The sequence below is a fragment of the Halichoerus grypus genome, chromosome 4 (genome assembly GCF_964656455.1).
Source record: "Halichoerus grypus chromosome 4, mHalGry1.hap1.1, whole genome shotgun sequence".
NCBI classification, from domain to species: domain Eukaryota; kingdom Metazoa; phylum Chordata; class Mammalia; order Carnivora; family Phocidae; genus Halichoerus; species Halichoerus grypus.
Window position 1 is genome coordinate 23,994,756 of NC_135715.1, and position 72,089 is coordinate 24,066,844.

Here is a 72,089-nt window from a genome sequence, read left to right on the forward strand (position 1 = left end):
ATATTACTTTAATTTAGAATATCTTGACACAGTTTATTGAAACATTAGCAAATATATATGTTCCTGACATATGACATATTCATAAGGTGAAATTTAATTCTATAAATAGTTGCAAAATTTTGCTATAGTTGATTGCGACAGCCTGAGTAATACCATACAAAATTTATGTGGGCAATATAAGATTTCATGAAGTGCACTGAGTTTATAAACACATTAAAATCTTTATTCTTGGTGCATGAATATTTTTTCTTCTCAAACTAAATATGTCAGCCCATTTTATAAAGACCTCTGCAATCTCAGGATTGTTACACATGATATAAGGTGATGAAAAACTAAGATAATTCAAAATCATCAAATATGATCAAAACATATATTGTGTCATCTAGTCTACTGCCCAGTGCTAAGGACTGTACACAACCAGTGAAGCCGAAACAGTCTACATTCTAGTTCACCCTTCTAGCCAACATATAGGAAACATATAGGTATAGGAAAATGTTAGAAAGCAGACACACAATCAATAATAAATGAATGCTATTCTCTTTTGAGTTTTCAGATACACCATTTGTAGGGCACTGATATCCTTAGTCATTTTAATTCAGGGTATTGATAGTATTGAGAAATGTGCACATCTTAGCTAGCTATGTTTACACATTTATTTCAAGAGAGGTTATTTTCAAAGTGAGTGACCGCTGGCATTGGTAGAATCTGTACCCACAAAACAGACTTTCAGGCGCCTGGGTGGCTCAGTTGGTTAAGCAACTGCCTTTGGCTCAGGTCATGATTCTGGAGTCCCGGGATCGAGTCCCACATCGGGCTCCCTGCTCAGCGGGGGGGTCTGCTTCTCCCTCTGACCCTTCCCCTCTCATGCTCTCTGTCTCCCATTCTCTCTCTCAGATAAATAAATAAAATCTTTAAAAAAAAAAAAACAGACTTTCAATAACTAACACACACTAAAGTGGAATTAGACATTTGCCTGATGAGCAGGGATCAGATAATATATTGAACAATCAACAAGTTATCTATGCTCATAAATATATATATATATGCTCTTAGGAAGTAAGTTTCTATGTCAAAATCTGACAATATTCTCAGAACTGGTAGAAAAGAACAACAATGCCAATTGTTTCACAGTTCACTTCTTTCTTGACTGCTCTAACTGCATTGAACCTTGTCAGCATTTCCACAAGAGTTAACTTGTTCTGAAAATATTGTCTGGTCCTTCTTCTCTAGCTAGAAAAGTAAAACATTGTAGTTAGGGAAAAGTAGAGGATTCAAACTGAAACAGGCCTTACACAATACCTATGTAACTGCAGCAATGTATAAATGAGAATTTGAAATAGAAAACCTTAAAAGAACTTCTTTGAAGTCATGTTGCTAGTTAGAAGGGGAGTAAAATCAAATTGTTTTTCACTTTAACTCACTATCAGCAAATGATACAGTGTGCTCTTTCTTTATTCTTGGTTCACTAGTGGTAAGGATTACAAAATAAATTCTGAAATGGTTACACATTGACTTTGCAGGTTTTAACACTGATTTCTTGTTTTAAAGTCTATCCCAACCAAAGTTTTTATGAATTCCCATGGAGTGGATGGTTTTGTTTCATCAATTTTTTAAGGCATAAAATTTGTGTATGATATTTTATGTGTTTGTATATTTTCCTGTGGCATATTGATAGATTTGATAAAATTGTCAAAAGAAAAAAATGACCTACGGGCGCCTGGGTGGCTCAGTCGTTAAGCATCTGCCTTCAGCTCAGGTCATGATCCCAGGGTCCTGGGATCGAGCCCCATTTCAGGATCCCTGCTTGGCAGGAAGCCTGCTTCTCCCTCTCCCTCTCCCTCTCCCACTCCCCCTGCTTGTGTTCCCTCTCTTGCTGTGTCTCTCTCTGTCAAATAAATAAAATCTTAAAAAAAAAAATGACCTAAAAGGTTAAATTTCATAACCTCTTCAGTAAAACAAAGCACAAAGACACATAAAAAAGTTAATATGTATACATATAGGTAGACAGAATGATTAATATAAAAAATTACCTGGTTTTTAATAAACATACATGGTAAGGTTATATATTTGGATTATAATTGAAGATGTATTTTTTGTTACTTACTTTATTTTTATTATTATAAGACCTTGATTATTTTTTTTAAATAACCAGGGGTTATAGTACAATTACTTAGCTTATCATGCACATTTCCACCAGAGTTGGCCCTTACCAACTGTTTATTCCCTGGGGCTGCTGTAACAAATCAGCACAAATTTGATGGCTTAAAATAACAAAAATTTATTCTCTTATAGTTCCGGAAGCCAGAAGTCCAAAACTAGTTCCACTTGGCTGAAATGAAGGTGACAGCAGAGCTGTGCCCTACCCCGCCCCCACAGACACTCTAGAGAATCCATTCCTTGCCTCTTTCAGCTTCTGGTAGCTATAACCATTCCTTGGCTTGTGGCTCCATCACCACAAATTCTGCCTTGGTGTCCACATTATCTTCTTCTCTGTGTGTCTCAATTTTTTTTCTCTGCCTCCCTCTTTTGTTGATACATGTGACTGCATTTAGAGAACACCAAGACAATCTGGTAAAATCTCATCTCAAGATCTTTAACTTAATCACATCTGCAAAGACCTTTATGCCCATATAAGGTAAAATTTACAGATTTCAAGGACTAGGGCATGCATCTATTTTGGGGTGTCATCATTAAGCCTACTAAACTGACTCTCCTTTGTTAGTATTTACTTTCCCACCAAGAGTACCTTACAGCTCAACTATAGACCAATTACAATTACACCAATTACAATTTTTCAACACATCAACCTCTCTCTCTCTTCAGTTCCTTTCACTTATTATTCCACTTGTCTTCAAGGCTCTTCCTCATGGCTCTTGACTTACTTCATTGTTTCATATCCTTCAATCTAATTCAGGTTAAAACAAACAATCAAACAAACAAAAAAAACAAAACAACAGCAAAATATTCCTTGTGTAAATAGAGTTGACTTCATTAGTAGAAATGGTAATTTACTTTAATACAGTGTTCTGTCACTAGGGAAATAAGCTGCATTGCAATGAGAAAACTGGAATCACTAAGTTATCTATAAATCAGAATTGGATTTTCTGTTATTACAATGGGTATTGATAGCAAACTTTTCCAAAATTAAAATGAATAGTATAAAGAGAGTTTAAATATATTCTATTTTTAGATCATAACATTTTCTAGCTTATAAAAAGGCATTAATTCCTTATTAGAAAACTGACTATTTAAATGAAAAGTGTGGGGCGCCTGGGTGGCTCAGTCATTAAGCGTCTGCCTTCGGCTCAGGTCATGATCCCAGGGTACTGGGATCGAGCTCCGCATTGGGCTCCCTGCTCCACGGGAAGCCTACTTCTCCCTTTCCCACTCCCCCTGCTTGTGTTCCCTCTCTCTCTGTATCTCTCTCTGTCAAATAAATAAATAAAATCTTAAAAAAAAAATAAAATGAAATGTATAATATGTTCTAAAGAGCAATATGCCTTTCCTACATTTTTAGAAAAAAAAAGTTTCTACACATTCTTTAACATATGAAAAAGCAAAACCTCATAATGTCATTTTATAGCACTTCATTCTAAAACCACATAGTACTGATCATATGTTTACTTAATTCAACTCATAATCAAGAAAATGTACTCTGGACTAAGTAGTAACCTGGAAAAGGAAGAAAGAGAGCACAGTGAGACGTAGCTCTTGTTCTTAATGAAATTTTAACATAAGAAGGGAGATAAATGAGTCAATGGTAAGTAAGAGAATTGGGTAAGTGATATAGATGTTAAAATACACAATAGGAACACAGACTAGAAATGAAAGACGTGTGTGCATGAGCGCGCGCACCTGCATGCGTATGGACACACCCGTGGGATGCATGGTAAAGATTGGTGGGGAGCTGGAGAATGACTGCAGCTTTTGGACCCACCTAAAAGGAGCAGTAGGGATCCACTAGGCAGTCTGAGTCAGAAAGGGATGACTTAGCAAAAAACACTAAGAAGTCAGACTAGCACAGAGATATGCAAGTAGTCTAGATTATTCAGAGCAAAGATTATCAAATTTGATTAATGTAAAAAAAAAAAAACACTCAACAAACTAAGAATAAAATGGAATAAAATGATTAATGTAAGAAACTGGCATAAACAGAAATCTTGGGCGCCTGAGTGACTCAGTCAGTTGGGCATCCAACTCTTGATTTCAGCTTGGGTCATGATCTCAGGTTCCTGGGATCAGGCACTACATCAGACTCTGAGCTGCTGAGCATGGAACCTGCTTGAGATTCTCTCTCTCTCCCCCTATGCCTCCTCCCCCCATGTTCTCTCTCTTTAAGGAAAAAAAAAAAAGAAATCTTACATAATTCCCATTGACATACTCTAAAGTGTATTGTAACTTAATATCTATAAATATGGAGCATCATTTTAAAACATCTTATGCATAAATTATTAAGAAAGTATAAAACTAATGCAAATTTATAAATTGTGTTTAATGAAAACTATAAAATTAATAGGAGTAAAATTAACATTTAATGTAGTGTCCTGCTAGCATTCAGTTCTATGTTAAATTTAAAGTATTTTAACTTTAATTTTACTAATACAGAAAATGTCTGTTCTCAGAAAGTAGAAATGCATGGAATAACTGCAAATTTATTTTTGGGTAGATCAGGATAAGCAATCCTTCAATTTAATACAATTTCTGCTCAGTGATTATTACTTAAATGCCAATTTTAAATAGATGCTATTTGAGGATAATATTTAAATTGTGGCAATATTTAACTTGACCTAAATGGTAAGTCAATGCAATTATTACTGAAACTGGAAAAAAATGAGGTTATACCTTAGATTCATAGTTAGTAGCCACTGGAAATACCTGATTCACAGCATTTTGAAAATAACCAATTAATCACACCTTTCTCTCCTCAAATTTTAAGCCATAGGAGAAACTGATATACTAGTCAACAAGAGCTAAGAATACCCTCTTTATTACCAATAACAAAAAGACATAGGAAAACATGGTTTGGCCCTGAGTCCAAATTTGCTGCCTTACTAATATTATATCCCCATAAGCTTAGACACTGAACAGCATATGAAGATTGTACAGCTAACAGTTAGAATCAGCCGGTACTAAAGCATATTTTGGTCTATAGCACAGACCAACCAGCACACAGAGTAAGAATGAAAAGCCACTCAAGAATAGTAATTTATGAATCAATAGAACACATCCTGTTAACAGAATAGAAAGCAAAACCCATGTGGCCACCTCAATAGGCACAGAAAAACTATTTGGTAAAGTCCAATAACTTTTCCTGATAAAATGATTAAAAAAAAAAAAAAACACTCAACAAACTAAGAATAAAATGGAATTTGCTCATACTGAGAAAGAACATCTCACTACTTTTATTCAACATGTCTGCTAGAAGTTCTATCCTGGATAATTAGGCAAAAGGAAGAAATCAAAGGCATCCAGATTAGAAACAAAGAAGAAATTATCTTTTTTTGCAGATGGGCATGATCTGGTACATAGAAAACCCTCAGGAATCTACAAAATAATTGTTAGAACTTATAAAATGAGTTCAGTGACATTGCAAGATAAAAGATTGATATATAAATAAAGTATATTTCTAATAATAGTGAATAACCTAAAAGTGAATTAAGGCAATGATCCCATTAAACATCAAAAACATCAAAAGAATAAAATACTTAATAAATTTCACCAAAAAAGTGCAAGACTTACACAATGAATACTACAAAATATATTTGAACAAAATCACAAAAGAACTAAATAAATAGAAGGACATCTCAAGGTCATGGGGTAAAAGACTTAATATTGTTACAATCGCATACTGCTCAAATTGATCTCTGGATTCAATGCATCCCCTATCTTAATCCCAGGTGCTTTCTTGCAGAAATTGGTAAACTAATGCTGAAGTTCCTATGGAAATGCAAAGGTCCCAGAATAGCCAAACAATACTGAAAAGAAGAACAGAGTTGGAGGACTCATATTCCCTGATTCCAAAACTTACTATAAAACAACAGTAATCAAGACAGCTGCTTATGGTACCAGCATAAGGATTGGCATATAGATCAATAAGCTGGAATTAATAGTTTAGAAATAAACTCTTATGTTTATAGTCAATTGATTTTTGGCAACTGTGCCAAGACAATTAAAAGGGGAAATGATTTTTTTTTTTAACAATATGGTGCTGAGACAATGGGATATCCACACAAAAGAATGAAGTTGGTCCCTTACCTCTTACAACATACAAAAAAGAAAGAAAGAAAGAAAGAAAGAAAGAAAGAAAGAAAGAAAGAAAGAAAGAAAGAAAGAAGAAAAGAAACTAAGTGAGTCACAAACCTAAATATAATAATTAAAACTGGCAAACTTTTCTATGGAAACATAGAAGTATATTGTATCAGGCAATGGTTTCTTGTATAAGACATCAAAACACAAGTGACCCAATAAAAATAAAGAGAGTTAAGACACCTCACCAAAGAAGATATACAGGTATCAAATGAGTATATGAAAAGATGTTCCACACCATATGTTATTAGGAAAATGCAAATTAAAACAACAATAAAATACCACTGCACAACTATTAGAATTATCAAAATCCAGAACACTGACCACACTAAATCCTGAATATGTGGAGTAACAGGAACTCTTACTTATTATTGGTGGGAATGAAAAATGATACAGCCACTTTGGTAGTTTATTACAAAACTAAATATACTCTAATCATATGACCCAGCATTGTCCTCCCTGGTATTTGTGCAAGAGTTGAAAACTGATAACTGCACAAAAACCAGCAGCACATGGATGTTTACCAGCTTTAGTGTCAAAATTTCGAAACCAACTAAGATGTTCTTCAGTAGGTAAATGGATAAATTGTGGTACATCCAGACAATGGAATATTATTTTTTGCTAAAAAGAAATGAGCTATCAAGCCATGAAATGACATGAAGGAAACTTTAACACGTGCTGCTCATGAAAGAAGCCAATCTGAAAAGGCTATGAAAATAGTAAAAAGATGAGGGTTGTCAGGGAGGTGGGAAGGATGAATAGGTGGAAGAAGATTTTTTAGGGCAATGAAAATACTCTGTATGATACTATAATGATGAATATGTGTCACTAACTTTGCCCAAATTGATAGAATGTACAACACCAAGAGTGAACCTTATGTGAACGATGGACTTTGGATAATTATGATATGAAGTTAGGTCCATCAATTGTAACGAAAGTCCCACTCTGGTGGGAGATGTCGGTAATAGGGGGGCTACGGATGTGTGGGGGCAGGGAGTATATGGGAAATCTCTGCACCTTCCTCTCCATTTTGCTGTAAACTTAAAACTTCTAAAATGAAATCTTAAAAAAATCTTAACCCTGTATCTCATTTAATACTTTAAATAAAATGTAGGTAAATTAAATTCTCAAACAAAAAGAAAAAAAAATTTAAAAGAAAATAAATATTTTAAAGTCATACTTGGGGGAAGAGGCTGGCTAAAGTAGGCTCTCCTTAGCAAGGAGGAAACAAGTAGGAAATTGACAAAACAGTGACAGATTGGGAAGATATGTCTACATACATTTAAAAAGTCTCATACGCAAAAGTTTATTACTTTAATATGTCCACTGAAAACAAGCAGATTCTGAGGTATGATACTAGATTTAAAGATTTCCTTTAATATTGATAAAGGCTATCCCAGTAAAATGTACAATAGTTAAATTCATATTTTTGAAGAGCATCATGTTTTAGAGAAGAAATATATTCACACGTACATAAAATGTGACCAGTATGAATAAATTTGAAGAGAAGAAACCAGTTTTAAAATAACAGGCCCTGAGGTACCCGGGTGGTTCTGTCAGTTAAGTGACAGACTCACTTTGGCTCAGGTCATGATCTCAGGGTCATGAGATCAGGTTCCGCTTCTGGCTCTGGTGCTGAGTGTGGAGCCTGCTTAAAAAGATTCTCTCTCCCTCTCCCTCAGCCCCTCCTACCTCCCCCCCCACCCCCCTTCATGCTCTCTCAAATAAATAAATAAATAACAGATTGCATGAAGCAATGCTTTTTGTTTTTTGTTTTTTGTTTTTTTTTAAAGATTTTATTTATTTATTTGACAGAGAGAGAGATAGCAAGAGCAGGAACACAAGCAGGGGGAGTGGGAGAGGGAGAAGCAGGCTCCCCGCGGAGCAGGGAGCCCAATGCGGGGCTCGATCCCAGGACCCTGGGATCATGACCTGAGCCGAAGGCAGACGCTTAACGACTGAGCCACCCAGGCGCCCCAAGCAATGCTTTTTGAAAAATAAATGCAGTTTAATCTCATCCTGGCCTTTTTGGCAAATAAGATGGAATTAAGTAGAAGTCTTACTAGAAATTAATAGAGACAAAGGAATATTGTACTTAAATATTATTTGTTCATATGCAATGAAGACGTCAAAAATACTGTTTTATTTTAAATTAGATCCCATATGAAATGTTGTTTAAACCATTAATGTGCTCAGGAAGCATTTATGTAATGAAACATAAGTTTCATTACATTATCATGAATTATGCATTTGCGGCTCTAATTATATATGTTTTTACTATACTAAGTAGAAGATTGAGGCAGACACAGTAATGACATTTTAAAATCATGTTTTTTTAAGGAAACATTAATACTGAAGGTTCAGAAATATTTTCAGGATGATACATTTTGCTGTAAAAATGTGGAAAAGAAAAGTTAATAAATTGTAATAGAACTAATTCTTATTCTTATTAGCATAGAGTATTTCTTAATTTAAATTTTACCGATTTTATTAGCCTGTTCATTAAATGCAAATTTTCACTTGTAACAACTGAAATGAATTAGTGAGTTGTTCATTTTGTTAGTCTGTGAATTCACATAAAATCTCTGCAAAAAGTCACCTGCCTGCTCGGTGCCCTCAGCATTGATATGTCTCTTCACAAAAACTCAGAATATGTTTTGAGTTTCCATTGGGAAAATAAACATCTAATATTTCAACATTTTCTATAAAATGCTTGGAGTCCTTTTGTTAACAACATATTTAAACCTGGTAAGCATTTGACTAACGTATTTCAGTGTGAGATGTATAAAATTTTTAATATGCTTCTACTGTATTATAACGAAGTTGATATGTTTTCTCCAAACCCTAAAAAGATACAAATCTGTTTTTCCTTTGGAGTTGAAGTACAACAGAGTTGAATTTGCTATTATAAAAGCCAAGCCACAAGCTTACGTGTGGCTATCGGACAGCACAAGGTTTTCTTATTTTCTTGTTTATCAGGCTGTGTTCATTTCACTTTAAAATTCTCCAAGCTATGGATCATCTCTCTGCTCTTTGGGGAGACTACTCCACCATCTAATACAGTTCAGTAGCTATGTCAAAGTCCAGCTTTACTGGCTGGAAATCAGAGTAGAGTAGAATTTCCTTCTAACAGAAGGGCCATTTGACTCATTTTATTATTTTTATTACTGAACACCATCGTGAACTAGCCAGTTGACTGTGCATTGAAAGACATGTGCCTGCCCTAAGGACTCACATCTCAGCAAACAATCCCTTCCCTCTGCCTGACTTGCACAGCAAAGGACAGAGAATGCAATCATCTTGATCAATGAACCTGAGTAAAAGCAGAGCAGTCAGGACACTAATCAAATAAGTAGATCTGCTGAGGCTAATCCTTCAACCCCAAATTTTGTTTCTTGAGGGCCCATAGGAGATAAGCAGAGAAAAGAAAGCTAGACAATATGCTGTACTTACATGCCTCAGATAGACCCTCTGCAGTGACATTTCCATTTAGTCACCTTGAGAATACAATGTAGTGTCACAGACCTAGAAATGCATATTCGGCTTCAGATGCACTTCCACATATAATTTTGCTATTGTCTGAAGCCTTTAGGTTATAAAATATCATACCTGTAATTATAAGCATCATCACAGAGAGAGAAGTAGAAAACCAATTTGAAAATAATCCATCTTTATAAGGTTCCTCCTATATTATTCTTCATAGATTGTTACAGTTAAATCCAAAGAATTACTCTGGGCAAAGAATTGGAATTAAGATTTAAAATGTGACACTAAAAGCTATGTCACCTTGAGAAAAAACATTTCACCTCCCAGCACTTCAAATGTAACTGTAAAACAATAATAACTATTTCGATGGATTGTTGTGAAGTATATTTGGAATAATGTAATTAAAAATGCCATAGAGTACAGTTAACATACACTGTATTAAAATTTGCTCTTCACTTTTAAAACAATTATTAAAATTCCAATCCTAATTGAAAAGTGTTATCGACTTCTATATAGGTTTTGGGGCACAAAAAATGACTTATTCTGTAAAAATGAAGTAAACTTGCACTGCACTGATGAGGTCATTTTCATGAATGACCACAGTGGGCAAATTATTTAATGGAAAGAGGGGGATATTCTGCCAGATAGTATAAATATTTTTATGTATTAAATATTAAAACATTTCTTTGTAATTCCTTTCCAACTCTAGTCTAAACCTGTTTGTTTCATTCTTGTTTTCACTGGTACCAAGTTCTCAGCTTTAAATTAGAAATTTTCTTTTAAAAATGTTTAGTGAAATCACTAGCATATCGAATACTTAAAATATTAGTGTGTGCATGTAAATGTAGAGAATGGTTCTCATGGGTCAGGATTATACTTGGAAAGGGAGCTAATGAATGAACCTCAATGATAACACCCAATGGGGAATATCTGAGAGGCAAGACCATGCCAAAGAGGAAGGGGAGTTTGAGAAGCTGAGCCACAACGAGATCTCTCATAACAAGAATATGTGCTGAGGTGCCATGTAATTATGTCTAAGAAACACACACACACACACACACACACACACACACACACACTCATACCCCTTCCATGAGATTAAGCAAGGAGTGTGTGATGCAGAGAAGTTAATATTGAGTGGAGAGCTCTGACAGCCAAGGTCAAGAGGAGATACAAAAGGTTAGTGATAAAGGAAATATTTGTCTCCACTCTCTCTCCTTGCCACCCTAAGGCATTGAAAGAGTCACTCCTTGAAGGAGAAAGAGTCAAGCTCTATTTTAGAGTCAAGTTCTCCACCCTTCAAGTCCATATACTGTGCATGTGTGAGATCACTGAGGCCCTCATCTCAGGTACAAAATTTAAGATGGGGGTTAAAAACCTCAATAATCAACATAAATGATATGTTAATCTACTTTTAAATCCTCCATTATTTCCAAAAAATCATGATGAATAAAATTTTAAATGAAGACCCATTCAGTTAGAGTCCCAGATTCAAGGCCATGATGTTGAGATGGGGATTGAAAGCATCCAGACTATCCAAAGGTATTCGAGCACATGTAACTGTCATTAATGTGGTTTTAAAAGCATTTAATACTAATAAATACACATTAAAAACATTCTGTCAGAGGAAAATACTTTATGGTAAACAAGGTTTACTTTAATTTCATACAATTCAATAGTCCATTGGGCATTTCAGCAAGGAGAGAGGTAAGCAGGGTGGATGGATCTGCTGTCTCAATTTTCGCAGCTTCATTTCTGGAGTTGATCTACAAGCCTTCCTTCAATCTCACAAATGAGATTTGCTTTTTGCTCCCTTCTATATTGTCATCTGTCATTTTTATTACCAGTGATGCTGTTTGAGAGGTTAACATAAACATTTTTAAAAGAAATGGTTCTCCTTTTTGCTCATCTAATACTCAGGCATAATTATATTTTATTTATTTAATAACAGTGCTGGTAGACAGCTGTTTCAATGTCTTTTTCCTACATACTTTAGCCTAGCGGATATTTGTTAAGATTTATTGGCTTAATTAATTATAGCTTGGACATCATGAAATTCTTTGGAGTCACAAGAAAGCTTGATTTTCTTTGTAACTCTGATAAGCATGGAAAACTAAGTATGAGAGTAATATGTGGATGTATGTGGGTGTATGTATAAATATAACTAAATATATACCATGTAACTCTATAATTATATATATGGTCAAAAATTATAAAATATGGTTTATGCCAAAGGCTAAGTTTTTCTTTTTCATTTTAATCAGTTTCCCTCAGAATGTTTGCAATGTGCTAGCAGGTTGTACAAAAGACAGGTAAAGCTAAGCTATTTCATGAACTCCCAACACATGACTCTGTGAAGTCTTTTGTCAGTAAGCCCACCTTCAATTAATCACAATGTCTGAGAGTCCTCTAACACCTAACATATTATTTCCAGGCCTGACAACTGTAAAAACAACCCTTGAGGGCAATTCCTGTCCTCTATTTCAATACTTCTGAAGCCCTGACAAAAAAGTAGGTGACAGATACAAAGACCTTTCAAGATAATGTGCTTGCTGTTCTGGTTCCTGTAATGGAAAACTATTTTTATATGACTACCAATTAACTTAGATGAGTAGATACTTAATTATACAGGAATGAAAGGAATGAAAACATCTTCCTTTCCTTAAGGAAAAGAGGGCTTCTCTTCCTCAATGCAACAAGTTGTGTATGTTTCATTTTTCTGATTTCTGCTAAAAAGATGAGCTATAAATCTTGGGTATACTCCCAATTAAATAAGCAAAACCACAATTTTAAGTCATGCCTTTTTCTGAAAGGAAGTTTCCAGTTAATATTCTTATTTAACTATAAAGATCCAGAATAGAAGTAGGATGTTGAAGTGTCACTTAGTCATCCCATTGGATTCAGGATTTGATCTGACCCATATCTATGAGAAAGCATAAGAATAGGAACATAAGAATTAGCACTCTTCCTCTTTTTGGGGGGTTTTTTGAGGAAAAAAATAGCAGTTGTATTAATGTTTTTTTAAGATTTTATTTATTTATTTGACAGAGAGAGAGAGAGTGAGACAGCACAAGCAGGGGGAGCAGCAGAGGGAGAGGGAGAAGCAGACTCCCCACTGAGCAGGGAGCCTGATGTGGGGCTGGATCCCACGACCCCGAGATCATGACCTGAGCTGAAGACAGACGTCCAACCGACTGAGCCACCCAGGCGCCCCTACAGTTGTATTATTTTTTAATGGTGACCTTCTACAACTGTATTTCTTTGAAGACAACATGTAATGATAGTGAATTATATTAAAAATCCCACCAACCAAGCATTATATATACAACTATAGTTTATAGTTATTTTATTTAGAAAATAAATTTTGTGATCTTCACTCTTTCTAATGTGGTTATGAATCAATTGTGAATAAATGAAAAAAATACAGGAATATACAATCTAGTCATTTCTATCATTTTTACAAAAATATAATTATAAATTAATTTGTAAACCACTTTCAGTTACTAATTAAAATAAATGTACAAATGAAAGCAAAATTTTATTTATTTATTTATTTTTAGAGAAAGAGCATGGCGGGGTGGCGCGGGTATCCTGTGAAGAGGGGAGGGGCAGAGGGGGAGGGGGAGAGAGAGAGAATTCCAAGTAGTTTCCACACTCAGCATGGAAGCCTGATACAAGGCTCAATCTCACAACCCTGAGATCATGACCTGAACCAAAATCAAGAGTTGGGCACAACTGACTGAGCCATCCAGGAGCTCTGAAAGCAAAATTTAAAAAAATATATTGGCATCAACATAAAATTACACAACATTCTCGGGACACCTGGGTGGCTCAGTCAGTTAAGCATCTGCCTTTGGCTCAGGTCACAATCCCAGAGTCCTGGGATCAAGTCCCAAATCAGGCTCCTTGCTCAGCAGGGAGCCTGCTTCTCCCTCTGCCTGCTGCTTCCCCTGCTTATGTTCTCTCTCTCTCTCTCTGACAAATAAATAAATAAAATCTTTTAAAATAATTATACAACATTCTTATACAAAGACTAATTAAAATCAACCACTGTATAACCTAAATTTGACTTATTTTATTATCTCAAAAGTTTTCTAGGAGTAGCTAATAAAGCCAGAAAGTTGTTAGATTTATTAAATATATGCAATGTGTTGATAAAATGTATGAGCACTATTAAGCGAAAAGAAACCTATCCTTAAAATTGACATACATTTTATGTGTCAGAGAAGATGGAGTAGATGTATTTTTCCCCATTTCTTAGACTAAGTGCAACTAAAAACCCTGAGTAAGTGACATTTTTTCCCTCGATGCAACAAGTTGTTTATGCTGCATCTCTCTTGTTTTCTGATTTCTTTTTGCTTCATGCATTCCAGAGTTGGAGCTGAAGAAACTGACAACCTAGAAATGCCAGTGGATATGCACAATAAAACCCCTACAAAAGCCTGTTCTGTTAGACAAAAGACCAGGAAAAATAGCATCTTAGCATGACAGAAAACTAAGAAAATAACTGCTTTGTGGCAGCCAAAGCCACAGCAAAAACCAAAACCGAAATCACAACAAGCCTGTGGCTTCTCACTCATCTATACCTGCAAAGGTTAAGTGGGGTCCCTAGACTTGCTGGGCTGGAATAAGACCCCCAACATCCCATCAGGGCAATGTCACAGAAGACAAGGGAGGACCTGAGGTTTTCATTCTGGACACCCTTTGTCTCAGAAGAGACAACATGGGGAGCGTGGACTGTTGTACCTCAGTAGCAGTAACAATACACCCCCTCCTTCCACAGTGCGATGGTGTTAAAAGTGGCCACACGGGGAATTCAAACTTCTACCATCTCCAGCGCTAGAATGCTGGCCCCACTGCAGTGTCATGGAAACGGCATGGAAAACTAGAATGCCCTCCTGCACCAGCATTAAGTAGGAACAATGCCCGCCTCAGGTACCAACAAAAGATAAGTGGAGAATCTGTATTTCTACCTCCACCTGTCAGTAATGGGACAGTATTCCATCCCTTTTCTCACCTGAGTAGTCAGAGAAAGCCCGTTTAAAGAGAACCTATGAGTCTAGCACCCATGAGTCCAGAGACTCCTAACACAGTACAAAAATATCCAGGTTTTAATCAGTTATTATTTTTCATGCAAGAAAAAAGAAGACATTATAATAAGTAAATTTTTAAAAATATAATCAATAGATGTCATTACTGAGACAGCAGAGGTGTTAGAATTATGTGACGCAGATTTTAACGTAGCCATGTTAAAAATGGTCAGCTTCAATGATCAATTATGAACACAATTGAAACAAATGCAAAAGTAAAAATACCCGACAAAGAAATAGAAGATATAAGGATGAAACAAATGGAAATTTTAAAACTAAAAAAATATAATAGCCAAAACAAGCAAACAAACAAAAACACCTCTGTGAATGGGCTTAACAGCTAAAAAGCAGAATGAAGGAGACAGAGGAAATAATGAACTTAAAAATGGAATGATAGAAATGACCCAATCGGAATGACAAAGAAAAAATAGACTGGAAAAAAAATTGAACAGAGCTTCAAGGACCTGTGGGGCTATGACAAAAGAGCTACATTTGAGTCACGAAGCTCCATATCTTGGCATTATATTCAATTTATTCAATTTTGGGTATCTTTATATTCAAACATTAAGAGCATATTCAATTAGATTCGTCAAAACCTCAAAACTCCTATGAACTACTTTGAAACACCCTGTGTCTAAACATAAAGCTTGGCAGAGAAAAAATGTTATTTTAGGTTTACACTTTGCCAAAACACATGTATTGCTTCCTGGCCCAAAAATCTCCCCTGAGCCCAACAAATCTATCGTGGTAAGAATCATTTACTCAACTCAGTGCACCTGATCTTTATTAAGTAACTGCAAGGGGCCAGACCCTCTGGATTTCACATCTGTTCTCCCTTCTGGCATGGATTCCGTTTATCTGGAACACGTGGCAAATTCCCATTCTTGCATCAAATTTAGTCCAAATACAATCTTTACAGACTCCCCAAAAGATCTGTGAATTCCTTCGGCTTTACTTCTAATTCAATACATCATGCACTGATTTCTGCCCTCCTAACTAAATGGTATGCTCTCAGAGGCTAGGACTCTCTCTTCTCATCTTTTCTATTCCAGTTGCATTGAAATATCTTCTGTCACAAAATTTATTCATAATTATCTGTTGCATAAATAAGTGGATCAATGTATTCATCTATGCATCAGATATTTTTTATTATCTACTGTGACTAGGCATAGTAATAGACCCATGGTGAGTGAATGATGTTAATCACTATTCGAAAGAATTCAAATTTTAGTGGAGAAAACATACCATTAGAGTACAGAAGTAACTATAATAGAAGACAACGAGCTATATACAAATCCCGTGTTGTTGGAAGATTTTAAGAGTAAGCAGAATTTTGTGTCTTTGTATCCCAGGAAGCCACACATCTCACAGTAATCTAGTTGTATGATACTTTACGAGTTTAGAAAAGGAAAGACTGAAACATTTTTGCAAACATTTTGCAATGTAACTGCGCTATCCCCTTTTGAGCAATAACACAAGTCATATTTTAACTACTTGACCAAATTACCTGGCTAGTATGCATCACAGGGCCCAGTATACAATTAATACTCCAGAGATACTCTACTGTAAAAAAAAAATGCTTAAAGAAATGGTCAACTTAGTGGTCTCCAAGCTCTTATACTGTGATAATCCTTCCTGAATATATGTATATTTTAAATATACAATGCACATTTCCTACTACAACAATATATCAACTACCTTTAAAAAATACAAAAAAGAAAATAATTTTGTAAAGATGAAGTAAACAATGTTTATACAATAACTTGTAAATATTTATTAGGAATGATAATTAAATAATTTAAAAGTCTGGGATTTAGTTTAATTTATATCAAGACTTACAGTATCTTTTAGAAATATCTTGGTTTTTAAATAGTAAAAAACAGTACCTTGAACAAATAAGAATTTTATTTTTTTCTTGTTTTAAAGAGCACAAAGATGAGAAGTCCACAGCTATTGTATCTTTTCAAGTATGTCTTCAAGGACCACTATCCTGTCTTCCTATTCTTTGTTTTCAACGTGTGACTTTCATCTTTATGTTCACACAGTGGCTGCTACATCTTTCATATTCATCTCTTATCTAGGCAAGAGGTAAAATCAGGGTGAGGGGCACAAAGGCAAAGATTGAAGAGGCATGTCCTTAAATTATTTTCCAGCACAGCTGCTACTTGTATTTCTATGGTTAAAACTGTGTCACAAGTCAAGTCTAAGAAACAGGTTAGCCTGGGAAAATATTTTGGCTTAATCTGTACTAGAGTAAGGAAATGGGTTTTGTCTAAATATGCCACTGTTTCTGGTTTGACTAGCGTAGCTCAAAGTGGTAGTCACTAACAACTGAGAAAAAAAATCAACAGATTGAAATCAGAGAAATAGACAATTTGCATGAATTTATTAACTATGGAAAGGAAGTCGTCATCTTTCCTTAATATTGTCCTTCTGAAAACTAATTGGAAATATCAATTAAAAATTTTTTTTGATATGGGTCTAAAACCAACTGAAACTTTTATTTCAAAAATTTAAAACAGGAAAAAAATTGTTATAAAATTTCCTATGCAAGTAATAGGAGAGTATGTATAGGCAGACATTCCATATAATTATGCCAACATTTCCAAGCCTTTGGTTTATGAATGTTCTTTCCTTAGTAGAGTACAATGAAAATGAACAAAGACTGATGGCCCTATCTTCAAACCTTCTACATAGCAAAACTCCCACTATTCCCTCAGGATATTAATTTACTCAAGTTGGCAGTGAGGCAGAGTATACCTATAGGTTAAATGTTGGAAAAGAGAATGCTCCTGTTTTTTGTAAAGTTGCATATAAATAGAAGTTGAATTGTTCCGTGTTGCATCCTTTTAGATGTTCATGTGCACCTCCTTGCTACGAGCAGGTATTCAACTTTAGAGAAATTTGGTGTAAAATTATGCAAAATTCTTGAATTTAAAATTTCATAGACATATTTTAGAGAGACCATTACAGTTGACGTTAATTCTAGTCCATGATCATTAATACACTTCTATGATAGGATGTCCTAGGAGATAACCTTCATTGACACTTCACTGAAGGGTGAAATTACTACCACTAGGTTTCAGATTCATAATCGGGTTCCAGGGCCCTACTCTTTTCTAACTCCACTTTCCTTTCCCACTGTTCTGTTTTGGATGTCTATTTTACCAGCGTATTGTAATTCAAAGAAAATACTCAAATTTTCTCACTTACAGAAAGACTATTTTGAACAGTTCAGTGTCATAGTAGTTTTATGTTACAGCTTGTTTCAACTGGTTATACTTTGAGTGCAAATTCAATACGAAATGCATTCAATACCAACTACATGTTTACCTTTTCAAAAAAATAAGTTTCACATCCTTAGGATTTTAGATTTACCATGAGATGAGTTTTCTTTCTAAATAACTTTCTATTTTTCTGGCTACATTTCCTCACGTAGTACCTCAAGTTACCTTTCTAGACACTCACTAGGCAAATCTACATTTTTTTTTTTTTTTTAATTTAAGGGCTAACGAATTACACACATGTTTCTACATATACCTCTGTATTTGTTTCTATCTCCCAAATATAATTTTCTGTTCAGAGATGAATTTAACTTGATAACATTCCTCACTTTCTTATAATCAATAATTAATACAACTTGATATCACGTTCATTTTATTTTAAAGATTTTATTTATTTATTTGACAGAGATAGAGTGCAGGTAAGCAGAGCAGCAGGCAGAGGGAGAGGGAGATGCAGGCTCCCTGCTGAGCAGAGAGCCCGATGCGGGGTTCCATCCCTGGACCCTGGGATCATGACCTGAGCCAAAGGCAGACGTTTAACTGACTGAGCCACCCAGGCGCCCCTCACGTTCATTTTAATTACTCCTTTAATTACTAAAGATGTATTTCTTGCATTTCAGTTTTGTTGAAATGATAGAACAGCAGATAGAACAGAATGATAACCAAATAACCATAGAAATATATGTATTTTTTCAGAAGAATATAACACCTGTCTTGAGAACATGACAACTTCTATTCTTTGAGAAGAATACATATGTCCTTATTTTCCTACAACAATGTGTACCGAAGTAGAGTAGTCCGCACTTATCTGCGGTTTCGCTTTCTGCAGTTTCCCTACGGGCAATCAAGTTTATCCTCCTTCTGACGAATCATCGGAAGGTCAATAGTAGCCTGAATCTACCTACGTCACAATGCGTGCGTCATTCCCCCACACGATACTTCATCACAGACACTGATCATTTTATATCGTCACAAGAAAGGTGAGTAAAGTATAATAAGATATTTTGAGAGAAAGATACAATATTCATGTAACTTTTAGTACTGTATGCTGTTACAGTTGTTTTATTTATTATTAATTATTGTTGTTAATCTCTTACTGTGCCTAATTTATAAATTGACTTTTATCATGGGTATGTATGTGTAGGAAAAAACGTAGTATATATAAGGTTCTTTACTATGTGTGGTTTCAGGCATTCACTGAGGGTCTTGCAACATATCGCCTGCAAATAAGGCGGCACTATTAGGCAGGTAGTAAAAACCTATAGTTACTCAGCTGAACTAAATTTACATTCAATCTTCTAAAAATAATTTTGTATTTTGTTCAACAATATTATATATGAACAATAATCATATGTATCATACATAATAATTAGAAATCAGGGGCGCCTGAGTGGCTCAATCTGTTAAGCGTCCAACTCTTGATTTCAGCTCAGGTCATGATCGCAGGGTCGTGAGACTGAGCTTTGCATCCGGCTCTGCGCTAGTCATGGAACCTGCTTAAGATTCTCCCTCTTTTCCTCTCCCTCTGTCCCTCCCCCTCACTTGTGCCCTCTCTCTCTCTAAACAAAAAGAAAAAAAAGAAAAGAAAAAAGAAAAGAAAAATCAAATTAAGTTCCATGCCTTTTCAGGTAATATTACCAATAGAGTTTTTAAAACATATTGCATACATAAATAAAAACGATATCAGAATGATATTAATATACCTTTCCTTTAAAATGGAAAAAATATATTTAAAAAATATATGTTTTAAAAACAAGTTTAGATATCTTCAAACATAAATTTGATACAATATCTTTGATTTTAGAACTATAATCTTGCAAAGACTTTTTAAATGACCCTCTGTGAGCTTGTTCATTATTCATAAATCTTGGGTTGAACTTGATCTATATAGTCAGTAAGACTGACCCTTACGCAATTAAAGCAAATAGTTCCTTCATTCATATTGGAATTTAGTCAGCAATAAATCATTCTTGCAAGTTATTTATACATACTCAAGGTTAGTGCCACAATCACCCTTGCTTTTACTCTGTGTCAAACACTTTTCCTCAAAGAAGAAAGGAGAGACAATTATGAATTTGACTCTATGGTAGCACCCAATATATTAATTATAGGGGTTTTGTTGTTGTTGTTATTGTTGTTGTTTTGTTTTTTTATATAATTCAGGTCCCTCTATCACATCCTTAAGCATATGTGTGCAACCATGGAAGCATGTATCCCAAGAAAAGCTACTTATTGTTTTCTTTTTCCTTTTTCCTTTTCCCTTTTCCTTTTTCTTTCCTTCTCTTTCCTTTTTTTCTTTCCTTTCCTTTCCTTTTCTTTTCTGTTCTTTCTTTTCTTTTTTCTTTACCTTGTGCTTTAGTTTTTTCACCTCGAACATAATTCAGTGTAGGAGAAGATTAGTTTGGGTGGCATGCAAACAAGACTTTAACACAATAGAAATGTCTTCTCTGTCAAGCGTTGATCCTGAGGTCAACCCAGTTTGTTCCTATTCCCCAAAAAATGAATTAACTAAAAAAACAAACAAACAAAACATAGCCTACTATGTGCCTTACTAAGTTACCCGGTATTAAAAATAAAAAGGAGAATATGAGCAAACTCAGTTCTCAGAAAACTTCTATTTGTGCCTCAGTGGCCTCTCACCAACATTCTGCATCCTTGACTATGTAGTATCACATATTAAACTTCTCTCGTTTCACAAGTAATCCTCTTTTAATGAACAAATATCCCAAAATTACTTCCCTGTCCACTTTCTTGTTAGCTAACATTGCTATGTATCAGACACTAGTATCTGTTATCATAACAGATACTAGTTATGTGCTTTACATACATTATTATTTAATTCAAAGAAAAACTCTATAAAGTAGGTCCTCTTGATACCCACTTTTTATAAATGATGATACTGTGACTTCAGTGGATGAAGAAACTTAAGGCAGGGTCCCACAACTTGTATCCTACTCTGCAATCACATGGACAAAATTTTCTTACCTCAATGCCAAATTCTGTCACTGAGGCAAAAATTTAATCACAATTTGTATCCTCTTTAAGTAAATTTGTTTAAATCAAATCTCTTCCCAAACTGTTAGCACTAAGCATGGGATATAGAAATTGCTCCTTTTCCACTGTCTACATTTATGTATAACCTAATTTCGAACTACATAATCAGATTGAGTTCTTAAGAGCAATCTTGCATGGCAGATATTACTATACACCATTTTCAAATGGAGACAATCTGGCTCAGAATCTTCAGGGAGTTTTGTCCAGTATCACACAGCTAAGTGCCAAAGCTAAAATTCCAGCCTCCGTTTTCTAGCTAATTTCCTCTGCTCCTTCCATGATCTCTGTACAGTTTTTAACACATTTTGGTGAAACATGGTTAAATGTGACCTTTCTTTAGTCATATAACTTGGTTTATTCTAATAATGTGTATAAATAAACTTGGCAAAAAATAGAAAATGAAATGGGAGTAGTTGTGGTACCTCTGTTTAACAGCAGAGGGGAGTGGAATAGGAGAGTGGCAAAACAGCAAGTGAATGAGTAAATTCCTTCTCAAGACACCTGACTCCACAGCCCAGAGCAAAACAGATATTTGGGTTTTTTGTTTGTTTTTAAATCGTGTTGGAATTTTTTTTAAGATTTTATTTATTTGACAGAGAGAGAGAGCACAAACGGGGGAGCAGCAGAGGGAGAGGGAGAAGCAGACTCCCCGCTGAGCAGGGAGCCTGAGGTGGGGCTGGATTCCAGGACCCTGGGATCATGACCTGAGCGGAAGGCAGACACTTCACTGACTGAGCCACCCAGGTGCCCCCAAAACAGATATTTGAATATTCCTACCTCCATAGAAAAAGCTCTCTTAAAGTCATTTATAATCATGTCTGCAAGAGACATATCTAATTATGATGCAGCACCAGAAAATTATATATATTTAATGTGGCAATAGAATTTATTGAAATATTTTATTACAGTGATAAACACTCTTCCTTAGATTTTATATAGCATAATCATTGTCTCAGAACTCAAAATAACTAGTGAAAATTGAGTGTTCCCTAAGAAAGTGTCATTTGGAAAATGAATGCTATACACATGTAGTGTTAGATATCTGAAAAATCATGATACACGCTCAAGTTTGATTCAAGTATTCTCTGATTCTGTAGACAAATAAAAATGGAGTTTGATTTTCAAACTCTAATGTGCATATGAATCACCTAGGGATCTGGTTAAACTGCAGGTTTGGATTCAGTTAAATTTGGGGTGGGGCCTGATTATCTGCCTTTCTAACAAGCTCACCAAGTTTCTTGGAATACCCATTAGAGTTTAAGACACAGATTGAAGGGATATTTGGATGTGTCTCTAGCAATTAAAAATAATTAAAACTGAAATGTTAAGTAGAATCCCTCCTTCATACTTACCTCAGTGCCTATTTTGATCAAGGTACTTAGCATTTTAAGAGCTAAGGAGCCTCTTTGAAATTAACTGGAACAATAGTGCTCAGATAGAAAAAGGATTTCAGGCAGATACATGTAGAGGGCACACTTTATTTTTTCAAAGGTTCATTTATTTATGTATTTGAAAGAGAGAGAGAAAGGGAGCGCACAGAGAGAGAGAAAGGGAGCACACAGAGGGAGAGGGAGAAGCAGACTCCCCACTAAGCAGAGAGCCCAAGGCAGGGCTCCATCCCAGGACCCTAGGATCATGACCTGAGCTGAAGGCAGACGCTTAACTGACTGAGCCACCCAAGGACCAAGGGCACACTTTTGAAGTTAAATTACAAGGGGAAGATTCTGGACTCTGGGAAACAAACCACCTGAGAGCAAGAAAGTGTTGAACTATTTAACTAGAAAGATATACCATAAGAGACCACGGGTTCTACCTGGAACCAATAGTTAGAGCTTGTGGTAACTTGAATATGCCCCTTCTAGATATCCTGGTGAAGTGTGTATTCTGAGGCAATGGAGAGCCAAAGGTCCCAAAAATAAACAAATAATTACAAAATAAAACTCCTAAACATCTCGGCTGTCACCTTCAATCAGTTAAGTAGCAGTTGCTAGAACTTCAAATAGTCAACAAACCAGGTTAGTAGTAAGGCTGCAGTGAGAACAGTTAATAATCTTCAAGGGAGAGCTGACCACCTACTAGTGAGGAGGAAGTGACATTTGAGTAACAGATAAAAAAAATATGCTTGCTTCTGTAATTTTGGTCCAAGCAACTATTTTAACAACTAAATAATATAGTATATACTATAAAATATAAAGTAGCATTATCATTCTGAGATTTGCAACATATTCTGAATATTAAAAAAAGTTAGGTATTTTGGGGATTTGTTTTTAGTATCTTAACCCTAATGTCAGCTTTTTGTGGATGATAGTTGTAACAATCAGATTTAAGTATGCTAAATGTTTCCATTTGAAATTTTAATGGGGTAAGTAATTATTATAAAATATGTTGATTTCTCATTGTCAGTGAAAATTACAATGCAATGCACAGCAAGCTTTTAACTGAGTGAAAATAGTTTTTATAGTGTCAGTTTATGGCATACCATCAGTAATTGTCTAAGCAACCATTATATTTTTATTGGAGACACATGTGGTAAAACAACTGAAATAGTCATGTAAAGTCTTTACATTGCTTGTTTGTTTGTTTTTTTTCATAGTTTGTGTTATATTTAAATACCAGTACTGCCAGGTTCAAATTTACTGCTATAGTGAATTCCAAATGGGAATATTGTAATACTTCAGGTATGAATATGAAGTAATTATATTGACTCTACAATCCAAAATGTGAGTCAGTAATTTTTTCAACAAACATGTTTCATTATACTGTCAAATATTTTTTGCAGACTATAATGACACATTGAAATCTTAGAAATCACTTGAAACATGAAAATGTCCACAAGTTAAAGCCACAAATTATAAAATATACCTGATAAATCACATGAGACTTGAAAGAGGATTAGGGAGGCGTCTGATGGCCAATTCATGACACTTTAGACCATAAACTAAAGAAAAAAAAGTCTTGAAAGTCCAACACCCAAAAGGTGACAAGGTTCTCAGAGCCACAGTGAGACTTGGGATGCTGACTAGCCTCAGGCAAAGTGGCTGGTCTCACTTATAATGTGTTCTTGCTCTCCTCAGACATTCTGGTGCTCACTTGGTCTGCCAAGGACTCAAGCAGGTGCTAGAGAGCCCTGTGAGTAGTGCCTATGTCCTATATCCAATCCCTTGCTATTGTGCAGTACAGGTCATATTAGCTTTGTGACCAATACAGGTCACTGGTTATGTCTGAAATTTAGGATACCTTAGTGTTTAGAGTGGTGTGTGTGTGTGTGTGTGTGTGTGTGTGTGTGTGTGTATGTGAGAGAGAGAATTAATATTAATATGCACCCTTGGGATGGTTAGATAATATTTGTAGGACCCTAATTAGGAATATACAATTCAGAGGTGGTTAATTGGCACTTAAAACCCCTTAATCAGGAATTCATACTTTAGAGCTCCTATATAAGCTCATTACACATTACTAATATGAAGCAGAAGGCTCATAATTAAAATGATAAACATTAAAAATGTTTTATTTGGGGGAAATAAGTGACAGTTATGATATATAGCTATCTAGGAAGATGGTATAGTACATTTAACCACAGTACACATACATTCATTTTCTCTCTCTCCCAATTTCTCCATATCTCCATCTTGTTCTTAACCAAAAACTCTAATTCCTGATCCAAGTAGAAGGCTGGCTGATCCTGCCATCGGTTTATCATTTTATCTGCCTTAGAGTGAACTGGAAGTTTGAACATATTTATGAGTGCCTAAAATAGAACAAGTATCAATGTTATGGAATAAGTTACATAATTATTTTTGTACATGCTTGGTAACAAATATTTGTATGTTTATCAGGATCCAGAGGCTTACTTTCATTGTAGCATGTTCCATGTTGGCAATATTGGGAAGTTGTATATATCTCCCATCTTCTCTACCTAGTAGTCAGAAACCACCAACATCTACTAAAAGGGTCTGACAGTGGTTGACTGCAACATTTTTCTCAGATCAGTTAACAGCAGTCACTTTGATATCCATTACTAGGCATAGCTCTGAAATATTTCACTGACAAAAGGAACATTCATTTTGTACAGTTTATCATCAAAAGTACTTGCATCACAGACTAAAAGTTCTATTTAAAGGCAAACAATATAAGGCAACAGTATTTGCAGTAATTCTGAGCCTTAAATTAGAAGTTTCAAATATGATAGGCATACAAATCTGAATTTTATTTTAGAAAAAAATAATTTGCTCAAAACATACTATTAAACAGTACATTAATATGCATATACCTAACTACTATTTGATATTAAGAATCACTGGACAGGGGCGCCTGGGTAGTGCAGTTGGTTGAGTGTCTGACTCTTGGTTTTGGCTCAGGTCATGGTCTCAGAGTCGTGAGATCGAGCCCTGGGTTGGGCTCCGCGCTGAGCATGAGTCTGTTTGGGATTCTCTCTCCTTCTCCCTCTGCTCCTCCCACCTGTGCACTCTCTCTCTAAAATAAATAAATAAATCTTTAAAAAAGAAAAAGAATCACTGGATAATCATAAAACTTTTAAGTGGATTTGTAACTCTCAATGATTATGTAGAATATTTCATGTGTCGTTCTTTTCTTTTTCTTATTTATTTATTTATTTATTTATTATTTATTTTTTGGTGTCATCATAGAATGCCTGCACATTTGTTGTGGCTGACCCTAGTGGTCTGTTGGTTGCCTCCTCAATAACTATTCTGTGTCCATATTTTATAAAAGGTAACATAGTGCCCCGTTTGAAAAACTACATTCCTCAGACTCCTTTGCAATTTAGTCCTGTCATGAAATACAGTTATTTCCAATGAATTTTCTGCTGGGGACATCTGGGAAAATTTGCTTTCTTGATACAAGCATCACTTATTTCCCTTTGTTGCTTATTTATTCCTGTATTTAGTCTGGCATTGCAAACATTAAGCCATAGGTAGAACACCATCTTGCAACCCCAAGATGACTGTGAAAATAAAAGTCATTTACTAAAGATGGTAAAATGGAAAGAAGGAGCTCAGAGACATTGCTGATACCATGGAAACTTTGCTACAGCTCTGGGCTGCTTGCCTTTACATGTTTCCTTATGTGAGGGGTCACTGGGTGGGGGTGGGAGGTTACAATTCTATTACATACAGCTAAACACAATCCCAAACTGTTTTAAATTCTGATAATTAACACTTTTCACTTTTCTTATTGAAAACAAGACCAATAGCAATCATTATTTGCTAGGAAGAACAAAATTTTACATATATTTGGTATAGCTTTTTTATAAGAAACCAAGCATGCATTAATATGCAGACAGATTTTAAAAGAAGCAATTCAAGTTCTGTCCCATGATAATCTGTTAACAATTTTCAGTAAATTCCTAGGTCCTGGGTGGAGAAAAGATCAATCAAAGTTGATTAGACTCAGTCTTAATTTTGAACATCTGTGTTTATTTTGTATGGATAATCCAACTTTGAATATGCTGCTGCTGATGAAGATAAATAAAATCATACCTAATATTTGGAAATATTGATATAGGATACATAGTGTTTTGACATGTGGTATAACTTTACTTTTAAAATAACTGAATTTGGTAAAACATTACAACAATTTTTTAAAATTAAAGAAATTGAGAATAAAAGAAATAACTGACTTGCTAAGTATGAATAATATATTGAGGAATCAGGTTTTATATACTCATTATTCTAAATTGATTCCAATTTTGAAGTTAGATTATTTTACTTACCTTTGTTATGGTTCTGGGAAGATTTTAAAAGAGTAGGTCATGGGGTGCCTGGGTGGCTCAGTTGGTTAAGCGTCTGCCTTCGGCTCAGGTCATGATCCCAGGGGCTTGGGATCAAGCCCCAAGTCGGGCTCCCAGCTCAGCCGGGAGCTGGCTTCTCCCTCTCTCTCTGCCCCTCCTCCCTGCTTGTGCTTTCTCTCTCTCTGTCAAATAAATAAATACAATCTTAAAAAAAAAAAAAAAAAAAAAAGAGTAGGTCATGTGAGCTGGTATCAAAAGAGGTAAAACTAGGTTAAACGTGAAGACTGCAAGTAGAGTTAATTTACCATTTTCTGTCTTTACCTTTACACCATTATAGCAATGAATTCTATAGATATTTTGATGGGTCTGGTCAAACTGATCCCTTTCAGAAAATGTCAGCTCAAATATTTTACCTTCTCAACTCATAGTTAATTTTCTTTATGATGACAAGCTGATCCTTGTTCTCACTGAGATCTTTAATTTTGTAACCAAATTATTTTTATGCCAACCTATCAGTGCCATCAGTGATGGCATTTTTTATGCCATCACTTTCTTTCCAAGGCCAAGACCTCATGTATTGTTGAAAAGATCCTCAACTTCTTATCCTTTTCTGACACCTAATCCCAAAAAATTTTAATTGTTGATCAGTACAATGCACTTTCAGTTTCCTCTTCCTGCACACTACCCCATCCAATGAAACCCTGACCAGAAAAAAAATTAGCAATGAACATACAAACTCTCTGAAACCAGTTCCATTTTATGGTTTTGAGGAATCTCTAGAATTTTAAATGCTGACTGGTTACATTTTTTTTTCTGATTAATGTATTGGGTTAACTCAAATTAAAATATTTCCAAACATTCTCCCATTTTAAAGTTCTGAACCCTTCCCTGTACCACTGTTCTGCTTCTGTAACTTCCTGATAATTACTTTTTCTTCATTTTTAAAGAAAAAAATAAAGACCTAGAGAATTAATTGCCTCCCTTGACCCACACTCACCTCTATGTGTAGGTATAGTCCTTCCATTCTTGTTCCTTTTTTACTTTCTTCAGTGGAAGAGGCAGTACCTTCTTCAGTGTTTTGAACCCATTTCTCTTTATGGCCTCAGGGGGGACCCACTCTATTATGATCCCCTATTCTGTCCTGACATTTACTTTATATATAGGTTTGCTCTTTCATTTTAATATTCATGTGCCTCAAGTCTCTCTGGATGGAAAATAGTACTCCTTTTTATTTTATTTTATTTATTTTATTTTATTTTATTTATTTATTTGACAGAGAGAGACACAGTGAGAGAGGGAATACAAGCAGGGGGAGTGGGAGAGGGGGAGCAGGCTTCCTGCTGAGCAGGGAGCCTGATGCAGGGCTCGATCCCAGGACCCTGGGATCATGACCTGAGCTGAAGGCAGACACTTAACAACTGAGCCACCCAGGCGCCCTGGAAAATACTACTTCTTGCTCTAAGTTGCTGCTGTGTGTTTTTTCATTTTTTAATGTTATCTACAGTCACATTGTCAGTTCATCACTTCTCATTCATACTTAAATGAAATGAAATATGATTTAAGTTATGATCATCCCACTGGAATGCTCTAATAAAGGTTATGAACGCCATCACACCTTCAAAATCTATAGACCGATTTTAATTTGCTCTTTCTTCATTGACACTCAGTAGAATATAGCATAGCTCATGACTCCCTCCTCTGGACACTCTCTGCTTTCCATGGTTTCCATGATGCGACTCTTTTCAGGTCCCTCTCACTTCTTTGGTTTCTCTGAAGTGGTTAAAAAAAAAAAAAAAAAAAAATCTGCTCTTCTGCTTTTCCTTGATATAAGTCGTTTTTTGCCCTACCTACTTCTGCCACTGATCCTATTTCTGAAATCTCTCTCATATATCTTCCTTTCCTTCCAATAACTTTTTTCACATTAGTATAAGTCTTACCAAGTCTTATAATAACATCCTAAATTATTATCTTAGTATTTTTATCCTTGTTACCTACTTTCTACAATACCATAGATTATTTTTCTACAAAAGTGATGTGCCATTGCATATTTAGAGGTGAAATAATAAAGGCTGTGGTTAAAAATCTTAACCTGAAATAGTTCTTTCTGAACTGGCCCTGAGAAATATTTTCTAACACCATTTACAGAAACTTTCCTTCTGAAACTGGTTCCAGCTACGCACAATAACTTGGAATTTTCAAAATGTGTTATGCTCTTGCATATCTATTCAGTAGCATATACTGTTCACTTTCTGGACTGCCGTTCTTCTGCTCTACCAATCAAGTTAATTCTCATTCCTTTTTCAATAGTCAGCTCAAAAATTACTTTTCCTAGAAAGCCTCATTTGAAAAAAGAGTTAATCTCTCCTTCATAGTCCCATAGAGGTTGATATCTACTGGTATTAAATCAATTAATCACAATGCATTGTAATTTTCTAACAATATTAATAAAAGCTAGCATTTGGGTGCTATTCCATGTGAATATTCATTTATTCACTTTTCCTAATAACACCCCTGAGAGATAGATTTGTTAACATCCCTGTATTACAAAATAAGGAAACTGAGGCACAGGAAGTGTTAAGCAATTGAATAAGGTCTCACTTCTACTACACAGCAGAGGCAGAGCACAGCATATATTAATTTTATTCCATTTTAATATCTTCAATAAAAAACACAGCATCCAGCTGAATGAATTACTCAAAGCAGGGACCTAACATGTGTTTGGTGAATGTTGAATGAGATAGAGGCAATACATGAACAGGCATGAGAGCATGCAAATAATTCACTTAAGTACTTGAAGTTGCTTCATCATGTCTGCTTAATTACTGTTCACAGGAGAGGCATCAAGATTTAACTTTAAAAGCTTATGTACAAACTAGCATATGGTAAATTCAACAATTTTTTTCCCTCATGTGGGAATGAATTTAGTTTATAGACAGATGTTTAATTTAGGTGTGTAGACAAAACTATCAGAAATGCTAAAGAGGAATTGAGCAGAAACCGAGAGGGTCAGTGTAGTCACAAAATGAAATTCCATTATTTCCCTCCTTCTTTTATCATTCCTTTAAGCTTCCAGTGGCATTATTTTGTGATTTCAGGAAACTTAATCATTCAGATGCTTTGGGTAGACAGTTTAAGTACATGATCATAAATCATAGTGAGGAGAGTAGAGCCAGAACACTTTGGTTTTAAGTTTACTGTTGTCAGTGTCATTTTTAATGGGAAGATCCTTTTGTGTGTTCGATTAAGAACAAATATTCTAAGGGAAACATGAGCAACCTTAGTTTCAGTTATCTTACATCAAAAATCATATTCATTAGATAAAGAGTATTTCAATATACTTTTTAGAAATATTTTAAATATAATTTTTCATTTATAATTTAAAAATTTATATCAACTATTGTAAACTATACTTATTTTATAAAAAGGGATATTGCTTTCCCTAAAAATCCTCATCAAGCTTCCCTCACACATACCATGTTCATTGATGGCTTTACTCATCTTTTCAATTCTTTGGAAATGCCACCCTCTTACCATATCAAATCCCACCTTTCCAGGTTTCCCTGAAATAACAATATTAATTGATTATTTCAGTTTGTCACTATTATCTGAGTTTCTATAATGCTTATAACTCTGTTCTACATTATAAATCACTTCATGCTCTTATTTGCCCGCACCCCCACCCCCCACCCCACCAATCATTTTGGTGAAATGTTTACTTACTTAATTTGCATATATTGCACAATGACTACAAAACAAACACCATACTGGGGCCTAAATTTACATGATGGTAAACAAAACAAAACAAAACACATGTAATAAAAACAGTGGTGGAGCCAAGGGCCATGGAGAACAATGAATTGGAAAACTGCCTATAGTCACAAATTGGGACCTAATCAAGAAACATTCCCAACCTTCAGTGGAGGCTTCCTTTGCAACTTCTGCTAGGTAGGATTTCAGGATGCTAAGGAAGAGTAACTGTTATGTGCCTTTCTGAATGGTAATCTTTATTATGGCTGTCTTATCCCCATTCTACTATTTTATGCTTGATACACATACACACACACACAGGGAGTAGAGAAGGGAATGAGAAATGGTTAACTTGACATTTTACTCTGTGTGTGTGTGTGTGTGTGTGTGTGTGTGTGTGTGTGTGTGTATTCTGGATCAAGAAAAAACACATTCATTGGCTCTCAGTGAATATCATAGTAAAAGAAGAAGAGGAAGAAGACAAAGAGGAGGAGGAGGAGGATTACACATCCAGATCCTATGTAGAGACCATTACAACATCCTGAACTTTGAGTCTGATATCATGCCTGAATGGTACCTTGAATAAGGGGAAAGATTCTCTTGGATGGTATCATCAAATATTTGCTTCTGCTCTGCACCAGGCCTGTCTTTGTGTGAGGATTATACTTCCCACTGAACTCCAGTGAAATGTGAATGTGGATGACATGTGCCACTTCTGAGCAAGAGCCTTAAGAATCATCATGAAATTCTGTTATTTCTATGTTTCCATTTGTCATGAATTTAGATAATCAGACAAAGGTTGCATATTTAGGTTGGGTTCAGCAATGAAGAAGACTTGGGACAAAGCCAAAATTGTCCTGCAAGGGACATTAACATGATTAAGAAATGAATTTGTATTCTTGTAAGCTAAAGAGACTTTAGATTATTTGTTTCTGCAAAATAGCATAGTCTAAGCTAGACGATAAAGACAAAACAAAACACACATTGTGCCATCATAAAACTTACACTCTGTTAGCACAGAAAGCCCTTAATTTAATAATTACAGCAAAAAATATATAATTGCAACTGAGAAAAGTATTACAAAGAAAAATCATAAGGGACTTTGTTAAAGGAGTGTGCACTGGTAATAGATGTCAGAGGAGGTCCTCCTGAGCAGAATTGACCTTAGGGCCTGGGAAGAGGTCTTCCTGCCCAGGTCCCAGCCTAAGAGACCCAGGCTTTGGAGTGCTTTCTTCAAAAATTTCCAAGGCCTATGTTGATGCCTGGGACAACTGAGGCTGCCAGTGCCATCTGGATGGGGCATTCCAAGTCTGGACCTTGATGACATGGGCCCCAGTCCCCATTTTTCTCTTTTGAAGAAAAATAACTTAATGAGAAGAAAAATTTTATAATAGCACCAGAATCATCATGTCAACATTATGTATCTCTCAAGCCTTCTCATTGAATAAAGTTGTAACTTATATTTCACAATTTTAAGTATTAGAAAATTATTGGAGAGGGGCGCCTGGGTGGCTCAGTCGTTAAGCGTCTAGACGCCTTCGGTTCAGGTCGTGATCCCAGGGTCCCGGGATCGAGCCCCGCATCGGGCTCCCTGCTCTGCCGGAAGCCTGCTTCTCCCTCTCCCACTCCCCCTGCTTGTGTTCCCTCTCTTGCTGTGTCTCTCTCTGTCAAATAAATAAATAAAATCTTTAAAAAAAAAAAAAAAAAAAGAAAATTATTGGAGACAACTTCCATCCCATCAAAATGTTCATCATAGGTAAAGGATACTATCTGTATATAATGTATTATCCTGTAGAGGTCAAAAAAATAAATACATGTATGCAAAAACTGATAAATTAAAAAAAAAATCAATGTTGAGTGAAAGGTAATAAGCATAATGTAATTTTTTCATGGATATTTTTCAGCACATCTGTTAAATTGACTTCAAGGGATAGCATTCTTACTGTGCTAATGCACACGTAGGAATCCCATTCTATAGCGATGTTGGGGGATACTCTGTAATGAATGAACCAATGAGATCAAAGAATAATACAGGACTTGATGTTTTTGGTACATGTTGCTGGAATATTACAAAGTGTATGCACAATTTTATAGAATAGTCCAATATTTAACCTTACTCAAAACTCAAGTCATATGGTTAAAATTAAATTATAAATACATATCTGAAAAATTATTTGGCTAAAATATTAAGCTTTAAGGGCAAATACTCTGAGTTACACTTGCTGAAATTCTCTTTTCATTATTTTTCCTGGCCCCCAAAGCAGTTCATACTAATATATACATTATTTTATAAGGGTATTTTGTAAAAACCCATGTATCCAAAAAGTTTTTAAATTGTTGCAATAACAAGAGCTGGTGCCAATAATGTAAATGGGAAGGGATTAAGAGACTAAGGGAAAATGATAAATAACAGGAGTATGAATGAATTAGAAAGTTTGATCATCTTAATTCCAAGCTCTTAATATCAACTTTTAAAAAATTTTTCATGTGATCAGGAATATCAGGTATTCCCAATGTCTGTTTATCTCTGTTTTTCATTTTTTTATTCCTAAAACACCTAAAGCATTTAAAAACAAATTACTAAAATTAACAAGTCAGGAAATGATGGGTGTTGGCGAGGTTTCAAAGAAATGGAAACCCTGTTGGTGGGAATGCAAGCTGGTGCAGTCACTCTGGAAAACAGTATGGAGGTTCCTCAAAAAGTTAAAAATAGAGCTACCCTATGGCCCAGCAATTGCACTACTAGGTATTTACCCCAAAGATACAAATGTAGTTATACGAAGGGGCACCTGCATCCCAATGTTTATAGCAGAAATGTCCACAATAGCCAAACTCTGGAAAGAGCCCAGATGTCCATCGATAGATGAATGGATAGGGAAGACGTGGTATATATATTCAGTGGAATACTACTCAGCCACCAAAAAGAAAATGGAATCTTGCCATTTTCAATGATGTGGATGGAACTAGAGGGTATTATGCCAAGTAAAATAAGTCAATCAGAGAAAGACAATTATATGATTTCACTCATATGTGGAATTTAAGAAACAAAACAGAAGATCATAGGGGAAGAGAGGGAAAAATAAAACAAGATGAAATCAGATAGGGAGACAAACCATAAGAGACTCTTAATCCTAAGAAACAAACTGAGAGTTTCTGGGGGGGGGGGATGGAGTAATTGGGTGACGGACATTAGGAGGGCATGTGATGTAATGAGTACTGGGTATCATATAAGACTACCTCTGAAACTAATAATACACTACATGTTAATTAATTGAACTTAAATTAAAAAATGAATTGAAAAAATAAAATAGAATAAAATAACTAAAAACTAAAAAGAAAAAAAAAAAGCAAATTACTTCCAGGGACTAATACTTCCTCATGTAGCTTATAAATACTGCCACCAGGTACCCCTTGTATCACTGCATTTGTATCTTTGGGGTAAATACCTAGTAGTGCAATTGCTGGGCCATAGGGTAGCTCTATTTTTAACTTTTTGAGGAACCTCCATACTGTTTTCCAGAGTGACTGCACCAGCTTACATTCCCACCAACAGGGTTCCCATTTCTCTGCAACCTCACCATGAACTACTCCCTAAAATTTACTAATTTACTAATATTGAACATTTGAAAACTTTTCATTATCACATCTAAACAGACACCACTCACATACAACAATGAGGTAGGCAGTTCAGGTTTGTTTCCCCCACTGAGTCCCTCATTTCATTAAATAATCCAGTTGTTTTAACATTTTATTTCCTTATTTCTCTATATGGTTTAGTTTTCTTCTGTAAGTGCAGAGAGGGAACACTTTGTGTGTCAGAGTGCCCCTATCCTTCCCCCTTTCTTTTTGCTTTGAAGGTCAGATAACTGTTTTCCTAACACATTTCTTAAGATTGTGCAACATGTGTGCTCTCCTATAGTAAGTAAATAAATTATGGGTCTACAAAAAATATCCATAGTTCAAGGAAATCTTGTTCTTTGCCTCCCACTGTAAGAAAAACCACACAGTACAGATCTTCGCATATATCTAACGTCAAAGTCAGGTCTGGATTCCATCTATTGTGGCCATGGCTTTTTTTTTTTTTTTTAATTGTTTTGAAATTTTCTTTTTAGTATCTTCCTTCTCTTTAATGGATATTATCATTTTCCCCTTCAAAATAGCCCTTTAATTTAAAACCCAATATTACTTAAATCATTTAAAAAAATGTTTCCGGGGCACCTGGGTGGCTCAGTCATTAAGCTTCTGCCTTCAGCTCAGGTCATGATCCCAGGGTCCTGGGATCGAGCCCCACATCAGGCTCCCTGCTTGGGGGGAAACCTGCTTCTCCCTTTCCCACTCTCCCTGCTTGTGTTCCTGCTCTCGTTATCTCTCTCTCTGTCAAATAAATCAATAAAATCTTTAAAAAAAAATAAAAAATGTTTCCATACATACATATCCTTTCAAATATGTCCAAATTTGGAATAACCACCTGATAAAACTTCCTGAGTCATCATATTATGTTTACCCAATTATGCAGAATATTGAATTCTATCTGCAGATTTTAGGCATCTATCAATAATTTTACATACTCTAGATTCACTCAGGAAAGACATCTTTATTAACTTTCTGAAATCTCTCTACTTCACTTTTTTGGGTCAAGCTTCCTTTCCCAACCCACTAACAATTCAAGAAAACCTATTCCCTAGAACTACTGTACCCAAGTAGATATTTGATTTTATTTTATCTTTCATGCAATACTAGGTTTGCCTCTAAGAATCCCATTTCATTCAGCATTTATTTTTATTTATTTATTTGACCATTTTCCATAGTTTATTTTTGGCCCACTGGATGAAACCACCCCCCCCCAAAAAAAAGATAATTGCTAACTGATTCAAAAAAAAAAAAAAAAAAGAAATGTGAAAAGTACTGGCTGTTTAACTTCAATTTACTCTATGTATTCCTTGATAACATCAACTATCTCCCTATGTTTGATCTCCATCTGGTTCCCAGTTACCTACAACCATTGTTTAAGACCTATGCAATGAAAAATACAGAAATAACTCAAGTGGTGGTAGTAAGGGTAGGGGTATGACCAGAATCCAAAGACAAGACACAATAATCCAAGCTATTGCCATTTTTTAGTCAGTCTATTTTTGGCCCTTGAAACACTTTTAAATGGTTTTAAGAAACATTTAAGCATTTAAGGAGCAGTCATCCAAAGGTTACCAACTTGTGTCTGTCCTAACATTTTATTTTTATATTTTATTTTTATTTTTTTCATGTTTTCAAGTTTTTATTTAAATTCTAGTTAATTAACATATAGTGTAATATTGATTTCAGGAGTAGAACACCTAGTGCTCATCACAAGTGCCCTCCTTAATACCCATCACACATTTAACCCATCCTCCCACCCAACTCCCCTCCAGCAACCCTTAGTTTGTTCTCTATAGTTGAGAGTCTCTAATGGTTTGTTTTCCTCTCTTTTTTTTTTCTTTCTTCCCCTATATTCATCTGTTTTGTTTCTTAAATTCCACATATGAATAAAATCATATGGTATTTGTCTTTCTCTGACTGACTTATTTTGCTTAGTATAATACACTCTCGCTTGACCCATGTCATTGCAAATGGCAAGATTTCATTCTTTTTGATGGCTGAGTAATATTTCATCGTATATTGATATACTACATCTTCATTCATCAGTCACTTCACATGTGGGCTCTTTCCATAATTTAATTTGGCCCTTATTGATAATGCTGTTATAAACATTGGGGTGCATATACATATCCCTTCTAATCAGTGGTTTTGTATCCTTTGGGTAAATACCTAGGAGTGCCATTGCTAGGTCATAGGGTAGTTCTATTTTCAACTCTTTGAGGGACCTCCATACTATTTTCCAGAGTGGCTGCAGCAGTTTGCATTCCCATGAACAGTGTGAGAGGGTTCCCCTTTTTTCACATCCTCACCAACATCTGTTGTTTCCTGTATTGTTAATTTTAGTCATTATGACAGGTGTGAGGTGATATCTCATGGTAGTTTTGATTTGTATTTCCCTGATGATAAGTGATGTTGAGCATCTAACATTTCAAAGGACAGTAAAGCCATAAACAGGTGCTTGTGTCCTCTTAGAACATTTAAAACTGATAACACAATCTGAAATACAGATAAATAAATGCATTCTACATAATGATGGCCATAAATTATGTAACTGTCTGATTTGAAATAAGTCTCAGAAGAAAAAAATTTTTATGTATTTTCCTGGAAATCAAATCTAAACCTTAACCAGTGTAAGAGCTGCTCCATCCAAATAAAGCACTTTGTCTTCCTCTGTGGGACACTGACCCCCAACTCAAAAATGTAATTTCTTTGCATAAACAATTTGGGGACTGTGTAAAGAAGATTTTCATTAGTGTGTAACACAGAAAATATACCTTGAATATTAGAGAAATGCTGTATTCAGTAATAGCATATTTTTTTTTTTTTCTGGATTAGTGAGAAAACTAGAGTCATGATGAGTACTTCAGGTTTAAGGTATTTAATATAGGAATTAAACCTTACACAAAAATGGGGAGTGCTGAGAAAGTGAGGGCCTGGAGGGCAAATCAGAAGATTATGGTCAGAGCCACTGAAGATTCTGCTTGAAAGACTGACAAGTGAAAACATGGAAATTTCAAGAAATAAGAAAACAAAACAAACAAGAACAATAAGAACAAAAAACAACAAAAATGTTCATAGTCCTGAGGAAAATCATTAAAGAGAAGTTCAAGAAAGGGACTGTGTGGAGCTAACACCTCCGCAGCTCCACAGCCAAGCATTTGGGGTGATGTAAGGCCACAGGTGGTCAACAGGATCAGCAGTTGGGAAGACCAGCTAAATGCAGAACAGAGAATGGGTAGGGTCACATCTGTGTTTGTCACCATATCTGAACGTAATGACTTTTGTAGAATAATTGACAATGCTTCAGCTTTGCTTTCCAGATCTCAGGCAAAATCTTCTTTTAGTCATTTCTAACTTGAAATCATAGAGGGAGAGATAATCTGAAAAGCCTTGTTTCCATCTTAACCACATTTAACTTAAGTTAAATGCATTCGAATAAAAAAAAGAGTTTAGGCTACCCTGACAATCACTTTATTTATAGTATTACTGAAAGGTAAACATTTTCTAACCTTCTCATCCTTAACTTCTCATCCTTAGCGAGACCAATTTCATCATAGCACCAGGATAATTATGCTGACAAGATTATATTCTTCTCAAGGCTCCTCATCTAATAGAATTTTAATTTATATTTCCATATTTAAATCAAAGAAATTAAAGTCTGAAATTCAGGTTTTCAAAACAGAATTTTAAGTACAGAATTCATGTTCAATAGTCTCTGAATATAACCTTTAACCATGAGGTTGTGATGACCATTAATTAGTAAACTTTATATGTTATCAGAAGTTATATATATTTGCTTCATTTGGGTATAAAATATTTAGTATGGGAATTTGCGTGCTTAATCTGTAAATTAACTCATAAGATTTTTTTTTAAAAGATTTTATTTATTTATTTGACAGAGAGAGGCATAGCGAGAGAGGGAACACAAGCAGGGGGAGTGGGAGAGGGAAGCAGACTTCCCACTGAGCAGGGACCCGGATGCGGGGCTCGATCCCAGGACCCTGGGACCATGACCTGAGCTGAAGGCAGACGCTTAACGACTGAGCCACCCAGGCGCCCCTAACTCATCAGATTTATGTAGGTTCTCATCTGGGTAGAGGCTATTTTGCTTCATGCTTTCTTATGGCTGCATGAAAAAATAATAAAATATTCTGACAGAGCAGATTCAAACCCAAGGCAAAGTTTGATTTTGTTCCTTACTGGTTTCACTTAAAATTCATGACCACAGACCTCGAATAGGAACTTGATGTTGCCTAGAAATCTAATACATCTCTCCAGTATAATCATTTTCCACTCTTGAGACTGTTTTTTATACCCTGAGCTTTTTCCTCAATATCCAACTGCTATCCTTCTTTCCTCTCAGCTACAGTCTTCATCTCAGATTGCTTGAAAAAATAAAAGTATTGGGGGAAACTGTCTCAAGTTCTTATCTCTAAATCTCAAAGTCAACCTTTTTCTGAAATTATGATCTTAGTCTTCCGTCCTGTTAAATGGGAGGATTATTCCAACTCCTTCAAAGTCCGAACACTCTACTTGCCTCTGGACTACAAAGCTCTCCCAACTGCTTCTTTTATCTCTGCTTGTCATCTAAAATTGAACATGATCTCAATGGCAAAAAAGTGATTCTCTCCACACAGCTTTATTAATCTGCCAATTTCCTTGTTCTGAAATTAGCACTACTGTCTCTTCAGTGTTCAAGCCAAAAACTCAGAAGTCATCTTTGAGTTTCCCCTGTAGGTCATTCAGCCCACCAGTAAATTCTGACAGAGCTTTAAAATATATGCCAAGTTTATCAGTTTCTCTCTGTACCCATTGCTACTACTCTAACCAAGTCTCAGTCAGCTCTTACCTCAACTTCTGCCATAATCTTTTGATAGATTGGCCTCAGTCCGCCCTGCCTGGATATTCTTCATGGCTCAAGCCCTGCTAATTTACTTGATCATTCATTGGAGCCAAGGGAATATGAAGAGTTTTCTGACATGCTTTCTTTTTAAAAAAAGATTTTGTTTATTTTTTGAGAGAGAGAGCACAAGAGCGGGGGGGTCAGAGGGAGAAGCAGACTCCCTGTTAAGCAGGGAGCCCAATGCAGGACTCGAAACTGGGACTCCGGTATCATGACCTGAGCTGAAGGCAATCGTTTAACCAACTGAGCTACCCAGGCACCCTCTGACATGCTTTCTTAAGGAGCATGAGACCTAGTGTGAAATGACATAGCCTCTTTGTTTTTAAGGCACATCTCTTCATGGTCTTTTCATACCCTTCTGGTAATGGTGCCTCTAGAAAACCTCTTACTTTCAGATGTCTCTATAATCAGAGTTGGCTACAAAGTCCATGATAAAGTATATCCTATAAACTTAATGGGACACAGATCAAGCACCCTACTCTTCTACACTCTCTTGTGAGAAAGAAAATCAAAGGATTGATTTTCCATAATCTTGGGCTGAGAGAAAACTCTCCCAAGAATGCTCTTAGGAAACTCCATACTGGTCACAGCACAAAGATGGGTTCTGTAGTTGAATAATTATGTATCAGTCAATTCTTGTTGTAAGAATAAGCCATGTATATGAGTGTTTCTCCAGGAGAACTACTTGATGAGCTTTAAGAAAGACCCCCTCTTTCCTTTTAGTACTTCTCTTAGAGATAGATAGTACATGGTTTGTTTCTGGCACTTTTTCCCATATAACTACTGGGCAGCTGGGTGCCCTAACTAGTGGTAGTTCATTAGCAGCCATATGAACTAAAAATATGGTGTCGATTTGAGACTCTAGGTCCTGTTTTTATTAGTTCCAATGTTGAGACAACAGAAGTCCTTCTAAACATTTGTGTGCTGATTGTATATTGTTGTTCATTAAAAGTGTAAATGCCATATAAGCTGGGTGTATCTGTGGTGTCTAGCATTGTATCTGTTATTTATTAAGTCAGTGAGCGGCTACATTTGCTAAACAAGTAATTTTAAAATGAATGATGGGTGAATGAATGATGAATGAATTACACAGGAAATTACACTAGTAAAATATGACTTCATGAATGGCTGGGATCCTGTCTGTTGGATTACTAGTTCTTCCTCCTGGTATCTGCACTACATATCCAGCAGGTGTTAATAGGAAGATCTAGTTTAAATTACAGACTATATATATTGACTTGGGAATTACAACCATATCGGATGTATTTGAATGTGTTTGCTATCCAAAGAGGGAGTGTAAAATAATAAATAGGCCAAAGTAGAAATCTCAGGATTACATTGGAAGCAGCGAGTATTTATTGAGTGTCTACTTTGTGTTAGGCATTGTGACAAGTGATTTTCATGAGTGACCTCATTTATTCTAAGTATTATAGGTGAAAAGATTAGAGAGGTAAGTGGCATCCCCAGAGTTATTTCTAATCATGGATGCCAAAATATGGACTACAGGAAGCCTGTATTTACAGAACCCACCTTCTTAACTGAAGTATACTTCTATTTTTCTCAGAAAGAAATGGGCAAAGGAAGGGAAAGAAGAGTTCAATAAACAGGATAAAATCGGTAAAATTTAATATCAGGGACTTGCCCCTTTCTGTATTTTGGACAGTTCTTTTCAGTTACTTTGCTAAGTTCCCTATTTCCTCTCCAGTAGTGGAGTATGGCTCTGAAAATTATTCAGTGGTTTGGGTCCAGTTGTGTTCATTTATTTTTGCTAGTTCTCATCACTGACAATTAGACTTAGTCTCATAATGTAGTGAAATTTTTGGTTATTAATATTCATAGATTATGAATATATATGATAATAACTGACTCCTTAGGAATCACCTGATTAGAAATCTGAGCCAACCATTGCCAGAATTATTATCTAGATTTATCCATCTTCTAGTGGACACTTACAGGATTGCCTCAAGCATTCAGTTCTAGAAAATGCTCCTCTTCCTTTTACCTCCTTGATTGTGGCTATTTGTGTATTACTAATGGAACAAAACTTGCAGCCCCTCTCCAGTTCACAGGACCCTAGATAGTCAAATAGTACCAATCAGTTGGAAATCTTGGAAAATAGAACTAGAGAACAGATCTAGTATTTCTTATGTAGCAACCCTTACATATAAAAACAAGAAACTGTCAATATCTAGGTTTGGCCAGGTGAAACAGAAAAGAGATTTTAGGTTTTGAAAACAGAAGGAAATTAATGAGCATACTCACAAAGACAGGCAGAGCCCATAGAGGGAAGGAGAGACCTCTTGACATATGAATTCCTGACTTCAACTCTTTTCTGAGATTAGCAGAATTCCTATTGTTGAGTTCTATGAGAGGCCCAGTATGTTACAACAAATTTCTCTTTAAACTCAGGCTAGCCCAACTAACTTTCAGTTGCTTATATTCAGCAGAATGCTAACTATTCCATGTTCCTTAGATATTCCCTGAGTTGCATTTCTGCAGTCCAAGTCTGCAGTTTCTTTTCTTCCTGGGCACAATTTGGGTCTCGTGTCAGAATGAAATAAATTTTCCTTCCTTGCTTGCTCTGTGTTTTAGTGAAAAAAAAAAACATTTCTTATACTGGAATCTTTTGCACTATTTATCACGGCCTGTTATATTGTAGTCACTTATGTGTGTTTATCTTTTGCAAGACTCTAAGCCCTTTTCCTGGAGGACAAGGCAATATTTCATCCTTCATTCTGTCATAGCTAATACCTAAAATAGTGCTTGGTACATGGGTGGATTCAAAATAAAATATTTATTAAATTATGTGTTACATTTTGAATATATCACTTTAATTATAAATATATTAAGGGGTGAAATGTTGGTATTACTTCATTTAATCCAATAAAGTTTGTAATATGTTCACTGAACAATATAATATTAGTTCCCAGAAAATGACCTATTTATCCTGATCAGGTCACTGCTAAATGGTTTAAGAAGCTGTATATTAATGTAACTGTAATTTATGATTTTAAAATTATGATAAAAATCAATTTATGATTTTAAAAGTAAGTTTGAGTGTTTTAACTAGAGGCTACATTCCAAATCTCATTGTAAGAAAGGGATTCATGCATGTTGTGCTTTGTAATAAATTTCTTCAATTATTGAATGACTCTGCTTTACAGTTTATCATGTGACCAGGCAGTTCATAAACTCCCCAGTTACTGGAAAATTATTAAATCTGTATATTGATTCAACAGATTTCTATAATAGAATCTTTAAAATGTAGATCATGTTAAATCATTTAATCATTTTTCACCAATATGAAGCAGTAATTAAATTATATTTTTCATTTTATGCTCATCAGACCAGTTTGACTTGTGTGTAATACACATAAGGCAAAGGCATGTTGTATATTGATAATTAAACATGAAAAAAGAATTAGCTAAATGTTATTATCAGGGGCAGGCTGACAAAGCATATGATGAAGGCAACAAAGCCTCTAGTAAAAGTAAAGACAAGAAATCAGAACAGATTGCACGCCATCTCTTCTGGCTTGGGGGGACATTAGTAGCTGCCATCATTTTCTTTGGCCCAAAGACTCTTACGTGGCCATCACTGAGGTAGAAGCAATATAAGAATGGATGACTGTAATTGGCAAATAAAAGCAAAATTTGAAGGACTGGTTTGATGGGGCAAAAGGAAGTAGAATTTTCTGGCAGGCTGATATGGAAAAATCCTCATGGTATTTTGTACTTCCACAATATCTTTGGGCACATTTTCTCAGTTTCACATGTGTGTACTTATAGCTGAAGTCAGAAAGATGTGTGTTTCAGTTCTCTTCAAATTTGGTCTCACCACTTACTGTCTGTGTGAAGTTAGGTGTGTTGTTTCATCTCTGGTATCAGTTTCCTCATTGGAAAAATCAGATCAACATTTAGTTTATACATTAGGTAAATTAAATGAGATATCTTATGCTTATAACCAAGGATGTACAGACTTAATCTATTCAACCTTACTCTGAAGAGAGATATTAGAACTTCATTTAAATAATACTTCAGATATATTACCCAATAAAATGACTAGATAAAGTATCAAATTCTGGTGAACCATTTTGTGATACAAATTCCAATGCATGTTTACTATCCTTTATAAAGTATTAATTTAGGAAACTGTCGCAGAAGCAGTGGACTTAATGCGTTCTCCACCAGGTGGTTTCACATACATTTATTTGCAGCACACAAAAAGTGTGCTATTTTTATAAGGAAAATGAAAATCAAACAGTATTATCACACAGTTCATAATTAGAAAGATGTGAATTAAAGCCAAGTTAGTTTTAATCCTAAACGCATGATTCCACAGTACTTATTATAACTATAATACACACTGTCCCTCAATGGGAAATGGGAAAAGAGAAACCCCCTTGACCTCATCTTTATACTCAGCTTATTATCCATTTTTAAATCAACGTCCCTCAGTTTAATATTAAATATGACCTCCAGATGAGCAGGGCTTATTTTTTACACCCTCTACTTTTTTGGAATTTGTTGGCAGTTTGAAAGTTGGTCTCCTTGGTGTGCCTTACCTCTTATCCTAGGTGACCTTCTCTCTGGCTCCCATTTGCAGTGAACATAAATGTGACAATGTTATTGTCACAAAACACAACAGCACTTTCTTAGAATGCATACTCACACACGCAGTATCTTACAAGCATATGTAGTAAACGGAGATTAATCATGGATTATATCATGGATTAATCATGGATATATCACGGATATATGATATTTATATATAAGTGGGAATTGTTTGAAAAGACTGTCTTTATAAAGAGTATCATCTGTTGCAATAAAAAATGCAGTAGTTTAGATGTTATTCCAAATTATTTTCTTTACATTAAAAAAAGACTTTTTAAAAAAGATTTTATCTATTTATTAGAGAGAGAGAGAGAGAAGTAGAGAGAGAGAACATGAGCAGGGGGAAGGGCAGAGGGAGAAGCAGATTCCCTGCTGAGCAGGAAGCCTGAGGTGGGACTTGATCCCAGGGTTCTGGGATCATGACCTGAGCCTAAGACAGATGCTTAACCACAGACTCTTTTTTTTTATTTTATTTTTTTATTTTTTATTTTTTTTTAAAGATTTTATTTATTTATTTGAGAGAGAGAGAGCACAAAAGGGGGGAGCGGGAGAGGGAGAAGCAGACTCCCTGCTGAGCAGGGAGCCCGATGCGGGACTCGATCCCAGGACTCCAGGATCATGACCTGAGCCGAAGGCAGTCGCTTAACCAACTGAGCCACCCAGGCGCCCAGACTCTTTTTTTTTAATTTATTTGTATTATGTTATGTTAATCACCATACATTACACCATTAGTTTTTGATGTAGTGTTCCATGATTCATTGTTTGCATATAACACCCAGTGCTCCATGCAGAACGTGCCCTCTTTAATACCCATCACCAGGCTGACTCATCCCCCCAACCCCCTCCCCTCTAGAACCCTCAGTTTGTTTAACCACAGACTCTTAACCGACTGAGCCACCCAGGCACCCCAGAAGACTGGAAACAAACTGAGGGTTGCTGGAGACAAGGATGGGGGGGTAACTGGGTGATGGGCATTAAGGAAGGCACTTGATACAATGAGTACTGAGTGTTATATGCAACTGATGAATCACTAAATTCTACCCCTGAAACTAATACTACACTAGATGTTAACTAAATTGAATTTAATTATTTTTTAAAAAAATAATAGATTATGTTTGATCATCACCATTAATTCAAAAGATGAATTTTAAAGAAACAATAATAGGATCGTTTTATTCTCAAAGGCATCACCAAATTATTTCATAAACTTCATTCCTTTTTTGAATCTCATGTAGTAACACTGTACATTTGGCTATGGCTATTTATTGCTTTGTGTTTTAATTATAAACATCTTTTGGTAAATAAAGATTTTCAGGTTTTAAGCATTCCTTACTTTTCATCATCCAAATCATGGAGATAATATACTTTTTAATACATTTAATAAATATTTTGTTTAAAGATTTTATTTCTATAAAAACAGTAGTTATGATCTAAACATATTCTGCCAGAATGCCTCCAAAGATACATTAGAAAAAAAGATACATAAGGCAATTTAAAGTTTTAATATGATTTTAAATTTTATGTAAATCTTAAATGAGGAAAATCTATGTGTATCAGTGTTTTAAAATTTAAAGCTAAAGTTACTTTTAAAAAATCCTAAAAAACACAGTTATGAATTTCATGAATTGGCTAAAATGTTAGTGGGTAAATATAATTCAGTTTATAAAAGCAGTATCACCTACACATATTTTCTGCCTGATTTGCTTTCTTTTTTTTCTCTAATTGGATAATGTTTGCACTTCTGCCTTGACATAGAGAGTTAACATTTTTTTTCCAAAAAATATTTTACTTAGGAGATGTCATTATGCTAAAAGGAAAAAAATAAAAACCTAGACATTTCTTGGAACAAGACATGAAAAGAAAAACATGAAGCAGAAATACTGCCAATGTTAAATCAACAACAACAAATATTCTCCAAAATATAACTACACAAAGTTTTGTTTTCAACAAATTTATTTTGTAATTTGCTAATGATTATTCCATAAACCTGATTTATACAAAAAAACCCTGATAAACTATGTTAAACTCATTTGTTGATATTCTCACATATTTAAAACTGTTTTGGTAGTCAAAACATTTGTTAACAGAAATATTTGGCATGTTAAACCAAAAAAATTGTATAATGTGGACTTTCAGGTTAGTGGAGAGGCAACTAAATTTGTTTAATGAAACTTAAGAGACCGGATAGAATTAACCTATATTGGAAATCTATATAAATGACTGTTAAGAAATTTCAACAGTTTTAGACCACATAAAAGAAGAGGGAAGTTTTGTTGGTGTGGTGTCTGTGCTTATGCATGAGTGTGTTTCTTTTAAGTCCCTAGGAGGGATACTGTTACTAACTTTGGTAGACAATGAGAAAAAGGGAAAAAAAAATTATTCTGTGCCAAAATTGATGCTACTGTTGAGAAGTTTTATAAGCCCTGTAGTACTTCATTGTGCATAGATAATATGAAATTGACAAGCTAGCAGATGGTGGCTTGATGAAGAATGCTTTTATTAATCTATAAAAATATTCCAGAGAATCCCTGCTGGGTGTCATAATAGTAAATAAAATAAAGTTAAATCCTATAAATTATAGCATAAGTCTTAAGGGGAGATAGGTGTGTATATAGAACAAGCAGGAACATAATTATCATGAGTAGTATTATATTTTGAAGGAAAATAAGAATCAAGAACACTATATTTAAACATTATCCGGTGGGCAAACAATGGCCATTCTAATAGCCCATTAATAAAAGGTTATCTGACAACATACAATGATACATAACATGACATATTAAAAAATAAAATACTTATTTAATTGACTTAATGTTAAATTATTAATTATTTGATTATTTCTCTGAACCAAAATATTATCTGTTTTCTAAATATATGTGATATAAATAAATTTTTAGAGGGGTTGCCTGGGTGGCTCAGTTGGATAAGTGTCTGCCTTCGGCTCAGGTCATGATCCCAGGGTCCTGGCCCCATGATGGGTTCCATGTTCAGCGGGGAGCCTGCTTCTCTCTCCACCTCGTCCCCTCCCCTTGCTTGTGCTCTTTCTTGCTCTCTCTCTCTGTCAAATATATAAAATCTTTAAAAATAAAAAATAAATAAATAAAAATAAATGTTTAGGAAGGATTCAGATTTCACATATTAGCTGGTTTAAAACTAACTCTCATTCTGAAATTTCCACTTAACTGCTTAGGTTCATTGTGTGTGTGTGTGTGTGTGTGTAATGCAGATGGTGATAGCATTTGTGTAAATTGTTTAAAAACCATACATATTGCTCTATATATCCATATATATTCTACATATTGCTCTATATATGCAAATATGCAACTGCACAGATAGAAAAGACAGGATATACAGTAATTTGGTAAAAGTCATTATCAGGTTCACTTTTTTTTTCTTATGTTATGTTAATCACCATACATTACATCATTAGTTTTTGATGTAGTGTTCCATGATTCATTGTTTGTGTATAACACCCAGTGCTCCATTCAGTACGTGCCTCTTTAATACCCATCACCAGGCTAACCCATCCCCCCACTCCCCTCCCCTCTAGAACCCCCAGTTTGTTTCTCAGAGTCCATAGTCTCTTCATGGTTCGTCTCCCCCTCCGATTTCCCCCCCTTCATTCTTCTCTTCCTGCTATCTTCTTCTTCTTCTTTTTTTTTTTTTTTTAAACATATAATGTATTATTTGTTTCAGAGGTACAGGTCTTTGATTCATCAGTCTCACACAATTCACAGCGCTCACCATAGCACATACCCTCCCCAATGTCTATCACCCAGCCACCTCATCCTTCCCACCCCACCCCCACCACTCCAGCAACCCTCAGTTTGTTTCCTGAGATTAAGAATGCCTCATATCAGTAAGATCATATGATACTTGTCTTTCTCTGATTGACTTATTTTGCTCAGCATAATACCTCCAGTTCCATCCACGTCGTTGCAAATGGCAAGATTTCATTCCTTTGATGGCTGCATAATATTCCATTGTATATATATATACCACATCTTCTTTATCCATTCATCTGTTGATGGACATCTTGGTTCTTTCCATAGTTTGGCTATTGTGGACATTGCTGCTATAAACATTGGGGTGCACGTATCCCTTCGGATCACTACATTTGTATCTCTGGGGTAAATAACTAGGAGTGCAATTGCTGGGTCATAGGGTATCTCTATTTTCAACTTTTTGAGGAGCCTCCATACTGTTTTCCAGAGTGGCTGCACCAGCTTGCATTCCCACCAACAGTGTAGGAGGGTTCCCCTTTCTCTGCATCCCCGCCAACATCTGTCATTTCCTGACTTGTTAATTTTAGCCATTCTGACTGGTGTGAGGTGGTATCTCATTGAGGTTTTGATTTGGATTTCCCTGATGCCGAGCGATGTTGAGCACTTTTTCATGTCTGTTGGCCATTTGGATGTCTTCTTTGGAAAAATATCTGTTCATGTCTTCTGCCCATTTCTTGATTGGGTTATTTTTTCTTTGGGTGTTGAGTTTGATAAGTTCTTTATAGATTTTGGATACTAGCCCTTTATCTGATACGTCATTTGCAAATATCTTCTCCCATTCTGTTGGTTGTCTTTTGGTTTTGTTGACTGTTTCCTTTGCTGTGCAAAAGCTTTTTATTTTTTAAAGATTTTTTTATTTATTTGACAGAGAGAGACACAGCGAGAGAGGGAACACAAGCAGGGGGAGTGGGAGAGGGAGAACAGGCTTCCCACGGAGCAGGGAGCCGGACGTGGGGCTCCATCCTAGGACCCTGGGATCAGGACCAGAGCAGAAGGCAAATGCTTAATGGCTAAGCCACCCATGCGCCCCTGAGACAAAACAATTTTAAAGTGACAGAAACAAAATTCGTGAAAAACAGAGTCTTAAATGCAGAGGAGAAACTTGTAATTTCTAGAGGGGAAGTGGGATGAAATAGATAAAGGGAATTAAGAGCATACTTACGATGATGAGCGCTGAGTAATGTATGGAATTGTTGAATCATTATATTGTATAGCTGAAATTTTAAAAAAAGGCCTTGTGAAAATCTTGAAGCCAATAACTTCAATAATAAGATTAAAAACATTAAACATATAAATGCAGCCAAATAGCTGATTGTTTATGGGTATTCTGTTAAATTTGAGATGATCAAACAAAAATTTATCCAGTAGCGAGCATTTCATTTTATGTAAAACTTACGTATTTACAATAGGACAATAAGAATTTAAGAATAGTAGACCTTTGAAACATACGGTTTCAGTGAAGTGATAAATAAAACCGAAGTAACTCTAGTCTTTTATGCATACAAACTTTCCTTACACACAAAGCTATCTAATATTCTCAAAAAGAGATCTTTATAATTTGTTTAATCAAGGGTGTATGAAGAACAGAAACCACTGTTAGTATTTTAAGTAAAATAATAATAGTAATAATAATAAACAATGTGAATATATATATATATATATATATATATATATATATATAATTAATGTGGCTAAATGGAAAAAAGAGCCAAATTAATCTGCCACCCTTCAAAAAGTGGTGTCAGATCGCATCACCAAAGTGCTATATTTAAATATCCTGTTTCGGTGTTGAAAAATATTGTTGTATAGGAATAAAGAAAAGTGACAGAAAAGGAAAACAAAACTGAAAAAGTAAGTGAAAATAGAATAAAAAATGGTAATATATTTTGACCGTGAATAATAAAATTTAAATATATATAACAAATTGTGAAGATAGGTTAGTATCTATTAATTCTGACTGCCCCCTTGTATTATTCCATATGCAGATTGAAGAAAAGCTCTCACAGAAGGATGAATTGCACTTAGTTGAAAAAGGCCCAGGATTATTCTAATGAAAGAACAGATATATAATGACAGTAAATACACAAAAGCAGTATTGTCAAAACTTGATTTATTTTGTGGTCAAGTAAAGTAGAAGATAAAATACAAAAGAAACACCATGTAACCCAGAAGTAAAAACTGGATTTGAGCTCTAAGGAGTAGTATTTTTAGGTCTCAATTTTATAGTCCCTTAATATCCTACCTGCTCTCAAATTTATGCAAATAACCTGTGCATGCAGGAACTTTCATTTATAAGATGATTTGATAAATTAAGGATATTCAATCTTTATTGCCATAAATATTTCAAGTATTTTCCTAGTTTATTTTTCAGATTATTATGTCATTTCAATTGATGGAAAAGTTTACATTTTTATCTATTTGAAAATATCAATCTTTCTTCCATAGAATTATACCTAGAAATGTTTTCCTTATCTCAAGTTCACATTTAAAGTAATCTATATTAAAGTTTCTTTTTTACGGGCGCCTGGGTGGCTCAGTCGTTAAGCGTCTGCCTTCGGCTCAGGTCATGATCCCAGGGTTCTGGGATGAGCCCCACATCAGGCTCCCTGCTCCATGGAAAGCCTGCTTTTCCCTCTCCCACTCCCGCTGCTTGTGTTCCCTTTCTCGCTGTGTCTCTGTCTGTCAAATAAATAAATAAAATCTTTAAAAAAATAAAGTTTCCTTTTTACATGTAAATTTTACTCTTTTTGAAACTTATTTGAATGTATAGTATGACTTACTGGCTTGCTTTGGATGTGATTACCCTTATTTCTAACTGCTGGTTTCATGACTCTGTCATCACATTTTTTTTCTTTGTAATTTCCTGGCATGATTTCATAAAAGCCATATATTTTTATTTTGTATTGTGAACAGGAAGCTGAAATTATTTGAAATTTTCCTCAGCATCTCTAGAAAATATTCTATTTTTTTTTAAGTTCATAGTGATACTTCTTTCTCTTTGTATTTCAGTGTTTATTTTTCCCTTACACCTTGTATTATTTTTCCCCTGATTTACCCTAACAGACATTAGTGCTTCTCAACCATTCACTTTTATACTTTGCATTGTTTCCACCTAAACCATAAGGGAGGGAAGCAACCCTGTCCGGATGGATTGAGGTACTGGGTTGGCTAGTGAGTTAAATCCATTTTCTGGTGGAAGAAGATGTTGAATATTTAAGTAAATGTATTGAAGAAAAGCCAAATATACTCAGTACTTCTTGGAAGTACTTTGACAAAAACCCTTTGTATTTTGCCTCATGCCTCCAGAGATATTTATGTGATAATGGGAAAGGAGAAATTAGTAACTTTTAGCATGATGTGATTTAAAAGCAAAAGTCTTATTATTAAAATATTGCTATCTGAACCAAATATAATTTCTCAGCAGTGATCAGACAGGCACAAAATAGCATAGAGTTCACATGATGTTGTCCTATACTCCATATAGCTACCAAAGCCAGGTGATGCTGCAGTAGCTAATTTTGGTATTCACATTTTCAAAGCTATTACATATTATACTTACACTTACCCAAATACTCTTCCTTAGAGATAATGTAGTGATTATAGTACTCATTGATATTGCTTTAGAAAAATTAAGAGAGGAAAATTGTTTGAGAGAACATGCAATTTGTTGCCTAGTCTAGAATCAGATATCAAAGAACCAGTTAGAACTTGGAAAGAGTAGTTCAATGATAGAAAATCAGTTCATTATCCATAAGAAGAATAGTGTTACAATCTAATGTCTGAAAAGCCACAGTAAGGAGCACAAGATAAAGTTACTTGGGGGAAAATGATGACATTTCTTAATTTATGTCTTTCAAAAGAACATATCTTATGTCAGAATATTATCTATTTTATCATAAATTTAGTGTTTTAAATATAATTTTAAATTAATTGTTACAAAATTCAACTAGTATGTAAATAGTAATTATAATTTTGGAGCAAATTGAAAGCATTAGCATACTCAAAATGTGATAAAAATATTCAGATTTCAAAATCTAAAAGTCAGTGAAAATGCATAGCACATTTCAGATACAAATCAGAAAGTAGAGCCACATTATTTAAAATCACTTTAGCCAAATACTTATTTTCTATTACATTGACTTAATAAAGTTAAACTATGTCACCTGATAACAATTTTTTAAAAGTATTATACTATAATAAACAAAATTTAATTATCTTTCTTAAGGTATGATAAAAATGAAGGCAGTTTTATCAAATGAGGAATAAATTTATGTGCAAATTTTTCTGAAAGCTATAAAAGCTTGTAATTTTTTCCATTAAAAGTTTTATTGTGATATAATTTACATTTCATAAAATTCACCCATTTAAACATACAATTCAGTAACTTTAGAACCGTTCCATTATTGTGAAAAGAAACCCTATGCTTAATTAACTGTTACTCCTCTCTCTCCTTCCCTAGCCCAAGGCTACCATTAATCTATTTTCTGTCTCTAGAGATTTGCCTATTATGGTCATTTTAAATAAATGTAATCATACAATATGTATGTAACTGGCTACTTGCACTTCACATGCAGTTCTAACTGCTTGCTTACACTTAGCTATTTTTTGTCATTGTTTTTATTTTAATTCCAGTATAGTTATCATACTGTGTTATATTAGTCTCAGGTGTAAAATGTAGTGATTCAACACTTCCACACATCACCCTGTGCTCATCACATCATCAGTGCATTCCTTAATCCCCATCACGTATTTCAATATTCCCCAACCTACCTCCCCTCTGGTAATCATCAGTTTGATCTCTATAATTAAGAGTCTGTTTCTTGGTTTCTCGGTTTCTCTCTCTCTCTTTTTTTCCTTTGGTCATTTGTTTTGTTTCTTATATTCCACATATGAGTGAAATCATATGGTATTTTTCTCTGACTGACTTATTTCACTTAGCATTATAATTTCCAGCGCCATCCATGTTGTTGCAAATGGCAATTTCATTCTTTTTTTTATGGCTGAATAATACATCAGAGTGTGTGTGTGTGTGTGTGTGTGTGTGTGTGATCTCTTCTTTATCCATTCATCTATTGATGGACACTTGGGATGCTTCCATAATTTGTCTATTGTAAATAATGATTCTGTAAACATAGGGGTACATGTATCTCTTTGAATTAGTGTTTTTGTATTTTCTTTTCTTTTTTTTTTTTTTTTTTTTTTGGTAGATACCCAGTAGTGCGATTACTGGATCATAAGACAGTTCTATTTTTAACTGTTTTTATTGTATTTTGGATACTTATCCTTTATCAGGTATGTCATTTGTAAATATCTTCTCCCATTCAGTAGATTGCCTTTTAGCTTTGTTGATTATTTCTTTCCCTGTGCAGAAACTTTTTATTTTGATGTAGTCCCAATAGTTTATTTTTGCTTCTATTTCCCTTGCCTCAGGAGACATATCTAGAAAAATGTGGCTATGGTCAGAGCAATTATTGCCTGTTCTTTTTTCCAGGTTTTTATGGTTTCAGGTCTCACTTTTAGGTCAATTTATTTTTGTGTATGGTGTAAGAAAGTGGTCCAGTTTCTTTTTCTTTCTTTCTTTCTTTCTTTCTTTCTTTCTTTCTTTCTTTCTTTCTTTCTTTCTTTCTTTCTTTCTTTCTTTTTCTTTCTTTCTTTTTCTTTCTTTCTTTCTTTCTTTCTTTCTTTCTTTCTTTCTTTCTTTCTTTCTTTCTTTCTTTCTTTCTTTCTTTCTTCTTTCTTCTTTTTTTCTTTCTTTTGCATGTAGCTGTCCTGTTTTCCCATCACCATTTGTTAAAGAGACTGTTTTTTCCCATTGGATATTCTTTCCTGCTTTGTTGAAGATTAATTGACCACATAATTGTGGGTATATTTCTGGATTTTCTATTCTGTTCTATTGATCTATGTATCTATTTTTGTGCCAGTACCATACTACTTTGATTTTTACAGTTTTATAATATAACTTGAAGTCTGGAATTGTGATGCCTCCAGCTTTGCTTTTTTTTTTTTTCAAGATTGTTTTTGCTATTCAGGGTCTTTTGAGGTTCCATACAAATTTTAAATTTATTTGTTCTAGTTCTGTGAAAAATAGTATTTGTATTTTGATAAGGATTGCAATAAATCTGTAGATTGCTTTGGATAGTATGGACATTTTAACAGTATTTGTTCTTCCTATCCATGAGCATGGAATGTCTTTCCATTTCTTTGTCTTCTTTAATTTCTTTTATCAGTGTATTATAGTTTTTAGAGTATAGTTCTTTTACCTCTTGGTTAAGTTTATTCCTAAGTACTTTATTATATTTGTTGTAATTTTAAATGGGATTGTTTTCTTAATTTCTCTTTCTGCAGCATACAGAAATGCAACAGATTTATGTATATTGATTTTGTATCCTGAGACTTCACTGGATTCATTTATCAGTTCTAGTAGTTTTTTGTTGGAGTATTCAGAATTTTCTACATAAAGTATCAAGTCATCTGAGACTAGTGATAGTTTTACTTCTTCTTTACCAATCTTGGTGCCTTTATTTATTTTCCTTGTCTGATCCTTGTGGCTAGGATATCCAGTACTATGTTAAATAAAAGTGGTGACAGTGGACATCCTTGTCTTTTCCCGACCTTAAGGGAAAAGCTTTCAGTTTTTCCCTATTGAGTATGATGTTAATTGTGGGTTTTTCACATAAGACCTTTATAATGCGAGGTATGTTCCCTCTAAATCCACTTTGTTGAGGGTTTTTTTATGCATGGATGTTGTACTTTGTCAAATGCTTTTTCTGCATCTATTGAAATGACCATATGATTTTTATCCTGTCTCTTATTAATGTGATGTCATGTTGACTGATTTGCAAATATTGAATCACCCTTGCAATGTGGGAATAAATCCCACTTGATCATCCTGAATGATTTTTTAAAAATATTATTGGATTCAATTTGCTAGTATTTTGTCGAGATTTTTGCATCTAGATTCATCAGAGATATTGGCCTGTAGTTCTCTTTTTTGGTAGTGTCTTTATCTGGTTTTGGTATAAGGGTAATGTTGGACTCATAGAATGAATTTGGAAGTTTTCCTTCCTCTTCTATTTTTTGGAGTAGTTTGAGAAGCATAGATATTAACTCTTCTTTAAATGTTTGGTAGAATTCCTCTGTGAAGCTGTCGGGTCCTAATCTTTTGTTTGTTGGCCATTTTTGGTTACTGATTTAATGAACTTGCTAGTAATTGGTCTGTTCAAATTTTCTGTTTCTTCTGCTTCAGTTTTGGTAGTTTATATTTTAAGAATTTATTCATTTCTTCTAGATTGTTCAATTTCTCATAATATTTCATTATTTTTCATAATATTCTCCTAAAATTGTATTTCTGTGATGTTGGTTGTTATTTCTCCTCTCTCATTTGCCATTTTGTTCATTTGAGTCCTTTTTCTTTTTTCTTGATTAGTCTAGCAAGAGGATTATCAATTTTGTTGATGTTTTTCAAAGAACCAATCTCCTGGTTTTAGTGATCTATTATTCTCTTAGTTTTTATGTATTTATTTCTGCTTTAATCTTTATTTCCCTTCCTTCTGCTGGTTTGGGGTTGTGATTGTTATTTTCTTGCTCCCTTAGGTGTAAGTTTAGGTTGTTTATTTGATATTTTTCTTGCTTCTTGAGGTAGGCCTCTATTGCTATAAACTTCCCTCTTAGAACTGCTTTTGTTGCATCCTAGAGATTTTGGGCTGTTGTGTTTTCATTTTCAATTGTTTTCATATAATTTTTCATTTATTCTTTGATTTCTTGGTTGACCCATTCATTGTTTAATAGCATGTTCTTTAACCTCCTTGTATTAGTGTTCTTTTCAGATTTTTCTTCTGGTCGATTTCTAGTTTCATAGCATTGTGGTCAGAAAAGTTGCATAGTATGACTTTGATCATTTTGGATTTGTTAAGACTTGTCTTGTGGCCTAATATGTGATGTGTTCTACAGAATGTTCCATGTACACTTGAATATAATGTGTATTCTGGTGTTTTAGCATCTATTTTAAAGTCTATTTTGTTTTAAATCTATTTTTTCCAATATAAGTATTGCTACCCCAGCTTTATTTTGATAACCATTTGCATGATCAATGTTTCCCCATCCCTTTACTTTCTTTTTTTTTTTTTTTTTTAAGATTTTATTTATTTGAGAGAGAGAGAATGAGAGACAGAGAGCGTGAGAGGGAGGAGGGTCAGAGGGAGAAGCAGACTCCCTGCTGAGCAGGGAGCCCGATGCGGGACTTGATCCCAGGACTCCAGGATCATGACCTGAGCCGAAGGCAGTCACTTAATCAACTGAGCCACCCCGGCGCCCCATCCATCCCTTTACTTTCAATCTACAGGTGTCTTTAGGTCTGAAATGAGTCTCTTGTAGGCAACACGTAATGGGTCTTGGGTTTTTTTGTTTGTTTTTGTTTTTTTGTCAACTCTGTTAAAAAGGAGTATTTAGTCCATTTACATTCAAAGTAATGATTGATAGATATGTATTTATTGCCATTTTGTTACTTGTTTTGTGGTTGTTTCTGTAGTTTTTCTCTGATCTTTCTTTTGCTCTCTTTCATGGTTTGCTGGTTTTCTTTCATGATATACTTGAATTTTTTTCTCTTTATTCTTTGCTTATCTATTACTGACTTTGATTTGTGGTTACCATTTGGTTTGTATGTTAACATCTTCTGCATACAGCACTCTATATTAAGTTGATGGTTGCTTCAGTTTGAACCCATTCTTTATTCCCTCCCCAGATATTTTAGGTATATGGTATCATATTTTACATCCTTTTATTTTGTGAATCCCTTGACTGATTTTTATAGATATACTTATTTTTAATACTCTCATTTATGGTCTTTCCTTTCCATTCAAAGAGTCCTCTTGAATATTTCTTGTAGGGCTGGTGAAGTGGTCATGACCTCCTTTACTTTTTGTTTGTTTAGGAAACTCTTTATTTCTCCTTCTATTCTGAATGATAGCTTTGTTGGCTAGAATGTTTTTGGCTGCATATTTTTCCCTTTTAGCACTTGGAATATATCATGCCACTCCTTTTTGGCCTGCAAAGTTTCTGCTGAAAAATCCACTGATAGCCTTATGATGTTTCCCTTGTATGGAACTGTCCTCTTTTTCTCTTTCTGCTTTTAAGATTTTTTTCTTTATCACTACTTTTTGCCATTTTAATTACTATGTATCTTAGTGTGGACCTCATTGGGTTGATATTTTGGGGATCTGTGTGCCTCTTTTATCCAGATATTATTTCCTTCCCCAGATTAGGGAAGTATTCAGCTATTTTTCTTCAAATAAATTTTCTGCCCCCTTTTCTCTCTCTTCTTCTGGGACCCCTATAATGTGAATGTTATTATGCTTGATGGGTCACTTAGTTCCCCAAGACTATTCTCAATTTGTGTAATTTTTTTCCCTCTCATTTGCTTGGCTTGGTTCCTTTCTATTACTCTGTCTTCCAAGTTATTAATTTGTTTCTCTGCTTCATCTAGCCTGCTATTTATTTCATCAACTGTATTTTTGATTTCATTTATTGTATTCTTCATCTCTAGTTGATTCTTTTTTATCTCTTTGGTAAGGGTCTCACTAACATCCTCCACTCTTTTCTCATGTCCAGTGAGTGTTTTTATGATCATTACTTTAAATTCTCTATCAGACATATTACTTATATCCGTTTCACTTAGGTCTCCTGCTGTGGTTTGGTCCTGTTCTTTCATTTGGGATAAATTTTTCTGTCTCCTTATTTTTTCTAACTCTCTGTGTCTGTTTCTCTGTATTAGGAAAGTCAGCTACATCTCCTGCTCTTGAAGGTAATGACCTTATGAAGAAGATGTCCTGAAATGTCCTGCAGTGCTGTGTCCCCTGTTCCCCAGGACTTGGCACTTCAGGGAATGTCTCCTGTGTGTGTTGTGTATGCCTTGGTGTGTTGCCTCTTTTCCCTTTAGTTTAGTTCAGTTCAGTTGTCTGCAGAGGCTCTCTCTGCCTGTTGTGGGCATGTTTGCTCCCCGCCAGTTGTGGGGTGCATTTTAACAGAGTACACACTAGTCTGCTTGCTAATTGAGACCTGGAGCCCCTGCTATAGGGACCAACCAGCCTAAGCCAACATGCAAAGGGCATGTGGGTGGGTCCTGCACTTTTAACAAGGTATACCTTAGACTTCTGCAGAGTCTGCTGCAGCCATTGCCACTGCCAAGACCAAGTCACTGCAAAAGGCATGAGTCAAGAGACATGGTGCTGGCAAGGTTTGCACAAGTATTCTGGGGAAAGAGGCCCATAGTGCTGGGACTGAGGTGAGCATGACTGGAAAGGGTGAATTCACAGAAGCGTTGAGTTGGGGGTGTTGGTCCCAGTGAGTTAGGTAATGAGTGTTGGCACTGTGTGGTTCCTGCAGGTGGCTGGCTGTTGTTTATGATTGTGGGCAGGGGAGGGAAATGGCACCTGCTAGCTCCTTTGTTCCTGGAGAGGCCTCCCATAATCCCTGTCTCTCCAGGCCATGTTCTGTGATCACTGTCCTTCCTGTTTGTCCCTAGTGTTTTTCAAACTGCTGATTCTATGCTGTATCTGCTCAGGTTGCTTGTTCTGCTGTCTCTTTAAGGGTGGGGATTCAAGCTTCCTAACACCCTCAGGGTTCTCTCAAAGCTCAGTAGGCTGATTTTAAGAATCCCATTAGGTATAAGAACTCATGAAATTCAGCCCCTCTTGCTTTTAAAGCCAAATGTTATGGGGGTTCATCTTCCCCATGCAGGGTCCCTGATGTGATCATCTGTTTCTTGTCCTTTACTATACTCCCTGCTTCCTCCTGTCCAGGAATAGCCATGGTCCCTTTAGATCTCAAATTATATTTCTGCCTTTTGATGTGGCCTCTTCTCTACCTTGGTTGTGGGGTTCATTCTGCCAGTTTTCAAGTCTTTTTTTTCTGAGATATGTAAGCCGATGTGAGTGTTATCTAGTTGTATTCATAGGAGGAGGCAAGCAGGCAAGCTTAGGGTCCTCCTACTCTGTCATCTTCCCAGCCTGCCTTAATTCAGTGTTTTCAGGAGTTTTCCATGTCATACCATAAGTCAGTTCTTAATTCCTTTGTATTTTCACATAATATTCCACTGTATGGATGTATCACATATTTTCATATTTTCATCAGTTGATGGACATATGAGCTGTTGCCACGTTTGGCTATTATGAGTAATGCTGCTATGAAAATTCATGCATAATTTTTGGCATGGACATATCTTTTCAGTTCTCTTCTGCTATAGCAAAGACTGAAATTGCTGGGTTATATGGCAACTCCATATTTAAGAATTTACATGTTTTACAAAGTGATTGTAGCATTTCATATTCCAGCAAAGTTTAAGGGTTCCAATTTCTGTGTAGGTTCAACAACTCTTGTTATTGCCTGTCTTTTTTTTTTTTTTAATAGCTATCCTAATGGATCTAGTGTTGGTGTTTTATTGTGGTTTTAATTTGCAATTTCCTGATGTCTAATTATATTGAACATCTTTTCATGTCTTTCTTGGCCATTATATATATTCTTTGAAGAAATGTCTATTCAAATCATTTACCTACTTTTTAATTTGAATATTTGTCTTTTTATTATTGAGTTGAGGGTTATTTATACATTATGGATAAAAATCCCTTATCAGACATATGATTTGTAAGTTTTTTCTCCCCTGCTTTGGGTGGAAAAGTCTTGTTTAAAGCAATATTATTCCTAAGATTTGTGAGATCATTATGAGCTACCCCAATATTTTTATCTGACTCTATTTTCAAATAATCTCTTCTGTCATTGATAATCTGAGAACTTTTTGAAGAACTATTTTATTTTTTTGGACAAACAGCAATATTTTTGATAGTCAACTTCAGTTTTTCTTTCAAAGAAATAATTGCCATGCTTTATCCATTTCATTAAAATTCCATTTATAGGTGGTGATTACAATGCAGAAGTTACTAGTATCAATTTCAACATTATTACATTCATATTCCACTTGTCAGAAAGCCATTGATCTAGACCACGAATTCTTGAAATAGACTTTTTGATTTATTTATTGTTTTCTTTCCCTTTTAAAAACTATAAATATATAGAAGAAAGCTTTTGCAAAAATTTGATGTAGCATAGCGCTCTCCAGGGCTGGAAAAGTTCTGTTCAGTAAGCATCTTCAGCAAAAATTGAATTATTGGCTTGTTATTATCAACATCAGAATATAAGTGATTTATATTTCAGATCTCTATTGTACATTTATTTCAGTACTTTAAAAGATCTACTGAGGGATTGCCCTTCCTGGATTTCACTGCTATCTTTGACTTTAATCCTGTTTAACCAGCCTGCACCCTTGAAACTGGTAAATGATAAATCTGTTCCCACTAGGAAGGATGGTGATGATTGAGAAACATGAAATAATGGGAGAGTCTGGGACATCTTTTTTTTTTTTTTTTTTTAATTTTATTTTACTATGTTATGTTAGTCACCATTCATTACATCATTAGTTTTTGATGTAGTGTTTCATGATTCATTGTTTGCATATAACACCCAGTGCTTCATTCAATATGTGCCCTTCTTAATACCTATCACTGAGCTAACCCATTCACCCACCTTCCTCCCCTCTAAAACCCTCAGTTTGTTTCTCAGAGTCCATAGTCTCTCACGGTTCGTCTTCCCCTCTGATTTCCCCCGCTTCATTTTTCCCTTCCTACTATCTTCTTCTTCTTCTTCTTTTTTAACATACAATGTATTATTTGTTTCAGAGGTACAGGTCTGTGAGCCATCAGTCTTAACAATTCACAGCGCTCAACATAGCACATACCCTCCCCAATGTCTATCACCCAGCCACCCCATCCCTTCCACCCCCCACCACTCCAGCAACCCTCAGTTTGTTTCCTGAGTTTAAGCATTCCTCATATCCTGCCTTCGGCTCAGGTCGTGATCCCAGGGTCCTGGGATTAAGCCCCACATTGGGCTCCCTGCTCAGCAGGAAGCCTTCTTCTCCCTCTCCCACTCCCCCTGCTTGTGTTCCTGCTCTTGCTATCTCTGTCTCTGTCAAATAAATAAATAAAATCTTAAAAAAAAAAAAGGATTCCTCATATCAATGAGATCATACGATACTTGTCTTTCTCTGATTGACTTATTTCACTTAGCATAATACCCTCTAGTTCCATCCACATCATTGCAAATGGCAAGATTTCGTTTTGTTGTTGTTTTTTTTGATTGCTGCATAATATTTCATTTTATATATATACCACATCTTCTTTATCCATTCATCTGTCGATGGACATCTTGGCTCTTTCCATAGTTTGGCTATTGTGGACATTGCTGCTATAAACATTGGGGTGCACGTATCCCTTCGGATCACTACATTTGTATCTCTGGGGTAAATAACTAGGAGTGCAATTGCTGGGTCATAGGGTATCTCTATTTTCAACTTTTTGAGGAGCCTCCATACTGTTTTCCAGAGTGGCTGCACCAGCTTGCATTCCCACCAACAGTGTAGAAGGGTTCCCCTTTCTCTGCATCCCCGCCAACATCTGTCATTTCCTGACTTGTTAATTTTAGCCATTCTGACTGGTGTGAGGTGGTATCTCATTGAGGTTTTGATTTGGATTTCCCTGATGCCGAGCGATGTTGAGCACTTTTTCATGTGTCTGTTGGCCATTTGGATGTCTTCTTTGCAGAAATGTCTGTTCATGTCTTCTGCCCATTTCTTGATTGGGTTATTTTTTCTTTGGGTGTTGAGTTTGATAAGTTCTTTATAGATTTTGGGGACTTTATCTGATATGTCATTTGCAAATACCTTCTCCCATTCTGTCAGTTGTCTTTTGTTTTGTTGACTGTTTCCTTTGCTGTGAAAAAGCTTTTTATCTTGATGAAGTCCCAATAGTTCATTTTTGCCCTTGCTTTTCTTGCCTTTTGCAATGTTTCTAGGAAGAAGTTGGTGCGGCTGAGGTCGAAGAGGTTGCTGCCTGTGTTCTCCTTTAGGATTCTGATGGATTCCTGTCTCACATTTAGGTTTTTCATCCATTTTGAGTCTACTTTTGTGTGTGGGGTAAAGAAATGGTCCAGTTCCATTCTTCTGCATGTGGCTGTCCAGTTTTCCCAACACCATTTGTTGAAGAGACTGTCTTTTTTCCATTGGACATTCTTTCCTGCTTTGTCAAAGATTAGTTGACCATAGAGTTTAGGGTCCATTTCTGGGCTCTCTATTCTGTTCCACTGATCTATGTGTCTGTTTTTGTGCCAGTACCATACTGTCTTGATGATGACAGCTTTGTAATAGAGCTTGAAGTCCGGAATTGTGATGCCACCAGCTTTGCTTTTCTTTTTCAACATTCCGCTAGGTATTCGGGGTCTTTTCTGGTTCCGTACAAATTTTAGGATTATTTGTTCCATTTCTTTGAAAAAAGTGGATGGTATTTTGATAGGGATTGCATTAAATGTGTAGATTGCTCTAGGTAGCATTGACATTTTCACAATATTTGTTCTTCCAATCCATGAGCATGGAACATTTTCCATTTCTTTACGTCTTCCTCAATTTCTTTCATGAGTATTTTATAGTTTTCTGAGTACAGATTCTTTGCCTCTTTGGTTAGACTTATTCCTAGGTATCTTATGGTTTTGGGTGCAATTGTAAATGGGATCGACTCCTTAATTTCTCTTTCCTCTGTCTTGTTGGTGGTGTATAGGAATGCCACTGATTTCTGTGCATTGATTTTAGATCCTGCCACTTTACTGAATTCCTGTATGAGTTCTAACAGTTTTGGGGTGGAGTCTTTTGGGTTTTCCACATAAAGTATCATATCATCTGCAAAGAGTGAGAGTTTGCCTTCTTCTTTGCCAATTTGGATGCCTTTGATTTCTTTTTGTTGTCTGATGGCTGTGACCAGGACTTCTAGTGCTATGTTGAATAGCAGAGTGGACATCCCTGCCGTGTTCCTGACTTTAGGAGAAAAGCTCTCAGTTTTTCCCCATTGAGAATGATATTTGCTGTAGGTTTTTCATAGATGGCTTTTATGATATTTAGGTATGTACCCTCTGTCCCTACACTCTGAAGAGTTTTAATCAAGAAAGGATGCTGTACTTTTTCAAATGCTTTTTCTGTATCTATTGAGATATCATATGATTCTTGTTATTTCTTTTATTAATGTATTGAATCACTTTGATTGATTTGCAGATGTTGAACCAACCTTTCAGCCCAGGGATAAATCCCACTTGGTCGTGGTGAATAATCCTTTTAATGTACTGTTGTATCCTATTGGGTAGTATTTTGGTGAGAATTTTTGCATCCATGTTCATCAAGGATATTGGTCTGTAATTCTCCATTTTGATGGGGTCTTTGTCTGGTTTGGGGATCAAGGTAATGGTGGCCTCATAAAACGAGTTTGGAAGTTTTCCTTCCATTTCTATTTTTTGGAACCGTTTCAGAAGAATAGGTATTAATTCTTCTTTAAATGTTTGGTAGAATTCCCCTGGGAAGCCATCTGGCCCTGGGCTCTTGTTTATTGGGAGATTTTTGATTACTGCTTCAATTTCCTTAGTGGTTATGGGTCTGTTCAGGTTTTCTATTTCTTCCTGGTTCAGTTTTGGTAGTTTATTCATCTCTAGGAATGCATCCATTTCTTCCAGACTATCTAATTTGCTGGCATATAGTTGCTCATAATATGTTCTTATAATTGTTTGTATTTCTTCAGTGTTGGTTGTGATCTCTCCTATTTCATTCATGATTTTATTTATTTGGGTCATTTCTCTTTTCTTTTTGGTAAGTCTGGCCAGGGGCTTATCAATCTTGTTAATTCTTTCAAAGAACCAGCTCCTTTTTTCGTTGATCTGTTCTACTATTCTTTTGGTTTCTATATCCTTGGTTTCTGCTCTGATCTTTATTATTTCTCTTCTCCTGCTGGGTTTAGGCTTTATTTGCTGTTCTTTCTCCAGCTCCTTTAGGTGTAGGGTCAGGTTGTGTATTTGAGACCTTTCTTTTTCTTGAGAAAGGCTTGTATTGCTATATACTTTCCTCTTAGGACTGCCTTTGCTGCATCCCAAAGATTTTGGACAGTTGTGTTTCCATGAATTTTTTTTAATTCTTCTTTAATTTCCTGGTTGACCCATTCATTCTTTAGTAGGATGCTCTTTAGCCTCCATGTATTTGAGTTCTTTCTGACTTTCGTCTTGTGATTGAGTTCTAGTTTCAAAGCATTGTGGTCTGAAAATATGCAGGGAATGATCCCAATCTTTTGGTACCGGTTGAGACCTGATTTGTGACCTAGGATGTGATCTATTCTGGAGAATGTCCCATGGGCACTAGAGAAGAATGTGTATTCTGTTGCTTTAGGATGGAATGTTCTGAATATATCTGAAGTCCATTTGGTCCAGTGTGTCATTTAAAGCCTTTATTTCCTTGTTGATCTTTTGCTTAGAGTATCTGTCCATTTCAGTGAGGGGGGTGTTAAAGTCCCCTACTATTATTGTATTGTTGTCAATGTGTTTCTTTGATTTTGTTATTAGTTGGGTTATATAATTGGCTGCTCCCATGTTAGGGGCATAGATATTTACAATTGTTAGATCTTCTTGTTGGATAGACCCTTTAAGTGTGATATAGTGTCCTTCCTCATCTCTTATTATAGTCTTTGGTTTAAAATCTAATTTGTTTGATATAAGGATTGCCACCCCAGCTTTCTTTTGATGTCCATTAGCATGGTAAATGGTTTTCCACCCCCTCACTTTCAATCTGGAGGTTCCTTTGGGTCTAAAATGAGTCTCTTGCAGGCAGCATATTGATGGGTCTTGTTTTTTTGATCCAATCTGATACCCTGTGTCTTTTGATTGGGGCATTTAGCCCATTTACATTCAGGGTAACTATTGAAAGATATGAATTTTGTGCCATTGTATTATCTGTAAGGTGACTGTTACTGTATATTATCTCTGTTCCTTTCTGGTCTATGTTACTTTTAGGCTCTCTTTTGCTTAGAGGACCCCTTTCAATATTTCTTGTAGGGTTGGTTTGGTGTTTGCAAATTCTTTTAGGTTTATTTGTCCTGGAAGCTTTTTATCTCTCCTTCTATTTTCAATGGCAGGCGATCCTGATATAGTATTCTTGGCTGCATATTTTTCTTGTTAAGTGCTCTGACTATATCATGCCAGTCCTTTCTGTCTTGCCAGGTCTCTGTGGATAGGTCTCCTGCCAGTCTAATGTTTCTACTGTTGTAGGTTACAGACCTCTTGTCCCAAGCTGCTTTCAGGATTTTCTCTTTGTCTCTGGAACTTCTAAGTTTTACTATTAGATGTCGAGGTGTTGACCTATTTTTATTGATTTTGATGGGGGTTCTCTGTGCCTCCTGGATTATGATGCCTGTTTCCTTCTCCAAATTAGGGAAGTTCTCTGCTATAATTTGCTCCAATATACCTCTGCCCCTCTCTCTCTTTCTTCTTCTGGGTCCCAATTATTCTAATATTGTTTCATCTTATGGTATCACTTATCTCTCGAATTCTGCCCTCATGATCCAGTAGTTGTTTATCTCTCTTTTTCTCAGCTTCTTTATTCTCCATCATTTGGTCTTCTATATCACTACTTCTGTCTTCTGCCTCATTTATCCTAGGAGTTAGAGCCTCCATTTTTGATTGCACCTCATTAATGGCCTTTTTGATTTCGACTTGGTTAGATTTTAGTTCTTTTATTTCTCCAGAAAGGGTTTCTCTAGTATCTTCCATGGTGTTTTCAAGCCCAGCTAGTATCTTTATAATCATCATTCTGAACTCTAGTTCTGACATCTTACTAATGTCCATATTGATTAGGTCCCTGGCAGTCGGTACTGCCTCTTGTTCTTTTTTTGAGGTGATTTTTTAGGTCTTGTCATTTTGTCCAGAGGAGAATAGATGAATGAGAGAACAAAATGCTAATGGGGTTACAATGATCCCAGAAAAATATACACTAAACAAATCAGAAAAGACCCGAAACTGGGAGGAATAGAAAGGGAAAGAAAGAAAAAAAAGAAAATGATCAAATATGATCAGGCTCCTGAAGAGATCAGTGTCACACACTGGATTTTGGGCATATTTTGGTCTGTTAAAAGACACTGCCTCCCAAAATTTAAAAGAAGAAAAACGTATATGTAGAAAAATAAGGGTAAATACGAAGAAGGGATGGAATATGACTGTAAAGATGAAAGTTATAAAAGATTTTATAAAAGGATTTGATAAGAAGTTGGTTGAAAAAAGAAAGAAGAGAAATTTAAAAAAAAAAGGGAGAAAATGTGATCAGGCAGGAGACTAGAACAGAGCCATACACTAGAGATTTAGGGTGTATTTTGGTTTCTAAGAAGAACCTGTATCCCAAAATTTTAAAGAGAAAGCAACTTATATATATATATATATATATATATATATATATATACAAAAAATAAGGTTAACTTCAATGAAGGGATAGAATATGAGTCTAAAAATGAAAAATCAGAAAAGATTTTTAAAAAAGGGACTGATAAGATGTTGGTTGAAAAAGGGTAAAAGAAAAATTCAACTAAAAAAATAGAAAAAGAAAAAATAAAGGAAATTAAAAAAAATTAACTTTGAAAGACTAAAGAATCTTGGGCGAAAAAGGTCATGAATTCTATGTGTTGTATTCCCCTAGTGCTGGAATTCTGCTACTCTCATTGATCAGTAAACTTGGTCTTGGCTGGCTCTTCTTGGGGATCTTCTGGGGGAGGGGCCTGTTGCAGTGGTTCTTAAATGTCTTTGCTGGAGGCAGAATTGCACCACCCTTGCCATGGGCCGGGCTAAGTAATCTGCTCGTGTTTGCTCTCAGTAGCTTTTGTTCCCTGCAAGCTTTCCGTACAGCTTTGGAGGACAAGAGTGAAAATGGCGGCCTCCCATGGGGTGCCTGAGTGGCTCAGTCATTAAATGTCTTCCTTCGGCTCAGGTCATGATCCCAGGGTCCTGGGATTGAGTCCTGCATCTGGCTCCCTGCTGCCTGGGGAGCCTGCTTCTCCCTCTCCCACTGCTTGTGTTCCCTCTCGCTGTGTCTCTCTCTGTCAAATAAGTGAATAAAATCTAAAAAAAAAAAAAAAAAAAAGAAAAGAAAGAAAATGGCAGCCTCCCAATCTCCACCCCAGAGGAGCTGAGAACTCAGGGTCCCACTCCTCAGTGAGCCCCCAGAGAAAACCAGTCAATCACGCCTGTCTCCCCGGTCTCTGGCCCTACTCCATCCTCACCCAGCCTGTGACTGAGTGTTTCTCTCTCTGGCATACGACCCCGTGTGGCGTCTCTAAACCCAGTAGATTCCTGTGGTGTGCTTCCGTGCTGCTTCTCCCGGGGGAGGAAGGGGAGTCTCCCCAGCTCTGCCACTTGTGTCCCTGCTCGAAGTGCTGTGGCCTGACTGTGCCACAGATCACAGTTTATGGCAGCACCAAGCTGAGAGCCCACTCCTTGGCTCTGTCTTTGCAGCCAGCTTCCCTGCTCTGATCCCTGGGATCTCTGCCACACTCAGGTACCCCTGGTCTTTCTGTTACCCCGAGGGTCCTGAGACCGCACTGTCCCAGTGAGGGTTCCACCCGCCGCTTAGCCACTGGAGTGATGTCCTTCAGTGAAGCGGACTTCTAAATGTTCCAATTTTGTGCTCTGCTGCTCTATCACTTGCCGGTAGCTGGCTGACAGAGGCTCCCTCCCCCTGCAATCTATCTTCCCAAATATCGCCTCAGATTCACTTCTCCACACATCCTACCTTCCAGAAAGTGGTCGCTTTTCTGTTCAGAGAGTAGCTGCTATTCTTTTCTTCGATCTCCTGTTGAGTTTGTAGGTGTTCAGAATGGTTTTATACCTATCTAGTTGAATTCCTGGGACCAGACAAAATGTAGGTCTCCTACTCCTCCACCATCTTGCTCCTCTGAAGCTGGGACATCTTGATAGTTTTAGGGTGTGCTTCAGAGAGTGGGTTAGAGAAAGGAATAGGAAAGACAAGGAAAGAAAAGAGATTGGCTAAAGAACAAAGAAGAGATAAATTATTTGAGATACTCAAGTCAAACAAATCCACCATGATGAACCAAAATTTATGACCTACAGGTCAGAAAATTACATACCATAAATTTTCAAAGAAAATTTCTTTGAAGCCTCAATAAAATGATAAAATAACATGTTTTCACACATTTACACCATTACACTTATACATCAAAGAGTGCTACAGAAAAGAAAATATATTTTATGTAGGTCTTGTTTATTAGGAAAGTTCAAGGGTCACTTGTGGATCACAAACTAATTTTGATCAAAAGGGAAAATTAACCTCAGCAAAATAGATCAATCTTCATTAATGTTTGCAAGTTACTAAGTGTATAATCAACTTTGCAAATTTGATAAAAAATTTTATAAACAATTAGAATAGAAGGTATTTCCCACTTTTAGGGTATAAAATATTTATATCAATGATTTTTTAAAAATTAGCATCTATTATTCCTGTTAATAGTGCATCTAGAAATATTCACAATCATTAGTTATAAGATACTTTCATTCACCTGCTAAGAAAGCCTTAAATTAATTAATAAATGACTGTCTCCTTAAGTCATCTGGTATTTATAGTGGTTGAAGAAAATAGTAATGTATACAATTATATTAAAGGATTTGATAAATGCAGCTAAAAAGCTGATTTGATTGACTTGATTTGCTGCGCATTGTGTAAATATGTATGATTTGGAGAAGTTGAATAATTTATCATTACTTCACTTTATTAGAGTATTAAACTCAGCCAGTTATTACCATATATATATATATATATATATATATATATTAGCTTCAAACTTCATTAATAAATTTGTATATACATGCATATTTCAAATAAATAAATAAACAAATAAATATAGGATGGTTCATAATTTCCCACCTATTTGTCCTACCTGGTTTTCTGGTATATCTTCTGCCATTGATTTTTGCATCATTTATCTAGTTCATCAATCTATAAACTGGAGACCGTAATTGACTCTTCCTATGTATTTCATCCCAGTTCTGACAAATTTCCTTTTTTAATAAGTCTAGAATATTTTCATTTATATCCTTTTCCACTAACTCCATTTTAATCAGAATTATTCTCACCATTCCTTTAGATAAATACAATCAATTAATAGTCACCAGCATCCATACCTCCTTCCTCAACCCATTCACCCACTCCATTTTTGAAATTAATTTTCAAAATGTAAATCTGATCTTGTCACCCATCTCATTCCTTCACTGGTTTAATATTTTCCTTAGAATATAGTCCTAACTCATTAAACTCACTTTTAAAGCCCAACCCTTGTCTCCTTTCCCTTGTCTTTCTTGCCATCCTTGTTTATGTGTGTTTCTTTTAGTTTCTCCAAAATGTGAGGATACCTTCAGTGTTGGATAGTATTGGGTTCACTCTGCCTGGAGCACTCTTCTCTTTCCTCATTACATAGTTAAATCTCTCAGCTTCATATTTCATTTCTTCAAGAAAGCTTTTAATCAGCACCCACTACTGAGACTGATATACATATATCTCCACATTTGACACTTACTAGAATTACAGTTTTCCATTGAACTATGAGGTGTTCTCTTTACCTTTTTTTTCCAAAGAAAACAGAACATGCCTGTTTTGTACATCATACATTCTAATACCTACTGGTAGAGTGAACACGTTAGGGACTCACATATTTTGAATGAATGTGTACATTTTAGATTGGGTCTATGTTTAAATAGACCTGCACCTCATTTAATGTTTATTGTGTGTGTGTATGAGGTTTTTTTGCACACAAACATTCAACAGATTCAAACTCTATGTACTTGTCAACTTCTTACCCTTATAATTTGCAATAGCATAATATATATACAATTCATCAGCTCCTTTTTTCATATTATTGAATAAAAACAAGAAATTCATTTTTCTTAGTTAATCTTGTAATCACATATAATATCTATGGAACATGAATAAATTTCTATAATAAATCAAGACAGCTTTAGTTGTAAACATGAGTACTTAAGCGATTCCTTATCAGCAGTGTCATTAAAAAGGATTTCCAGAACATTCAAAATCACTGATTTCTTTTTCAAAAATCTATGTAGAGGGGGAAAAAAATCAATGCAATATGAAAGAACTAATAAGAATTTATTTTCACTTTCTTCGTCATGCAAATGAGATATCAAAATTTTAAAGCCTAACTTATTTTCCAACAAACAGTAAGTACTAAATTGGAATATGTCAACTCTGTGTAATTTTTCTTCCAAATGAAATATTTTAAAATTCATTTTCAGCATACTCTTGTCTTCAGTTCCTTGATTTCTCTGTTACTTGATCACTTTTTCTTGATCTTTCTTTTTTTTTTTTTTAAGATTTTATTTATTTATTTGACAGAGAGAGACACAGTGAAAGAGGGAACACAAGCAGAGGGAGTGGGAGAGGGAGAAGCAGGATTCCCGCCGAGCAGGGAGCCCAATTGGGGGCTCGATCACAGGGTCCTGGGATCAACCTGAGCTGAAGGCAGACGTTTAATGACTGAGCCACCCAGGTGCCCCAATTTTGCTATTTCTATATATGTCATGTCAATGAAATGGGGCAAATAACAGTACCTACCAATAGAGTTATTAATAGCATTAAATAAACTAATACAGTAACAGTGCCTAGAACTAAGTAAACACTCAATTCTTAGCATTTATTGCTATTTTTATTTGATTACATTGCTGATGGAAATGGAAAATACAATAAGACAAAATAGAAGATATAATTAATAACTTTGCAAATAACTTTTTAACCAAGTTTAGGCTATTGCTCAGTATTAGGACTCATTCTTCATCAGAAATAACAATAATGAATGCAAAGTAGCATTAATATCTTATAAAATGCAAATAAACCATGATTTTATTCTAAAAATACATTGAACTTTTTTTTTATTTTTAAACCATTCCTATGAAAGTCAATCATTCTTTGGTAATGAATAGGAAGGAGGCATAGGATTTGGAGATAAATAGGAAGAAAACATGGGTAAGTTGTTCAGAGTGCTACCTCTAAAATCAAGTGGCTTGGGTGAAGCATCCCATTTCTGCCACTTGATAGGTGTATGCTCTTGGCTTCTGCTTTCTCACCTGTAAATTATGAATAAACAGAGTTAATACTTTATATATTATTGTTAAGAAAGTATGTTCTTACATAAGCACAAAATAAATGTTCACTATTATTACAATTATTGTATATTAATGAAAACCACAAAATGGGAATCACAATAGACCCATCAAAATATAATGGTTTTGATTTCTTAGTTGAAGTGTTTTTTCAAGTTCTAGGGATTCATCTAGTAGAAACAGCTAAAGCAAACATGATAGATAAAATAATTCAATTGTTAAGTATACCACAAAAACAAAACAGAACAAAAACAAAAGGGTAGGAGGGAACATTTGAAAGTGATGGATATGTCTATTACATTGATTGTCATGATGGTTTCATTGTTGTATGCATATCACGAAACTCATCAAATTGTATACATTAAATATGTTCTTTTTTTGTAATTTATTATACCTTAATAGAGCAGTTTAAAAAACAGATTTCTCTGACTTGATAATATTACTTACTTAAATAAGTATAAAATTTCCATTTTACCTGAGTGTGTATCTCCACATACTATGAATGTAGGAAAGAATGATTCCTTATTAGGGCATGCTGTTTTCTACTTTGGTAGGTTTAACTAAGGTAAAATTTTGAATTTTGAATGGAAGGCCTAATAGTTCTATGGAATACATTCCATGAATACGAATTGTCCACCATACATTTGAAAATAAGTGAGGCACCTGGGTAGCTCAGTCAGGTAAGCCTCCGACTCTTGATTTCAGCTCAGGTCATGATCTCAGGGTCATGAGATTGAGCCCCATGTGGAGCCCCAAGTTGAGCTCTGTGCTGGGTGTGGAGTCTGCTTAAGATTCTATCTCCCTCTCACTCTGCCCCTTCCCTGCATACGTGCTCTTTCTCAAAAAAAAAAAAAGAAAGAAAGTAAATTGAGAAAATTACCTGGTGATAACTCAGTAAGTTAGTAAAAATGACATCAAAAGAACTAATAATGAACTGACTATAAATTCTCCAAATGTGGACAGATAGTCGAACGAGTTTTGTGATTTTAGGAGAGATTTATATTAGCACTTTTGTAAGTTAGAGTTTGCAGGGAATAATCTTTAGTTGTTGAGAGATACTGACATTAACCTTGCTTTTCTAGAGATAATTTTTTATTATTACAAAAAGTAGAATTAACATTGTCTGATCCTTGCTTTCAGACAAGTGCATTCTAGATGGACTATGGCATCCACACAGAGGGAACAGTCACACATGCATTGCCACTTAAAAATGACTACATTTGGGACACCTGGTTGGCTCAGTTGGTTAAACATCTGCCTTTGGCTCAGGTCATGATCCTGGGGTCCTGGGATTGAGTACCCACATCCGGCTCCCAGCTCAACAGGGAACCTGCTTCTCCCTCTGCCTGCCACTCTCCCTGCT